This window comes from Cupressus sempervirens, chromosome 7 (assembly GCF_028749045.1).
Source record: "Cupressus sempervirens isolate cs-2001-9-10 chromosome 7, ASM2874904v1, whole genome shotgun sequence".
Classification (NCBI taxonomy): Eukaryota; Viridiplantae; Streptophyta; class Pinopsida; order Cupressales; family Cupressaceae; genus Cupressus; species Cupressus sempervirens.
This window is the reverse complement of record NC_143124.1, coordinates 476,225,669-476,297,757: the sequence shown is the minus strand read 5'-3', so window position 1 is coordinate 476,297,757 and position 72,089 is coordinate 476,225,669.

Here is a 72,089-nt window from a genome sequence, read left to right as displayed (position 1 = left end):
TATGCTTTTACTACTATGAGGTTAATAGAAACAATTTAATTTTTTTTATAGTTTTGAAGTTAAGATGGTTAGAAACTGTTGTGGTTTCACAATGCACCCCCCATTTTGCCTAGAAATGGGGGAAGCCCTACTTTATTTTGTCAGCTTTTTGGATCCCTAGTCTAGGGTTTGAGTCTTTTCTAGGGTTTTACCTAAGTATCCGCGATTAGATTGGGGTCTTGTTTTGGAAATCTAGATCTCAAAAATCAAGTTTTGGATAGAAAATTCATTTTTGCAAAGAAAAAAGATGCACCAACACACCCAATGAGGTGCACTAGTGCACCATGAATCAAAACAAAGAGAATGCATAGATGAGTAATAGTGCATTTGTGCACCTGCATAGCACCAAAGGTAGGTGGGGTCCTTGGGTTCATAAACCTAGGGGTCCCTTCTCCTTCCCACTTCATTTCTTTGTCTTCTAGCTCTTGAGCTACACCCCTACACCAATTGAGGTGTGCATCACCTCCACCTAACCTGCACAAAACATAAGAAAACATTAAAGAAACCTAAACTAATGTGTGCTACTACACACCTTTTTTGGATAAAAATTAGAAAAAATTGAACAATAAACAAGACTAAATGCAAAATTAAGATGCGCACCAGTGCACCTATTTAGGTGCAATGATGCACACCTTAATTTTCTTAACATGCTTCACACTGATGTAAAGTATAGGGTGTGCATCAACGCACCCCATGTGGTGTGCTATTGTACACCCATATATTACAAGTTTTCCAAGGAAATGGTGCACTAGGCCCACCTATTAGGTGCATCAGGTGCACCTTTTTATTTTACAATAACAATTAAAATTATGTTTTCTAGTTTTTTCAAGAAAATTAGGGTTTAGGGTTTTTTTTGTGTCTATATTTGGGTCTAAATTAATCAATATTTCCTTAGAAAGGATAAGAAGCTCTAAAATCACACTACCATCTATCCCTAAGAAACCCATTTAGACTACAACATCAGAAGATGAAATGCAATAGTGGATGGATGAGCAGGATGTAGATGGCACTTATGTCTTTTAGATGTCAGATTTTTATTTCATGCCCATGGGTAATGAATTGGTCGAGGATAAGATAAGAGATACTCCAAAAAACAAACCTTAATAGGAGTATTGGAGTCAATTTTCAATCGAGCCACAAGGACTCGAGGTAGCTCCATCATTCCTAGTGTAATTCACATTTTGTCTAGACAAGGGATCAATTACCCCTCTACCTCTAGGTACCAAAGAAGAATAGGTTTTGATAGGGCAAGAGGAAGAGCCACAACAAGAATCTACCAAGGAAGTGTCAAAGGATAGGTAGGTAAGTGAAAAACCTTGGAAAATTTCCCAAGACACCAAGGTAAGGACTATGGACTCTACAGACATAGAAACTCCTAGTGTAGATCTCATAAAAAAGGAGAGGACTCTAGAGAGGGGAGGTAAGGGAAAAGGAAAAGTTGAGCAAACTCCTTCATCCTCAAAAGGAAAATGCCTAGTACAACATATTCCAATATGGCTAAGAAAGGAAGTGATAAGAAATAAGAAGTAGCAATTCACCACTGAAGAGGAGGATAGAATGGAATTGATTGAAGTGTTGAGGAAACCTGAGTCACCACCAAAGGATGCACAAGCATTGGCCTTTATCATGAGTGATTAGAGCCAAGAGTTATTTTCTTACGTGGCTATGCCTCCTCCACATTGAAATGCTAAAGAATTGACCTCGAGCAATTATTAGATCAAGGAAGTCATGCTTGGGAAGCCTACATTGGATACTAAAAGCTAATGGTTACAACAGGGATCAAAGAAGTATTCAGAGGCTTAAAATAGGATGGGGTAGAATTGATAACAATTTGGTGAAAAAATGAAATCCTAAAGGGATATTTAAATGAATTTTTTGGTCCCTTGGATCCCACGAACCCTGAGGAAACCTTGAACATAGCAATTGAGAGAAGAGATAAGGGTGCAGTATAGTTGGACCCATTTATGAGAGCTTATTAGCAGTGGAGAGAAAGTTTTGAGGAAAAGGGTGTATAGATCATTCAAGAAAATCTAAAGTTGTTACACATTATGTAGGAGAATGTGGATAAGATAGTAGCCATTTTGAATCAAGATTTTGGTCTGATGGATGAGATACATACCTAGGGCAAGGATTTGCAAGCATTACATGCAATTAAAGGCCAAAGGTATCAAATGTTGATGGATGTATATATAGTTGAGGATTTAGAAAATATTGATGATTGGATTGAAAATATTATAGATGGTAATAAAGTAATGGAGACATTACATGCAGAGATTCACAAGCTCAAGGATCAAGCCCAAGAGCAAATTTTGGAAGCTAAGAAGCATTATAGTGATGCTTGTTTAGAAATTTTTGAGGATGATACATGTGGGAGAAGTTAATATAAGTAGAGGTAGTAGTCAAGAAATTTTGGAAATTTTTTGAAGAGGCTACTAATGATGATGACATTAGGCAAGCATTTAGAACAAATGAGGAATTGTTAGATCTCGATGTAAAATTAGGAGATTTTGTGGAGACTCATATCAAGGTAGGCAACTATAGGTAGCAGGTAAAAGACAAATATGAAGCCTTAGATTTACTAGATGTGGTTCAATTCACTAAGATAAACTAAGAAGCCATTTTGACACTTAGTGAAAGTTTGCAATTTTTGGAACCTACTTCCAAGGTGCACTAGTGGACCATGTGTGCTAGGTGCATAGGTGCACTTTTTCAGTAGTGTTTTGGAAGATTTTGAGGAATTCAGAGGTGCATTGATAGTTAACTACCAATTCTAGATTTAGAGCTTTCCATGCATCAAAAAATGCATTTTGATGATAGTTTAACTCCTATAGACACCTAGTGAAGAAGGAGCTCCTATTTTTGGCACTTCCAAACACTTCTACATCAACTAAAGTCTTTCTCTTTCATATTTTCTCATCCTTTCTTTATTTTATGACATGTAAAGGCTCATGAATCCAATTAAAGATATAAATATGGTTGAAGTCCTACTTAGCACTAGTTAGATAGTTAATTTTTTCATAATTAGGTTTGTTTTGCTAGTTTAGAAGCATATGATTACATAAAGATATCTCTTATTCTCAACACAAATTGAGTAGAATATTTATTATAAATACAAGAATGTAATATATATTCAAGGCCACCATTATTTTGATGCAATAATATATGCTATTGGTGCTCACATTTGGAGTGTAGTGATTCTTGCCTAAGTGTGTTATATTTTGTGAATGTATGTTCATGAGATGTAGTTGAGCTAATAGTTTTATTGAATTGTTTTGATTGTGTGATATTTTAATTCTAGTGTTCATTACAACTTTACAATTCCCACTGATGTACTTATTTTGGGAAGAGATCATCATATTGTTCTTGCATAACTTTTCATCTTTCATGAGCACACTTTCCATAGCCTTGCGATTCAATGACAAGGGAAACATCTTACGGTTATTGAATTTCTATTGATGATTGGAAGCACTACTCCTATTTTCATTGGCTACCTATCAATCTTTTCAAAAGCTTAACAAATAGACATGTTGTTTTCGTAGCTTATGTCTATTAGGATTTACTTTTCATGTTATTTTGAAAAAAAATTCTTGTTTCCCTATCCCTTTTATTTGCTTTACTAACTCCTTTGGTTAATTTAGGAATTCATATAGTTGCATTTTTAGAATGCATTCATCATTAAAATAGAAAAATACAAAAAATATATTTCTTTCTAGTGTGATTATTCTTTTTGAGACAACAAGTAGATCATACATCTTATCTGAATGATTTTGAAACCAGCAAAGGCCTCCTCATGAAGATTCACATTTATCTTCAATTGAACGTATTCTAGTAGGTCACAAGATTAGCTAGAACCTTGGAGTTGATCCTCGGATTAAATTTTCAAGAGAGGAGTTTGAAAGGAAACTTATCATTAAGCATCATGCAAAACAACAAGTCAATAGAAGTGGTACTAGAAGGAGGTCCCCTTAACATTTAGAATAGAAGAAAAATTGCAAACTTTAAAATTTTGCATTTTTTACAAGTTCAAAAAATTGTCTAAGTTTCCAAGCTTCTAAGCTACACAGGTGCACAGGTGTGCTAGGTGTGCCTTATTTGTGAGAAAGTGTACTTCTGTAGAGAATATCTTTTTCCAGAATTGATGAAAACTAGAGCAGTTCAATCCATTCTCCCTATTTTTGTGAGCTTTACAATCTTCACCAATTACACAGAAGTTCCTTGAGCTTAATCATTTTCATAAGCCTCATAGTGACAAAGGAATCCCTTGAATTCTACCACTTCCATTCAACATTTTGTCATCTTCTTCCATTTTGCCTCCATAACAACCACCTAATGTTCCACCTAACCCTCTAATGACCTTTTTTGCAAATGTTGTAGACTCACCAATTAACTTGATAGGTGTACTCAATGATCTTCCTAAGAATCATGAGAAGTTTTGCCCAAGGTTCATCTATAGAGAGACATGAACTACTGAAGATCACATCAAGGTATTTAAGGAAATTTGCACCTGAAAGTAGATTGCTAATGAGAATGTGGTTCTTCGATTATTCCCTTACTCTTTGGGAGAAGTTTCCTTTAAGTGGTATGTTAATTTACCACTAGGATGTATTGGAGACTGGGCTACTTTCAAAAAATTGTTCTTGGAACAATTCAAAAATTTCATCAATCCAACTGCAAGACACCAAAAATTCATATCAATAAAAAAGGACCCGACATACATGGTTCCACACTTCAACCACTAGTTTCGCATCGCATATTGTAAGTTTGAAATGGCATACACTATACCAGTTGAAGCTGCTATTTAGATTTATCAAAATGTTAAAGACCATCTTATTGCCATTTTTCTAAGAAGATTTTAGGTAATAGATATTGACACATTAGACAAAGAATTCATAGAAGCAATTACCTTCACTAAAAAAGCCAATCCTAATGGAGGAGGATTGATGTTTCTAGCTCAAGCTATTACAATGATGCCAACATATCCTGTCAGAGCAATTGTGATGCCTAGCCAATTCATGCCTATGAATCCAATTTCATTACAATAGGAACCCACTCTGTAAAACTCTACTTTAACATATCTAGGATTTGAACCTCCACAAGCTACTTTTTTTGAGCAAGAGGCAGCAACTTCCACTGATGTAGACAATAGTTTTTCCTTTGAGTTTGGTCAAATGAAGAAGACCATGTCACAAATGAACAATGATCTAACTTACTTAAGGTTGTCACAAGTATAGAATAACAACTTCAAAAAAAATAATATTGGTCCTTACAACAATAACAATTACAATCGGAATTAAAATAGGAATTTCTCTAGGAACAACAATACTGGGAACAACAATGGAGGAAACAATTTCAATCCTCCTGATCATAACAATGACTTCCAAAGATAGAATAGACAATGGAACACTCATTTGAATAATGGGAGCATTCCTACAAACCACAACAATAATATTGTTAAATATGTTAGTATCAATTAGTATGACAATGATAAAAACACATCTAACAATGATGGTGCATACTATAATGGAAATCAAGACATGACTTAGAATTCACAAGAAAATGAAAATGTCTCTCTTGTACAATTTAATGCTATGGTCCTAGAATATTACAATTTTGCATAGAACACATAGGTGGAACAACTGGCTACTGAAGAATTCTCTTTTCCATTCAGTTAGGAACTAGACATTCAACTAGAAGAGATGTTTGTCTTCCACAATGACAATCGAAATACATATAATCTACAAAGTTAGAAAGAACCTATGAAAGATGGAATTCAACCAGAATTACAACCAAATCTCCTTGATTTAAGAGTGAGTAATAATCTAGTACCAATCAGGCCACCTTATGGAGGACAACAAAATTAGAATCAAGGAAATGTGCCAACAATCTTGAAAAATCTAGCTGGGTCTACTGAAAAATATAATGCAGTGGAAGATTTGAAAAGAAAAAAGGCCAACCTGTCCATGTTTGACATGCTACAAATTTTTCCTCATCATTGAGAAGCATTGATGAAAAATCTTGATCACACAAAGGCACCCCGTAATGTGAGCATTGTTCCTCAAAAGACAACTTCTCAACAAATCAATGTTTCGAAGGCAATGCCTACTATGTTTAAAGACAAGGTTGAGGTACCCCCATTTGTGCTTAGCATTAGGATGTATGGGAATAATCTTCATAATTTTTAAATTGATTTAGGAGCTTCTTGTAATGTTATGCCACTATTGATAGCACAAAGTTTAGGAGTCAATCCTCAACCCTCCAACTGTATAGTGGTACAATTGGATAAAACAGAGGTGAAAGTCATTAGTGTGTTGAAAGATGTTTGGATAAAGTTGAAGGCAGATCCCCAAATTTAAGACATCATCGATATACATGTAGTTGATATCCTTGAAACATACATATTACTACTAAGAAGAGAATGTACCAAATGCCTAAGAGGATGGTTTTCTACAGATTTCACTCAATTATAGTTACCATGGAAAGGGTTGAACAATCACATCAAGATAGATGTAGAGCCAAAGTTAAAAACAATGATTATAGAATAAAAGACTCCAAATGAGGTAGTATTATTACAAATAGATTTGGACTCTTACAAGGCAATGGCTTTTGATACAACTTCAATCAAAATTTTAGATAATCAAGATGTAGAATCTAGGATTTCATTCCCAAAGGATGAGATCATAATGAAATTCATAGAAAAGATGATGGCTAACTTGCAATGCTTAGGAGAAGAGGATGACCCTAGTATCCTCCTTCTTCCAAGATTTTTCTAATTGTATAAAGTTATTCATTCAGAATTTGAATGTTCATTATGCCAAGGAATAGTTGCCAAGGTATTGACATAGATGATGAGACTAGAGAATAGTAATAGTCCAAAAGATGAACCCATAGAGAATAAAAACCCTATAAACATATCTAAATTTGTTCAAAAGGTTGAAGAGGAAATTGAAGATCTAAATGCATCATATAGTGATACCTCTTTAGATGGTGGATGTTTGTCTTCTCCTCCACTAGGAATGATTAAAGTTCAAAGAACAAGATGGTATGTGAGAGGTCAAGGATGTACTTTAGTAGTCATCCATCCTAAACCCAAAATAGATGAAACTACATAATTGATAGGGGAAATTTAGGATAAAAAAGAAAAACATACACTTCTCATGTTAGGTAACAATAGTGGAAAATCATCAAGCCCATCCTGCAAAAGATTATAGTGGGTCCCCAAGAAACAATCCTTCTAGGTCCAAGTGAAAGAAAAGCTAAGAAATAATAAACATAAGGTTAGGAAAACCAAAGTGGATCCAATCTGGACACTTCACTTCAGCAGTTCCAAATAAAAATTAGGAGTCAACATAGGTATTGAGTTGGTCAATCCAAAAGGTAAGTCTTTCTATGTCACAGATCGATTATAGTTTAGATGTACCAATAATTTTGTAGAGTATAAAGCATTTTTCTGAGGACTCCTTTTCACATTAGAGAAAGGAATCACGGCTCTCATAGTCAAGGTATATTCTTAGTTGGTTATAAGACAAGTTAAGTTGGTATATTCTTGCAATGATAAGAGGTTTCTTGCATACAGGAAGAGAGTATGGGATTTAATGGATGATTTTGAAGCTTTTAATATAAAATCTATTCTAAGGAAGAAAAAAATGGTAGTAGATGCCCTCGCTATTTCAACTAGTGCAGTACAACATATCGAGAGAACAAAATTGAAAAGGTTTTCAGTCAAATTAGTTGCTACTCCATATATCCTTGATAACATTACAAACTTCCACGTTTTTAAGGATGATCAACATATACTTGAATTTATCATGTTCAATGGCCACTTCAAAGGGCAAGAAATTGACAGCACCCCTAACAAAAAAATTGAAGATGATGAACTCAAAGATGAAGATATGATCTCAAATTTGAAAAACAACACTATTCCTAAGGGAATAATTGAGTTGGAATACATTTTTGATTGTGACAAATCAACACTTAATAAAGAATGGTTCAAGAAATAAGGATCGAAGAATACGATTTGCACAATTTGGGTTCTAATGAAGATCCTAGAATGCTAATGATTAAAAAGGCATGCAATGCAAAAGAAAGGGAGGAAATGCTCAAATTACTAATAGAGTATAAGCATGTCCTTTCTTGGAGTTACAAAGAGCTAAAAATGTATGACCCTACGATTATTATGCATGACATTCCATTAAAACCTGATACAAGACATTTCTAGCAATGACAAAGGCATATCAATCCTATCAATGAACCACTAATAATGAAGAAGGTTAAGAAGTCTCTTGATGCCAAGACCATCTTATCAATTCACTATTCTACATGGGTGGCTAATTTGGTTCTTGTACGGAAAAAGATTGAAGAGATTCATCTTTACGTGGATTTTTGTAATTTGAACCTCGCATCTCAAATGGACAATTACCCTTTTCCTTCATTGGATAAAGTTCTACAATTGTTAATGGTTTGAAGATAATGTATTTCTTGGATAGATATTTAGAATATAAGAAAATCATGGTTGATGAAGAAGATAGGCTGAAGATGGCCTTCACGACTAAATGGGGGACTTTCTCTTACAGAAGAATGCTTTTTGGACTGATTAATGTAGGGGCTACATTACAATGAGCCATGGAAGAAGCTTTTAAGGGATTGATAAATAAGTGTATAGTCATCTACATGGATGATTTAACTATCCTTTCAAAGGACCAAAGCATTTATATTGCTGATCTAGGATAGGTGTTCAATAGATGTCGTAAATATGGTATATCCCTCAATCCCAAGAAATGTTTGTTTGGGGTTACCAAAGGGAAGTTCCTAGGTCATATCATCTCTAAAGCTAGAATCTCTATTGATCCTGATAGAGTTGAAGCCATTTTTTAGTTATTGCCTCCCCACAGTTGAAAAGAATTGAAATCTTTCTTTGGGAAGATAAACTTTGTGTGAAAATTCATAAGCATGTTAGTAGAGATAGTTCGTCCACTTAATGATTTACTCAAAAAGGGAGCTAAGAAAGAATTTGTACTAGAGGTCAAGAAATCATTTGAGGATATCAAAGTGGCCATTTCCATGGCCCCAATACTAGTAATTTTGGACTATGGGCTACCTTTCAAAATATACTCTTTCACTTTAGAACATTCATGTGCTAGGATTCTCACATAGAAGAAGGAAAAGGAAGATGAAAGGCCCATTGCCTTTATGAGTTGCCCTCTAAAAAATGCTGAGTTAAACTATTTCAACCTCAACAAACAATCTTTTTCTTTAATCAAATGAGTAAAGACGTTCTATCATTATATATTAAGAAGTAAGGTATATGCCATTGTACCTGATCTAGAAGTTAAGACATTGTTGATGCAAAATGAACTTGGTGAAAGACAAGGGAAATGGATGGCAATCCTTCAAGAATTTGATTTGGAGATGCAACCCATGAAGTTAGTAAGAGGCCAAGGATTATCAAAAGTGATAGCAGGCAACCAAATAGAAGATTAAAATAAATTTTGGTTTGAGAGTGAAACAAATATGGATGATCAGAAAAGGATTGTAGTATCTCAAGTTGATATTGGCTAGGGTGTAATAACTAATTTTTGGTACTAGGATATTGTTTACTATCTTTTACAAAATTAGTTTCCCAGTTGGATGAAAGTTCGTAGCATAGGTGACTCAAAATGAAGTGTGAATCCTACATGCTACATAATAGAAAGTTATACAAAAGGAATTATGAAGGGATTTACCTAGAATGCTTGGGGCATGGTTCAGCGGAAGCAACTACTTATATTATTTTAAGATTGGGTTATTTCTAGCCTACGATATTCAAAGATACTTTCGAGCATGTGCATGTTAGAAATAGATAATAGTGAGAGGGGGGTGAATAGTATTTTCAATCTTTTTACCCACAAATGAATATTATTAATTACTTTTCCACATGTATAAGAAAATAAACCAACAATGCTGAATAGAAAAAACAACTATACATAGAGAGATTTCATAACACCATATTTTGTTAACTAGGGAAACCCTAGCCAAGGGAAAACCCTGGTGCGGATGAAACCCAGTAGATGATTCACTATATAAAATAATTTTATTAAGGATATTGACCCTATTAGGAGTCTATGAAGAATGCATAGTGTCTCAAGTCCTTGTTAGGAGACTAGGCCTTGTTGGAAGCCTCAACCTTGTTAGGAGTTGCTTCAACCTTGTTAGGAGTTGGTAGATCATATACAAATGTGTGTAAGAAGAGCCCACTGTCCTAACATGCAACTATACAATAAGATCTTCAGAAGAATAGGTATACATACAATACTGGATCACTTGTTATACTTCGCAAATCTTTTGATTGTTAGTTCTTCACATAAAGACTAATTGCACATGTATCAATTTGCATCGTATCTCGCATAACATTGCTTCACATCACATATCATAATATCGTATTACATCCACACATAAAATTTATAATTGAAGTTCTTTACTTTTGTCAAACATATTAGTAAATTCTTCCTAAGTCATGTCACATGTCATCCTTAGAGTCGGCTCATCAAGATTTAGTAATCAAAACAATTCTACAAGTTGTACAAGTCAATTTGCTGACATGCTCTATTTTGCACTGTGAGGTATTTGCATCAGTATTTCCTCTATAACTTAAACTAGGTTGATTATACAAACATGTGCACTAGTATGCATCATCAGGATGATGTCATGCATCTAGGGTTAACTATGCAAGAGAATATTCTACTATTAACAAATCTTGTCATGTTGTTGTAACACTATCCAATACTTAGACAATTTTCCTTCACAAATAATCATGACCAAACTACAAAATAAATGTTGCCATAAATGACAACCATATATCTCACCTTATTTGATTGATTGGTCATATTTCCAACAATTTCCCCCTTTTGGAATTGATGGCAACATTTTGGGAAAATTGGCTAAGTCCCAAATATGTTGTCATACCAATCAAAGTAAATAACCATAACACAGTAAAAACATTGTATTCATGTTTTGAAAAGATTACATCCCTTATAACTTTGATTACAAAGCTTGCTTAAAGAAAAACTTACTACTATACTTTAAAATACAACTTTATAACTTGGGTAAAAGAAAAAACCTATGTCACCCTTTTGTAAAGGAAAAGGCTAACAAAAGTATAACTATTCACCTTCAATGACATAAAATTGGTAGTATTATTTTGAATTTGAAAATGATGTAAACTAATGAAATGTGTAGATATTGATGAATTTTGTGATTATAATTTTTAATAATTATTTTGAATAAGAATTGATATATTTTCTTATTTTTTAAAGATAATTTTTTAGCTACTGAAAAACGTTGAAAATTAGGGGTCTATTTCCCACCACAAAACTATATGGAAATAAACTTATTTCCCTTTGATCTCAGACTATGTTATAGATAAGATATATAGCTAGAACAATAAAAAATAAAAATCATCTTTAGACCTATATTTTCTCTTTAATAATTATTCAAATTTCAACTTGCCTATAATCGATAGTTTTCACCTCCCACCATATTTTTCAAAACAAATCTATTCTAACTAGGAGAAAAAATATACATTTTAGAAGATGACTCTCTCCTCTAGAACGTCATATCATTTTAAATTTTTTTGATATTATTTAATATTCTTTCTTTCTCAAAACTGACATCTTTTCAAGTGTTAAAATATGTGTTTGTAGAATTTTTAAATTACAATATACTATATCTAACTATAAAACTATAAACTCTATATGAGAATATTCTTGACTTCGAGCTCTATAAAATGGTGTCTATATGTTATTAAAAAAAAATCATAAAAAATAGTAAGAGTTATTGAAATGCCACTTTTCTAAAATAATTTTATTTCTTTAGTAATTGGATACAAATTAGTATAAAACATGCATTTAATAGATATTTCCAATTGGAAAAGTGTGGGACCATATATAACTTAGTTAAAATAAATTTATCTAGATCATATGTTTGAACAAAATTGATTTTTAGATAGAAATACTCAAATTAAGTCACTCTAATAAGTCAGCCTAAACGGTGACACAACTTTGTACTTTTACCCACTTACAATTATAGTTTTCCTTATTTCTCCCCCTTTAACATCAATGACAAAGCTACCAATAAAAGGAAAATCCTGCCAAAATTTGGAAGCTGCATCAAAACTTGGAAAAATAATGACTAAAGTTATTCCTCAACTGCACAAGGTGTTTCTTCCAACTATCTTTCAGTTCATCAGACACACTGATTAGTGCACATAGAACATATGTGGCTAACTTTGCTGCAGTCAAATTTGTAGCCACAAACTTTTCATATGAGGAGTTGGCTACCAAGCATTCCTCCAACTAATTTTGTAATAATGTAATCTATGGGGATAAATGGTCCCTTAAAAGAGTAAATATTTTTAGAATTTTCTCCTTTTTTTCTTGTATATCATGGATGTTATCATGAAGTGCTTGCATTGTATGCTCAATGGTTTCTAATTTTTTATTTTGGTTCAAAAAGTTATCAATGAGTGTCTAAAGCTTAATTACATTCTCTTTGATTTTCTCATCAAAACTTGTTGGATACAACTGTTAATTGTGTATTGTCTTTGATGTTACACAAATGTCATATCAGCCATCAGACAGAGTCTACCGAGCTCAGACGCTTAGCAAAGCATTTTATAGTGACTACCAAGAATTCTTGAACATTATAGGAAAAGTTAGCTTTTACCAAGCTCACTTAGTAAATGAAGGAAAGTTAGCTTTTACCGGGCTCACTCGGTAAATGAAGGAAAGTTAGCTTTTACCGAGCTCACTTGGTAAACGAAGAAAAGTTAGCCTTTACCGAGATCACTCGGTAAGCGAAGAAAAGTCAGCTTTTACCGAGCTCACTCGGTAAGCAAAGGAAAGTTAGTTTTTATCGAGCTCACTCGGTAAATGAAGAAAGGTTAGTATTCATCGAGTTAACTTGATCTCCAAAGGAAATTGCAAAGTTCGCAGTGTTTACCGAGCTTCTCTTGGCTAACATTGGGGAAACCATTCTGGAGTAGTGGTCACCGAGTTGGGTCAGGCAGCGAAGGATTTTATTGTTCCAAAGAATTAAGTTTAAACTGTTTTATGCAGCGGACTAATTTTATGTTTTTCAGTTGTTATAACTTGTAATTGAGCTGACTTGACAAACTGTATGGTATATAAGAAAGGTCAAGTTGTGAATTCAAAAAGTAAGTGTGTGGATGCATAAGAGTGCGAATATATGAATGAGCAAATACTGAATATATGAGCGAATGTTGAGGAAGGATTAGATATCCCTATGAAGCTACAAAGTTGCATTTGATTAGTGACGATCTAGTAAAGCAGAAGAGAGATCTGTATTCAACAAAGATAAGTTGCATATATTTCAGATCACTTCATTATTGCTTTCTAATCATTGTAACAGTGATTCAAAATCTCTTAACAAAGTTGGTTTGACAACCATTTTGTAAATCCTCTAACAAGGTAACAGTTTAGTTGAATTGTTTTAAAGACCTCTGACAAGGCCACCTCTAACAAGGTGATTAAATCCTCTAACAAGGTCACACCTAACAGTGTGTATTGTAACCTTTAACAGGGTTGGCTCCTAACAAGGCTCACTTCAGAAGAGTGAAAATTGGTAACTAGTTACATGGTGGTTTTTCCCAAATTGGGTTTCCACATTAAATCTGGTGTCTCTTGTGTTCATGATTATTCTTTTATGCATGCATGTTAATCACCTTAAATGCTTAATAAGTTAACAGAATATCTATCAAGTTTTAGCATTTATTTTTTGTGATTATCGAGTGCCTGCAACAATATTGTTTTAAGACATCTAAGGACTTGTGAAAAGATTTTGTGGTAACTGATTCACCCCTCCCCTCTTAGTTACTCCATCTCTATTTTCAACAAAACTATGGAGGTGAAGGTATGCCATGTTGCACTTAGCATATATCTACTTCCCTTACTCCATACTCTTCCTTAATGCCTTAATGTAGTCATTTAGAGTTTCTATATCATTCTTTATGTTTGTAGACATGGTATTAAGAAGTTTACCACCATGCTTAGTTTGTGCTTGAATTGTAGCCACATTGTTAAGTGTTGTAAACTCATTATCAAAGGTTTTGCACAAAATTGCTGCTCTTTGCTGAATATCTACAGGTGTGTCAACAGAACTTATTATCTTCTCCAATCTATCCAAAAATGAAGTTAAAGTCTTCTCAATAGAGTTGATAGATTTCTTCTTTTCAAGAAATTTACTAAAAGAAGATATAAGATTTTGTGCCTCATCTTCTTCATCTGACTGTACTACTACTGCTATGACCACTACTACTTGTGTAGGTGGTGAAGATGGTAATATCACTTTTGTAGTTGTAGGTACACTAGTAGTAGCTGCTACAATGCTAGATTCAAATTTATTTGCAGAAGGTGCATCTTCTTCCTTAAGCTCCTATTCTTTTTCTTCATCAGATGAGCTGCTATAATCAACAATATTGCCAACAATGTTGGAACTAAAATCTTTAAATGGGTCCTTAGTTCTATCCACTGTCACATTGGTGTCATCTACTTGTGTAGATTCACTGCTAACAATAATATGTGGTGAATCACTTAGAATTAGTGTTTTAATTGGTTGCTCAGGATTGTGAGGTGGATTGATTGATGGTACAATTGGACTTGTCTCCTATGTCTGCTCACTCTTCTTAGACTCCTTAGGCATATGGCTTTCCTTCTCTAGCTACGTGCTCTCCTTTGGCATAGTAGACATGTATATAACTATTTCCTTTTGAGTATCCACATGCACTTCTTCATAATTTCCTCCCATGAGGAGAATGAATCTCTTCTTATTTCTCAATAATGGTGCTATTCCTTTCAGGATTTCTATTATTTCTTCCTGATTATTTACAATACATAGATTTTTCACCATATCTATCCTTATTTTCTTATCTTCCTCAATTACTCTACTTTTTTTGTTTAAAATTCTATTGTACAAGCCTTCAGGTATTTGACCTCTTATGCTATCAAACCTTTTATCTTTTAGGATCATATTTCTAACTACAACATTCTCTAGTTGTCTTCTATCCATATTATTATACAAGTCATAGTACTTATTCAATTGCACAAAATAATTGTCATTAATTATTTTCATGTTAAGATTCTCTACCTTTGGTTTTCATGTTTTTCTTTCTGCTAAAGTCTTTGCTTCTTGGTCTATTGGTTCTACTAGTTTGTCACCAATTTTTTCTTGAGATTCAGAGGAGCTAATTTGAAAATTTCTTCTCCTCTTGCTTAGTCCATGCTTGACTCTCTTCTTAGGAGGGTTTTGGCCTTCTCAAGCCTTGTAGACTTCCTTGATGCTAGTGTTTCCTTAGTTTTCTTTGGATTCCTTAGAGGTTACTACTACATATGGAACTGTAGGTGCTTGTGCACTAACCTGTGCAACTATTACCTATTTAGTAGGTTTGACCATTATAATAGGTGTAGGGGTCAATAGTTTAGATTGACCACTAGCCTTCATTTCCATGGCTATCCCTTTCACCTCTTCAAATTCATTTCTTGACATTTCTGATTCCTTCAAGATAGAATCAATTACTTTTTCCACCTTCTTCTTGGAGTCCTTGATTATCTAACTTGTTTTTAGTTCTCTCATATTATCAGTATATGTCCCCCATCTAGGACATTTAGAATCAACTCCTGAGTATAGGATTATCTGCACATATCTTTCAATCTATTCCTCACTCATTTTGTAACCCATAGGTTCAATGAACTTTACTCAAGGAACTACTGCCTCCATACATGTGAAATATGTTTCTACCATGAAGCATAGTTCATCCTTATATTTTTCCACTAGTACAGGAGGTATCCTATACCTTTGCTTCATTTCAACTTGGAAATATTTCATCATTCTATCAATATCATTATCTCTGACTGTTTCTAGTTTTGTATGCATGGGTGATAGTCTGCAACACTCACTTCTATCCCAATTTGAGATACTAGGAAAGTTCTTTTTTGTGTAGAAGAATATATGTGTCAATGGGGATTCAAACCTTAAGACTATGCTCCTATAATTCTTGATATTTGATATGTTTTCCAACAACTATGTTTAGATAATGTCACATAGATTAACCTCTTCACCCTTTACTACCATTTGAGCTACATGAAGAAATATTATAGGGACTAAATCTATCCTAGATCTATGGTTAAACTTATATCCCAAAATTTTGCTAACATTTCTTACTCCATCATCTTGAATATAGTTGATATTCATATTTATGCCATAAAAACATGTGTTGAGATTTGTTTTAGCTAACTTACACACATTTTTTATGTTCACTAGATTGCATCCTTTGTTACTCAAGCCTATGACCTTGTGAATTAGTTTATTATCAATGCATATGATAGAATTTTCCAACCATAGAAGATCATCATGAACTCTACTCAGAATTATTCTTGTCCATTCACGATTATGAAAGTCCATATAGAACATGTGTTCAACTAGGATAGGTTGTTCTAGGTATGCATGTTTTGGTTTTAGTGACAAATTATTGTTTCACATTTTCTCTAATTCCTTATGAAGCTCTATATCTCCTATGCTTTCAATTTTATAGTGAATATACCCTCTTATGTCCTTGACATGAAGAACATTTTATGGTACTTGCAAAAAAGCTCCAATGGGTTCATCAAGTAGAGAAACAAATGGCTATTTCTTCAAGTTATATCTAGGTATATTGCTTACATTAAACACTTCTTGTCTTGCCATTTCTGAAAATATACTTAAAAAATTCAAAAATACCTTAATTTTTTGTTTTAAAGTTTTCAGTGATTTCGTGTATCTCCAAGCTTCTTCAACACTTTCAAATATCTTTTCAATATTGCACTTAAGATTTCACACAAGCGAATGATGTTTGTAAATCAATTTGCATTCTTTAAATCTTTTGCAATCTGTACTTTGCATTAAATGCATATCTGCCACTAGTTTAAAATACTATCTCTATATAACAAAGAGGTTATTCTTCTTATATATCCTTATACTGATCATATTAAGAAATGGACACTTAACTATAGACTCCTTTCAATGTCTAGTATATATTGTTAACTACACAACTTGTGATATTCTTTCTAACAATAGTTATGATTAATTGACGCACTGTTTTACTAAGAATGCTTAATGTAGGTAAGATGGGTCATAGACAATAAGTGACTTTACTGTCTTGTCAGGTACATAGGATGTTCCTCTTCCTAAATTGTATGAGAACTTCCATCTTCTCTTTCTTTTACAAATATTTCCCTAAATTCTTCTATCAACTCCTTCATTTCTTCTATTTTTCCTTTTGTGATTCTAATTCCTATTTAGGATTCTTCTATCCATTCTACAAAACTTTGTTGTGTGTCCAAAGTGATTACATAGTTTTCATACGAGTACATTCCTTCTTTGTTCATTATTCTGGTTGTTAGGTGCTCTACAATTCCTTGCTATGTGTCCTTGATTGTTGCATTTGTAATAAACAAATTTTCTTCTTTCTTCACTTCCATTGCTATGAGACCTTCTTCTATTCCTTGCACAGTTAGTGTTCCTAAACATTCTACTATTTGCATTATCATTATCAAATTTAGGTTTCTTACAATATACAACATAATTTCCATATCCATGACAATTATGACAATAAATTTTGGAATAGGTTTAAAAGACTTACCTTTGCAATCATCTCCACTATGTTCAAGTTCATTACACTAGGCATGGGATTCCTTTCTTTTGTTATCCTCATCTTGATTAGATTCTTTAGATTTCTTAGAGTGAGCAACATTCTCCTTGTCCTCAGATGTATCATCTATTTTGCTTATGCTTAGATCCTTTTTGACTTTAGGGGTATCAGGTTCTTTTCTCTCAATAGATTTCATGGTGGATTGTCCAAGGAAGAATCCAAGTCTAGCCTTGTCATAACTAGGTCTCTATACAAATATTTTTTCTTCAATATTTTCACTATTGGTATATAATTTCTTAAGTTTCTATTTGGTATGCACGAACTTACCTTTCACAATAGTGTTTTATTTCTCTAATTCTCCATGCTCTAATTTGATAGATTCCAATTTAGATGTTACTTTTCTTAACTAGGATCTTAGATTTGCATTTTAAACTTTTATTTCAGAGTCATTCTTTCCTCCATTTTTCTTAAGACTTGGCTCGAGTTCAACTATTTTTAACTCATGTTTCAATATCTCATTTTTTTTCTTTAGATCTTTAATATCATCATCATTGGTTTTCTCTTTAGGTCCTTTTTGCTTTAGGTCATCTATCTTTTCCTTTAGTTCACCAATGTAAGCTTTTGCATCTTTATATCCTTCTTTTAAGCCATCTTTTTCATCAGTATGGAGATCAATTTGTTCATGAGCTTCTTCAAGATTCTTCCTCGACTATTCCATATCCATAGGGATATTATTCAAGCTATTAAGCCTCTTTTGAATAAGTAGGCCCTGATACCAATTGTTAGAAATAGATAATATTGAGAGGTGGGGTGAATCAGTATTTTCAATCTTTTTACCCACAACTAAATATTATTAATTACTTTTCCACATGCATAAGAAAACAAACCAACAATGCTAAATAGTAAAAGCAACTATACATAGACAGAGCTCATAACACCATATTTTGTTAACTAGGGAAACCCTAGCCAAGGGAAAACCCCAGTGGGGATGAAATCCACTAGATGATTCACTATATAAAATAATCTAGTTAAGGATATTTTCCTTGTTAGGAGTATATGAAGAATGTATAGTGTCTCAAGTCCCTATTAGGAGACTAGGCCTTGTTAGAAGCCTCAACCTTGTTAGAAGTTTCTTTTGAAAACCTATTAGAAGTTGGTAGATCATATACAAATGTGTGTAAGAAGAGCCCATTGCCCTAACATGAAACTATACAATAAGTTTTTCAAAAGAATAGGTATACATACAATACTAGATCACTTGTTGTACTTTGCAAATCTTTTGATTGTCAATTCTTCACATAAAGACTAATTGCACACATATCAATTTGCATCATATCTTGCATTACATATCATAATATCACATTACATCCACACTTTAACTTTGTAATTGAAGTTCTTTACTTATATCAAACATATTAATAAATTCTTCCTAAGTTGGCTCACATATCATCCTTAGAGTCAGCTCATCAAGACTTAGTAATTAAAACAATTTTGCAAGTTGTGCAAGTCAATTTACTGACATGCTTTGTTCTGCACTATGAGGTATCTGCATTAGTATTTCCTCCATAACTTGAACCAAGTTGATCATATAGATATGCACACAAGTATGCTTCATCAAGATGATGCCATACATCTAAGGTTAACTACACAAGAGAATATTTCAAGGGAATATTTTCCTATCAACAAATCTTGTCATGTTGTTGTAACATTGTCCAATACTTAGAAAAATTTCCTTCACAAATAATCATGACTAAACTACAAAACAAATGTTTCCATAAATGACAACCACATGTTTCACCTTATTTGATTGATTGGCCATATTGCCAATAGTGTATACATGTCATATTTGTTAGGCTAGTGCTAACAAAGAAAGACATCTTGCAATGCCATTAGAACTAGTATTTGAGATATGCCCCTTTGAAAAGGGGGGCTAGATTTTATTGGTCCATTGAATCCACCATCATCAATAGGGCACACTTTTATTCTCGTAGCTATTGATTACTATACATCTTGGATAGAAGTAGACACATTCAGAAATTGCATAGCTAAGGTGGTTATGGACTTCTTAGAAGAACACATTGTTACTAGATCTGGGATGCCATTATCCCTACTGTATGATAATGGATCAGCTTTTGCATTAGTATTCTTAAGTCAATGGGCACTAAAAAATTAGGTCATTATCAAGTTCTCCTCAAATTATTATCCATGAGGGAATGGTGTAGCTAAACCTATGAATAAGAACCTGATCATGGTAATAAGAAATTTGTTGAATGATAATATTAAATATTGTCATATGCAACTCAAATATGTGCTATGGATAAACCGATTAAGGATAAAAAATGCTTTGGGGACATCTCCATATGTACTTTTTTATGGACAAGAGCCAATATTTCTACTTAACCTCATAATTCCTATTTTAAAATTCATGAGTGGGTATGCTAAAGATGCTAACAAAGTACATATTAGATTGATGAATCTTTTAGAAATGGATGAAAAATAGACAATTGCTTTGGAGCATATGGTGAAATATCAAGCTATCATCAAGAGGTGGTTAGAAAAGCTAGCCATGATAAATTCTTTAAGGATATTGGACGTTGTTCTACTCTGGGACAAGGCAAAAGAAAAGTTGGGTAGCCACAAAAAGTCCCAAAGCTTGTGGATTGGTCCTTATCAGATCCTAGAAATTTTGGGAGAAAACACTTCTAGGCTAAGTTCCTTATAGGGGGAATTGGTTCCATTGCCAGTCAATGGGAAATTTTTGAAACATTACTTTGAAGCCTTAAAAAAAAAGATTTTTTTTGCAACTATGTTTCTTTTTAGTTGCGTGTTGGCTTTTGGTTGTGTGTTTGTTTTCTAAGTTGCACCAATCCAAGGGGTAGGTGCACTCAAGATTCTATCTTGACATATCTTACTAAACATTCTTTTGGTTTTGATTTTTGGGAAGAGTTATTTCTTTGTCAATTTTTTTTTGATGATTTTGTTTCTTATACCAATCAATGGGTGTAACTTGCAATAATAGGGGACTTCCAGTACTGTTGACTTTAGAATTGTAGATCAACAAGTTCTCTATGCTCTACGTATTTAAAGTTCAATTATCTCAAGTTGTCAAATTGAGGTTGAAGGTGGCAATGGATAGTCCAAACCCCACTGGTTCAAACAAAAGGAACTTTTCAAAGGAATTGCTAAGATTATTGTTTGGGATCAGAGTTTCTAAGAGTTTTTAAAAGAGTAATGCAAGGGATGTTCACTAAAGATTGAATCCAAGAAATGACACCAATGTATTTCCCACAAAGTCTAAGCATGGTCAGGATACAAAAAAGAATATAAAAAGAAAGAATGAATGGTGTTAAGAATGAAGGATTCTACAGAGTCTAAGAACGGTAATCTGATAATAGGATATGCACTCCAAATAAGCTATCTAATATCAAAACCATTGCTTCATCAAAGAATCAAATGATGAAATTGTGAGCTACATGAAGTAGGTATTCAAAAGGTTATCTAGGACTTCAAATAAAAGTGGCAACCCACCAAGATCCCTCAAAATTTATTCTCTCACCTGATCACACAAATGATTGATAAACAATTTTTGTGAAGATTTTCAATGAATGGGCCAGATGGGGTGGAAGATTGTTTCCAACTTGTCAATTTTTTTGATCAATTACATTTTGAGATGTCAAAGGAAAAGAGGAAAAGAATACATTGAACACATTAAGCTTAGAGATTTGAGATTCTAAGGTTTTGATTGAAAAGTGCTTTAAAATACGCTTGGTATGTTTACGATTCAGTTGGTGTTTGATACATATAAGAGGAATCTTTAGTGATGAAGAAATAAATTTTCATTTCATCCCTTTTGTTGGGGCTTTTTTTTGTGGTTTCACAACACATGCCCCATTTCACTTAGAAATGGGGACGCCTTACTTTAGTTTGTCAACTTTTCAGATCCCTAGTTTTGCGTTCGAGTATTTTCTAGGATTTTACCTAAGTATCCTTGACTAGATCGGGGTCCTAGTTTAGAAATTCAGATCTCAAAAATCAAATTTTGTAGAGAAAAGTCCTTTTTATAAAGAAAAAGGTGCACTAGTGCACCCAATGAGTGCCCTAGTGCACCAATTAATCAAAATAAAGAGAGGCATCAACCTTTGGTGATGTGCAAATGCATAGCAGTGCAATTGCACACCTCCTCACTTGCATAGCACCAAAGGTGCATGGGTTCCCTCCGACTATAAAACTAGGGCCCCCTTCTCCTAGTTCCCACTTCATTTCTTTTCCTTCTAGCTCCTGAGCTACACCCTCACACCAATTGAAGTGTGCATCACCTCCACCTAACTTGCACAAAACACAAGAAAACATTAAAGAAACTTAAATTAAGGTGCACAGTAGCACACTTAATCAGGTGCACTACTATGCACCTTACTTTTTCACTAAAAATTTAAAAAGCTTAAAAAAAACCAAGACTAAACACAAAATTAAGGTGCACTAATGCACACCTTAATTTTCTTAACATTTGTTTGCATCAAAGTAAAGTATAGGGTGCACATCAACGCACCCCATGAGGTGCACTACTATGCACCCATATATTACAGGTTTTCCAAGGTAATGGTGCATGAGGAGCACCTAACAGGTGCACCAAGTGTGCCTTTTTATTTTGCAATAAGGGTTAAAATTAGGTTTTCTAGTTTTTTCAAGTAGATTAGGGTTTAGTGTTTTGTTCACATCTATATTTGGGTCTAAATTAATCAATATTTCCTCACTCTGGACTAATTGGCATCATTTTTGTGTAGATTCAATGGCTTCCTCATCATCTTCCCTTGTAGAAAACATGGTCCCAAAGCTTATAGTATTCAAGTTTCAGGGTATTCTAACAAAGTCACATTTCTAGGATGATCATTTAGATATCTGGTACAGTAAACTAGGTCACATAGATTTGGGTGCATTTTTGACATTGTGCAACAAACCAACAAAAAGATCACCGATGATATTTGCCTTGATCCGATTAGGACTGGTTAATGTAGCATCACATCGAGTTTTAGTGCAGTCATTAGAATTGATCAAGACACTAGTAGAAAGATATGTTCCTAAAGAAAGGGTTTTCAAGAGCATAACTAGAGAGATCATCCTAGATCTCAGAACCATCAATATAGAGAAGGTATTCCATATACCAAGGGTAGATCAATTTATCAAATTGACTTATCACCAAGCTAAGAAATGGTATAGGGAACACATCGATGAAAGCTTCTAAGATCATATAGTCATCATACCTCATAGAGAAGACTCTTGTAGGGAAAAAAGTAGGTAAATTAAACATGACACGAGGCTACATGAAGGAAGATATTGGATAGTCAATCATTCTCTTAAGTAGAGTCATGGGTTTTCCTACTTTGAGACATTTGAACATATGGATGGTCAATTTCATTGAGACTATCAAGATAATGAAGATGCTAATTGATTGGGCCTCGATTCTCAGTGAGAACTTGGGTGAGTAGTCAGCGGCTGTGAAGAATAAAAAAAGGTTTTACATGACATTGTACTTTGTGTACTTGTTAGCCACAAGGGCAATGAATTGTCCTGGGTGCTATAAGAAGGGTAGCATGGAGGATGCAAATGCATGAACCTACATTTATATCCTTAGCTAGTAAAGAAGAAGCTTTTAGAGAAAAGCAAAGAATATAGGATTGTGAATGATGCTTTCATATTCATAATAATTTGGTTCATAGAGGGGGATTATGCGAAAAGGATGTGACAAGAGGTAGCTGCCACGATATCAAAAGTTGGGGCATACTACATCCAGTTCTAAACATTCACATATTTGAGGGTAGTAGATACAACTATTAACCCTAACAAGCTCCTTTTACTAGAGATTGCTCAATAACTCTTGTCTACATATGATAGAGTTAGGAAGCAACACAAAATATGTTGAATGTGGCCTATTATCATAGAACCTTTCAATGTTGTGTAAAGACAAGAAATTCTATCTTTTGAATGTAAATGGGATAAATATCCCCTGGAAGAATATAATTCTCCATGGCCTTATTTTGATAACATTGGAAGAGTGCAAGATCTAGCTAGCAAGATGTACTAGCATGAAGATGCAATTGAAGATCATTGGGTGAATGCAATAGATGACTATGATGTCCATATAAGGGATTATTTTAGATGACTTTATATCTAGAAAAAAGTGCTTTGAAGGTGAAAATTCCATTGAATATTGTACAACAAGATATGGAAGATCTTCTCAATCCATTGTTCAACAAGGACAAGATTGGTGACAAGCCTATTATGAATGCTGAGATTGACAAAGAAGAGAACTCATAAATAAATCACAGGGTGAGGCATGCCATCAAGTTGATGAAGGATTGGATCAAGAGACCTTTCAAACTTGATCCAATTCCTAGATGAAAATAGTATTCTTCCATGCTCAAGCCCACCCAGCTAAAGGTTGAGGAGCTAAGGTCACAGTACCTACATTCACAACCTAGTTGCCGGTGAGACCTAAGCTAGTACATCAACTAGATAGACTAGTTGGATATTATAGGGCTCAAAAGGGTAAAGGAAAGAGGAAGAGAACTTCTTCTCAATGTGATGAGCTAGAAGAAGAAGTGACTCAAGAACCTCCATAGCAAGGAGAGGAAAATGTACAAGGGCTAGAGAATGTGGAACTTGCACAAGCTCAAGATGATCCTCAGGTGTCACCAACTAAACAAGGCCAAGGAGAAGCTAAGATTAAAATACAAGAAGTTTCTTCATAGGAAGTACAAGCCTCCCCCTCTATGCCTAAGAAGAGAAAAATCAAGACTCCAATAAAGAGGAGACAAAGGGTCATTAAGAAAGTGATTCCTTTCCCATCAATCCCTGTGCCTATTCCAGAAGAAATAGAAGATGAAGATGATGAGGATGAGGAGGAAAATATACCTTTGAATCAAAGGAATTGTCTCACAAGAGCTAGAGAGTTAGAAAGGAGAAGAAGCTCTACAATCACACCACCATCTGCCCCTAAGAAACCCATTTAGACTATAACATTAGAAGATGAAATCTAATGGTGGATAGATGAGTAGGATGTAGAGGACACTAATGTTTTTCAGATGTTAGATTTTGATTTCATGCCTATGGGTACTAAATTTATTAGGGATAATATAAGAGACACTCCAACCAACCAACCTCAATAGGAGGATTAGATTCAATTGCCACTCAAGCCACAAGGACCCAAGGTAGCTCTATCATCCCCAATAAAAGTCACATTTTTCTAGAAAAGGGATCAGCTACCCCTCTGGCAATAGGTATTGAAGAAGAATAAGTTCAGGTGGGGTAAGAGGAAGAGCCACAACAAGCTTCTACCAAGGAAGTGTCAGAGGATAGGTAGATAAGTGAACAACCTTAGCAAACTTCCTAAGACACTGAGGTAAGGACTATGGACTCTATAGACATAGAGACTCCCAGTATAGATCTCATACAAAACGAGAGGACTCTAGAGAGAGGAGATAAGGGAAAAGGCACAGCCAAGAAAACTCTTTCATCCTCAAAATGAAAATCCTTGATACAACATATTCCAAGATGGATGAGAAATGAAGTGTTAAGAAATAAGAAGTAGCAATTCACCATTGAAGAGGAGGATATAATGGAATTTATTGAAGTGCTAAGGAAACCTGAGTCACCACCAAAGGATGCATAGTAACTAGCTTTGATAATGAGTAATTAGAGCCAGGACTTATTTCTCATGTGGCTATCCCTCGTTCGCACTAAAATGTTGAAGAATCAACCCCAAAGGATTATCAAATCAAGGAGGTCATGGTTACAAAAAGGATCAAATAAGTATTTAGGAGCTTAGAATAGGATGGGGCAAAATTGATAACACTTCAGCGATAAAATAAAATCCTAAAGGATATTTAAGTGAGTTGTTGATCCCTTAGATCCAAAAAACCCTAAGAAAACCTTGAATACAACAATTAAGAGAAGAGATAAGGGTGTGGTATAGTTGGACCCATTTTTGAGAGCTTGTCAACATTGGAGAGAAAGTTTTGAGGAAAAGGGTGTACAAATCATTCGACAAAATCTATAGCTATTACAAGTTATGCAAGAGAATGTGGATAAGCTAGTAGCCATTTTGAATTAAGATTTTGGTCTGATCAATGAGATACATACTTGGGGCAAGGATTTGCAAGCATTATAGGCAATTAAAGGCCAAAGGTATCAGATGCTGATGGATATATATACAGATGAGGAGTTAGACAAGATCGATAATTGGATTGAAAAGATTTTGGATGGTAATAAAGTAATGAAGAAATTACATGCAAAGATTCACAGGCTCAAGGATCAAGCCCAAGAGAAAATTTTGGAAGCTAAGAAGCATTATAGTGATGCTTGTTTAAACATTTTTGAGGATAATACATGGAAGAAGTTAATACTAGTAAAGGTAGTATTCAAGAAATTTTGGAAAACTTTGAAGAGGTTGCTAATTATGATGCCATTAGGTAAGCATTTATAATAGAGGAGGCATAGTTATATCTCAATGTAAAATTAGGAGATTTCACGGAGACTTGTATCGACGTCGACAACTACAGGAAGAAGGTGAAAGACAAATATGAAGCCTTAGATTTGCTAGATGCAGCTCAAGTAACTGAGATAATCAATAAATTCAAGGGAAAATACCCATACATAGCTCTAGTATAAAGTGGAACAAAACCTAGAAGCCAAAATTTCAATTTTGATACTTAGTGAAATTTTGCAATTTTTTGAAACTATTTCCAAGGTGCACTAGTGCACCAGGTGTCCAGGTGTGCTAGTTGCATAGGTGCACTTTTTTAGTAGTGTTCTGGAAGATTTTGAGGAATTCAAAGGTGTGTCAAAAGTTAATTGGTAGTCCTAAACTTAGAGCTTTCCATGCATCAAAAATGCATTCTGATAGTAGTTTAACTCCTACAAATGCCTAGTGAAGAAGGAGCTCCAATTTTTGGAACTTCTAGACACTTCTACATTAATTAAAGACTTTCTCTTTCATATTTTCTCATGCTTTATTTATTTTATGACATGTAAAGGCTCATGCATCCAATTAATGATATAAATATGGATACAGTTCTACTTAGCACCAATTAAATAGTCAGTTTGTACACAATTAGATTTGTTTTTTTAGTTTAGAAGCATATGATTGTATAAAGATATCTCTCACTCTCAACACAAATTGAGGAGAAGATTTCTTATAAATATAGGAATGTAATATGTATTCAAGTTTGCCATTATTCTGATGCAATAATATATGCTGTTGGTGCTCGCAATTGGGGTGTAGTGTTTCTTGTCTAAGTGTGTTATATTTTGTGAATGTATGTTCATGGGATGTAATTGAGCTAACAATTTTATTGCATTGTTTTGGTTGTGTGATCTCTTAATTCTAGTGTTTTCTATAGGTTTACAAATTCTACAGACATACTAAGTTTGAGAAGAGATCATCATATTGTTCCTGCATAACTTTTCATCTTGCATGAGCACACTCTCCATGGCCTTGCAATTTGATGAAAAGTGAAATATCTTACAGTTACTATATTTCCATCGATGATTACATCAGTGGAATTAAGGAAGCGTTGCTACTATTTTTATTGGTTACCTAGCGATCTTTTCAAAAGCTTAACTTGCAGACACATTGTTTCTGTAGCTTATGTCTGTTAGGATTTATTTTTCATGTTATTTGCTTAAATTTCTTGTTTCCCTATCCTCGTTATTTTCTTTACTAACCCCTTTGGTTAAGTTAGGAATTCATGTAGTTGTATTGTTAGATTGCATTCATCATAAAAATAGTAAAATACAAAAAATATATTTCTTTCTTGTTTGGTTATTCTTTTTGAGACAACAAGCTGATCATACATCTTATCCAAATTGTTTAAGAACTAGCCTCCTCATGAACATTCACATTTATCTTCAATTGAACATATTCCAATAGGTTGCAAGATCAGCCAGAACCTTGTAGTTGATCCTCTGATTAGCTTTTCAAGAGAGGAGTTTGAAAGGATTCTTGTTGTTAAGCATCGTGCAAAATGACAACTCAATGGACACAAGAGTTTTTTTATTCCATAAAATGTTGTAGTAGAGTATTCAAAATTAATTATTTACTCAAAATAAAATTACAAGAAAATATGTATCACATCTCGCTATTAGTCTACTTCTTATAACTAGAATCTTAAAAAGAATTTATTATCATTTGATTATGATTAAGGTGGTCAAACATACATTCGATTCTTATTTTTTCTTTAACTTATTGTACTTTTGCATTGAAATTCCAAATTTTGACCAACTAAATTATTTTTTTATTAGAAAAGGGCTACTATTTTTTAAACTACATTCAACTTACTATAGATTAGGTTCCTACAATTTTTCTATAGAAGGTTCATAACTAGTTCAATATTTTGCATAAAGTTGACTTGCATCGATGTCCTAATTTTTCATTGCCACTTAAGGCTATAGTTTGTCCCACCATGATCTTGTGCTACCCTAATATTTAATACTTTTATGATATATTATATATTTTATATCTTTAGTTCAAACATTTTTATCTTGACATATATGATAATAAAATATATGTTTTCTATTCAAGTAATAAGAATTCAATTTTATAAATTTAGATTGCATTAGTGTATGTATAAGTTTTCTTAGTGTTGATTGACTTATAGCTATAAAATGAATAAAATTATCAAGAACATATTTTACATTTTAAAATATATTTTAGATTTTCGTAAATGGTAAATTAGATTAGTGTATAACTATTTTTTAACATAAGGGTTCAATTTTCTTTACAAATTGTAGTGATTTATTTAATTTAATATTAGTATTGGAGTTAAATTTCCTATTAAATTTTAGTTAGTTTTAAGGTATAGTTCAATTTGGTTAAGGGAAAATATTTAATTTAGATTAATCTATATGTGGAGCTATTTGTGCAATCTTAACAAACACTACACAAATCTATATAGTTATATATGTGATATGTGTACATATAATTATATTTATCTATGGTCGGTCTCTCTCTCTCTCTCTCTCTCTCTCTCTCTCTCTCTCTCCTTAGGGGTGAGTTCAACATGGTATGTGGTTTTATATTAAATTAATGATTATCATCTAGTAATGTGTACTATAAGGAATGCTAGTTTATTGTGTTTGTGATAAATCATAATTTTTTTTAATAGAGAGTTCATTTCAATTTTTTTCAATATTACACTTAAGGTTAGGGAACAATTGATTCAATGTTATGATTACAGTTAAATTGATTATACATTTTATTAGGTGAAATATTATGGATCAATTAGTTTAAGGGTTAAAATTTAATTTAGATTAATGTATATATGTATACATATGAATGTAAGGGTATATGCAAGATCATGGTGTGCCAAAAAGTGGCAATCTAAAAAATATGTAGTTCTAAAATACATCAAAGCATTTCAAAATCTATATTGACTTTTTTCCCACCCTTCTTAATATCAAACCAAACTATTAATACCTTTATAAGGCCTAGTATTTCTTTGGATACTAACCCTACATGGTCAACTTAAAAAATGTTCCAGAAATATGTTTTTGGCCTATTCTTGTGTCTTTTTTACTTCAAACATGTGTCTGATGACTATTTTTTCACCCAAATTTGACGAAATGAAAAGGGTTTCTTAAGAATGTTCTTATCTTTCCATAAATTTAATGTCTATCAAATTATGAGTTCAGTAAGTAATTTTAATTCATTTTCTAATTGAGTTATGCATAAAGTATTGATTGACACACTAATTAAAAAAATAAAAAAATTCAAATGGTAAAATATTTTTTTAAATCTAAAAGATATGTCACATTATATACCTCTTCTACTATAATAAAAATAAAAGAAAAATTAAATTTGTAAAGTTTTGAATTAGTTAAGGTTGTCACACACGGGAGTGTCTTTTATTCCAACAATATTATAGTAGAAAATTCATAATTAATTAATTACTTGGAATAAAAATACCCAGAAGCATCAGTTTGCTTCCTATATCTAGAATCTTATTAATAAATATTATCATTTAATTTTGATTAAGGTGGTCAAACATGTGCCTACTTATTTTTAGTTTAAATTTTTGTACTATTGCATTAAAATTCAAATTTTTGCCCAATCAATATTTTCTTTACTCAAATATGGCCTAGTAGTTCAAAAACTAAATTCAATTTCCTACAGATTCTTTTCTCACAACTTTTTTTATTGAAATCTCATAACAAGTTTAAAATTTCACGTCAAGTTGACATAACCCTATTTTGTTGATTTTTGGTAGCCACTTAAGGGCATAGTTTAGTTGATCATGATCCTACACATACCTATAAGCTAAATATAGACTACACATATGTACATATATAATTGATGTGTATGCATGTGTTTCTGTACAATAATATATAATTATATGTATATGTATCTTTGGTGTTTATTTATTTCTCTCTCCACATATGCATATATCATGATGTAGTTAAATAATGGGGTGAGGTTGAGATAGTTGAGTATAATAATAATATTATATGAGCTCTCCATCTAACATTCTCTCCATAATTAAATCTTTGCCACCCCCCCCGCCCCCCCTCTCTCTCTCTCTCTATATGTGTGTGTGTGTGTGTGTGTGTGTGTGTGTGTGTGTATACATATACATATATATGTATATATGTGTACATGTGTGTGTGTGTGTGTGTGTGTGTGTGTGTGTGTGTGTGTGTATGACATGTCCATTAGGATCAAGTTCAACTTGGTATGTAGTGTTAAATTAAATTTAGGATTAGATTTTAATAAGGTAAGATATTAGGAACAATAGTTTTCTAGATGTAAATTTTATACCATTATACTATACAAAAGACATAGTTGTGCTCCTAACCTACGCATGGCTAAATGAAAATCGCAAAATTTCTAGTTTTAACATTCAAATTTAAGAGATCTTAAACTACCCTTTTGGAATATATCCACTTGACTCTAGCTTTTCACAATAAAATTTACAAATTATTCATTCTCACACAAATATTTCATGGTAATATTTCTAATTTTAAAAAATTCTTAAATTTCATAAATTAATTATTTAAATGAATTCAATTTACCGAAACATTATCTCAACTCATGTTTAGATTGATTTGTGAGCATTTGAAATATATATTAGAAAAAATTTGTGATCTAAATTTGACCAAAATTATAAACTTGAAAAATATCCTAAACATCAAATGATCGCATAACAAATATCTCATTTCTAATTCAATATAAGTTTACCCATAAAATTTCTCACATTTGTCATTCTATAATCACCATTTAAAAATCTGAACATAGCAATATTTTTGTCAAGTTCAAAAGAACTCCAAAAATAACTAAGTATAAAGATTAGAACTTTTCTAATATATAACATGTATACTAACTCATAATGAAGTACTTTTATTATTTTATATATCGAGTTATGGATATGCAATACTTAATTTATATCATGCGTATATGATTCTACATAAGAACCAAAAATATCACAATAAGATAAATTTGACATATAGTACGGGAAGTATAATATTACAATAAGATAATACTTGACATATAGTAGGGGAAGTGTATTAGTTTATATGGACCATGTGTTAATTTATAAGGCTTAATTTCTTTCCCTTTATTGTTTCCCTTGATTGAAAATATACATTAAGGCACTCCATTAAAAGTATAAAATACTTGCTTAATTACTTGTATTGGCATAATTTATAAGGCTTAATTTCTTTCCCTTTATTGTTTCCCTTGATTGAAAATATACATTAAGGCACTCCATTAAAAGTATAAAATACTTGCTTAATTACTTGTATTGGCATGGTATCTCGATTGTGAATGATATTTTCATACAAATGAATTTGTACATGATTCTAGTATATATAGTAGGATAAAATGTACAATTGATTTTTATAAAAATTGTATGTCATGATAGTGGACAATAATATGCTTTATATCTATATATGTACTTACACTTCTCAAAGGTTCAAACATCTTCATATGGTTATCTTTGATAGTAAAGATTATATTTAATCAAGAATAGAATTTTTAACCCATATCCTATTCTTATTTGTCATATTCCATGCTTTTGAAATGTGGTCCTTAATAGGGCTCTAGAGTTTTTTTGAGACAATATACTCTTCATTTTTCTAGTACAACTATACTATTGAAATTTGTTTGATATTTAAGAAATAATGAACTTATATATGAAATTTTAGCATTATGTTTTTTTGGAGTGCTTGTATATAATCTCACATTAATATGACTATGTATTCTTGTATACTATTTATTTTTAAGCCTCATTAGATGTAAAGTATTGAGTTCTTATTCTCTTGCCAAGAATGGTGTTTTATATCATATCAATGAAACTTTGATATTTTGCAAATAACTTATTTATAAAATATTAACACATTATTAATAACTTATTTTTTCAATAGTTTTTTGATAAGTCATTATGACTTGACTATAAATAGAGAATACGAGATGATGAAATCATATTAATGTTGACATTGAAAAACCAAAAAGTTTGTAATTAAATTTAAAAATATATTGAGTTGTCTTTACATGATTTTATGTATACTTCACATCATATATGAGGGACCACCATTCCTTTAATACCATATATCCTTAATATCATTGATAAGTAATTATTTCCTCGATACAATGTCATTAGAGAAGATTTAAACAATTTTGGAGGTATCATGTATCTAGACTATACCAAGATGAATTTAATTTTATAAATAATGAAGTATCTATAAGTATATTTAAAAGTGACAATGGCTTTTGTTACCAAGTTTTACTTGATCCCATTATAGTACATCATATATAAACTTGGCATATTATATTTTATGAAGAGACATTAATATGGATATTGAGATTGATTACTATCAAAAGGCTCTATTTCAAGTTTGAAAAGTACTTGATGCCTTGTATTTCAAATAAGGGAGCTTGAATTTTTTAGTACCCTAGACATAGTAAGATAGGAATTTGGATTTAACAAATTGTATAGTGATAGAGGGATTCTCAAGGTAGCCATGTGATCTATTGAAGTTATAAGACAAGTTTGGTATAGGTCACATGGTGTTATTCTAGAGTTTGGTGCTCATTTCTTTAATCTACTATTCTAGTTTACTAAAATTGGTTTACAAGGATATTTGAATATATAGTGGTAGTTACTTCATTTTTTATTATGACACCTTTTTTAGATTTCTTCATAGTGGATATTGCGACAATTATTTTGTCATATATGAAGGTTTTCAACTTCCTTAAAAACATATGTGATGAGAATGGATATAATAATACAACTCAATTTCAAAGACTTATATATATTAAGGTTTTCATAGCATGAAAATTTAGTTAGGTCTAATTAAACCAATATGAGTTTGGGTTTCTTGTATTATGAGGGTTGTTCATTTTATTAAATATAAAAAGTTTTTAATGATAATCAATCATTCTCTTTTAAGGGTCATGTTAGAGAGGTTGGTTAGGCATTATTTGATTAATTTCACAAAATGCATTCTAGATAAATATGAAATGATTATTGCATAATTATCTTTAAAGCACTTAAAGTGCATTGTTGATTAAAATTTTCTAGTGGTCAATTAAATTTTTATTTTTTTAAAATAAGTCATAAAATTTAAAAATACAAAGATATAATATTTATATTGAAAGGCTTAATTTTTTTTCAATTGGTTTCCTTAATTAGATATGTTTGTGAAATAATAAAAGAATGTTGATGACACCAACTAAACATGCAAGTGTTTTAGATGTGCTATAGATTGGATTCCTTTGAATTCATTAAAAAAAATATTAGTACAAGAGTTATTATCTTAATGAATAGTTTATATGATATATGTTAAATGAAATGAGATCACATTAAATGATTTCAAAAATAAGATTATATATATTTTATATTAAACAAAAAATCAAAGAGATAACTTTCTGAGGAACCTATTGGAAAGATAAAATTTATGAAAATAGATGCCTTGGAAAGGATGTGTGTGTGTGTGTGTGTGTGTGTGTGTGTGTACACACACACACACACACACACACACACACACACACACACATATATATGCATACATACATATATATATACATATAAATATATATACATACATATATATACATACATATATATCTATATATATATATATATATATATATATATACATAAATAAATAAATATACATACATACATACATACATACATACATATACATACACTAAGAATAAATAAAATGATATCGCATTAAATGATTTTTAAAAAAAAGATTTTATATATTTTATAAATACAAAATAAGTGAAGAGATAACTTTCTAAGGAGCCTATTGGAAAGATACAATTTATGAAAATAGATGCCTTAGAAAGGATATCTCTTAGATTACACACACACACACACACACACACACACACACACACATGTATGTACGTGTGTATGTATGTATACATATACATATATATTTATACATACATACATACATACATACATACATATCTAGGTATATATATGTATATCTCTCTGTGTGTGTGTGTGTGTGTGTGTGTGTGTGTATGATCACATTCAATGATTTTAAACATAAGTTTATATATATTTTATAAATATAAAATAAGTCGAGTGATAACTTTCTAATGCATGTATGAAAAAGATACAATTTATAAAAATAGACACCTCAAGAAGGACATCTCTTAGATTATATATGTCTATATGTATATGTGTGTGTCTGTGTATATATATCTATATACATATATATATTTGTGTGTGTATGTGTGTCTATGTATCTATATATCGATATATGGGTAAGTGCACAAAGTTGTGGTGCCAAAAAGGGGGTATAAGTGGACACCTTTTTCCTAAAATTTGCAAATTTTGAACTTCAACAAGAATTTGAAGATAGTTACGCTCAAAATTTTCAGATATGACAAAAAAAAAAAAGTTGTAGCCATTTGAATCTAGTTTCTAAACTACTATTTTTTTTTCAAAATGGTTTAGTTTTAGGTCCTCAAAAAAGGAGGCCACAAAAAGTGGTATTGTTTATTCCAAAAAAACATAGCACAGTACAAAGTGTGGCCCCCCTAAAATTTTAACTTTTTTTTTGAAATTTTTTAATCGCTCTGGTAAAAGTTACTTAACACTATGTAGTTTATCGCAAATTTTTTGAGTAATTTTGTAATGTCTATTTTTTTTTAACGAATTTTTTAACTAGACACATCCCAAAGACATGAAATATCTGTGTGCTCCCCCTAGAAATAATTGAAAACTAATCTAAAATCAAAACTTTTTTTTTTCAAAGTGTGTAGAATGGAGTCTAGTTTCTAAAAAACTAAGTTGGTACAAAATTTGATGAACGAGCTAAAATCTATAGCCCAATTAGTACGTGGTGGTTTTTGACAAAAAATGAACATGCATTCAAAAGAAATTATACATGAAAGGCTTGAAATAGTTCAAATTAAAAATAAATTATATGGTTAGATAGCTAACACAGAGACCTATAATGCTATGTAACATGATCTTATCGATACCCAACCACGAGAAATCTTGAAGGGGAGCATAGAAGAAAAAATAATCATTTTTTGTATGTTTGCTGGAAAACACGTCTCAGGCCTGTTCATCAAATCCAAACCTTTGGGTTGGATCTCCAAGGCATAACCAAGCCTTAGGCTTGGGTTTGATTAAGGTTTAAATAGCGCGTGCGCCCTAAAGCACGCACGTGCTATAGCGTACACACGCTATTTAAACTTCAGTTCTAAATAGCGTGTGTGCACTATAGGGCGCAAGCACTATAGTGCGCACGCATTATTAAGATGTAAGTTGCAAAAGAGAACTAGTGCATGAAAGAGATAGAGAGAAAGTAGGGGATAGGAGAGGGGAGAGAGTACAGGATGGGAGAGAGAAAGTGAGAAAGAGTAGGGGTGGCAAAGAGAGTATAGGATCAGTGAGAGAGAGTAGGGGTGGCAAAGAGAGGAAGTGTGAGAGAGAGTACGGGTGGAAAAGAGAGAGTGTGAGATAGGGGAAAGAGATTGAAAGTAGGGGATGGGAGAGAGAGGAAGTGTGAGGGAGAGTACAGGTTGGGAGAGAGAGATTAAGAGTAGGGGATGGAGGAGAGAGAGAGTAGGTGATGGGAGACAAAGTGGGAGAGGAAGAAATTGAGAGAGAGGAGGATGGGAGTGCATGTGTGTGAAAGAGAGAGAGTATGGAATAGGAGAGGGGGAAGAAAAAGTAGCTCAAGAGAGAGTAGGGGATGGGAGAGGGAGTGGGAGAGGGGGAGATAGGGGGGAATAGAAATGTGTGTGTGTGTGTGTGTGTGTGTGTGTGTGTGTGTGTGTGTGTGAGAGAGAGAGAGAGAGAGAGAGAGAGAGAGTAGGGGATAGGAGAGAGTGTGAAAATTTAAGAGAGACTAGAGGGTAGCAGAGAGAGAGAGTGGAGAGGGAGAGAGTAAGAGTGAGAGTGAGAGAGAGAGAGTAGGCAGTGGGAGAGGGAGTGGGAGAGGGAGAGCAAGTGAGAGAAAAAGTAGAGGATGGAAGAGGAGAGAGGGGGGATGGGTGTGTGTGTGTCAAAGAGAGAGAGTCAAGAATGAGAGAGGGGAGAGAGAGATAGAGAGAGTAGGCAATGGTAGAGGGATGGGAGAGAGAGAGGGAGAGAGTGAGCGAGTGAGTGAGAGAGAGAGAGAGAGAGAGAGAGAGAGAGAGAGAGAGAGAGAGAGAGAGTAGGCAGTGGGAGAGGGAGTGGGAGGGAGAGAGAGGTGGAATGGAAGCATTTAAGAGAGATAGAGTAGGGGATGGGAGAGAGTAGGCAGTGGGACAAGGACTACAAGAGAGAGAGAGAGAGGGGGGAATGGGAATGTGCATTTATTTATAAGAGAGATAGAGTAAAGTATGGGAGAGAGTGTGAGATTTTGAGAGAAAGTAGTAGGGGATGGGAGAGAGAGTGAGAGTAAGGGATGGGAGAGAGAGAGAGAGAGAGAGAGAGAGAGAGAGAGAGAGAGAGAGAGAGAGAGAGAGAGAGAGAGTAGAGAGGAAGAAAGAGAACTTGAGAGAGATAGATAGTAGGCAGTAGGAGAGGGAGTGGGAGAGGGAGAGGGAGAGGGAGAGAAATAGGGGGGATGGGAGTGTGTGTGACAGATGTAGAGAGTAGGGGATGGGAGAGAAGAAGAAGAGTGGGGGGATAAGAGTGTGTGCATCTATGAAAGTGAGAGAGTAGGGGATGGGAGAGAGTGTGAAAGTGTGAAAGTAGGGGGTGGCAGAGAGAGAGTACGACAATGGAGGAGAGAAAGTAGGCAGTGGGAGAGGAAAAGAGAGAGGGGGGATGGGAGTGTGTGTGTGTGTGTGTGTGTGTGTGTGTGTGTGTGTAAGAGAGATAGAGCAAGGGATGGGAGAGAGTGTGAGAGTAGGGGGTGGATGAGAGAGAGATTACGATGATGGGGGAGAGAAAGTAGGCGGTGGGAGAGGGAAAGAGAGAGGGGGGATGGGGGTGTATGTGTAAGAGAGATAGAGTAGGGGATGGGAGAGGAGAGAGAGAGTAGGAGATAGGGGAGAGTGTGAGAGAGTAGGGGATGGGAGACAAGAGAGAGAGAGAGTAGGGGATGGGGGAGAGAAAGTAGGCAATGGGAGAGAGAGTGGGAGAGGCAGAGAGAGCTTGTACAAGATGGGGGAGAGAGAGTAGAGAGGGAGAGAGAGAACTTGAGAGAGAGAGATAGTAGGTAGTAGTAGTGTGAGTGTGAGAGAGAGTAGGGGGTGGTAGAGAGAGTACGACGATGGGGGAGAGAAAGTAGGTGGCGGGAGAGGGAGAGAGAGGGGGAATGGGAATGTGTGTAAGAGAGACAAAGTAGGGGATGGGAGAGAAGAGAGAGAGTAGGGGATGGGGGAGAGAAATTAGGTGGTAGGAGAGGGAGAGGGAGAGAGATAGGGGGGATAAGAGTGTGTGTGAGAGATCTAAAGAGTCAGGGATGGGAGAGGAGAGGGGGTGAGAGAGGTAGAGAGAGTAGGTGGTGGGAGAGGGAGGGTGAGAGAGAGTAAAGGATGGGAGAGAGTAGGAAGAGAGAGAGGGAGGGGATGGGAGAGAGAGTAGGGAGGATAAAGAGTAGGGAAGATGGGGAGTGATGTGTTTTGAGATAGTGCGTACGCGCTTTATAGTGCATACCCGCTATAGTGCATACGCACTATCTCAAATCACCAAAAAATGGTCAAAAACCAATCTTGGGGCCCATTTCATCCATTTTTAACTTTTGGTCTGTTATGCTCTCTATTATTCTGACAGAAAACATGGGTTTCAACATCTAGCAAACACTATTTCAACACTTTTGGAAGCTAGCAAACACCAAATTCAATCATTGGATACGTGATTTGAAGAATTTTGGAATATTCTTTTAATAGAAAAGGTTAGTGCAATCCATTTTAAATATTTTTTGTCGATATATAGATACAAATTTGATTATAATTTGATATGTTATGTAATATATAGTGAATTCATTAAAAATTGTATGTTTGAATGAAATGTTATTTTGAAATGGTTAGAAATTTGACAAGTCATTTTATATATATTGTGTATTCATTCAAATAATTATAATTTTTATATGTAATTGAATAATTTGTAATTTACACATTTTAAGTAATTCGGATGTTTGAATAATTTGACATGTAGAAATCATCATCATGCCAAGGAAGAAACCAAAGATTCAAACAAATGCAGATAGGGAGAGAGATTTGACAATTAAAAGAGATAAAATGAAATTACTATGTGAAAAAAGAAAATTGCAAAGCAATGATAAAGAATTAACTTTCGAAGAGGATCAAGAACCACCAGTACAAAGAAACAAGGAGGAAGAATTAGAAAGACAAAGAGAACGAATGAGATTGTTACGCTCAAGAGGACAATTGAATTGTGAAGCTACACCATCCTCCAATGTTGGAGTCATATCGTCCGCTACACCATCTTCGAATGTTGGAGTCATATCATCCACTACACCATCTTCCAATGTTGAAGTCATATCATCCTCTCATGTTGAAGAGACACTGATTTATAGATCTGATGATATACACACTCCATCATGTCATGTTGAAAGCACAACATCAACACATCAAGTAGGTGATATTCCATCTTATTTCCAAGGCACATCATCTTCAGTTCAAGGTACGCAATACAATCAACCTTATATTGATGTTCAAAATGTTGAGAGAATTGAAGAGATTAGAACACCTTCTAGAATTCATTTTAGAAAACCAAAATATTTGATTGATATTGATACTAATATTTTGAAATCAATGCCTGAAAAGATTAGCAAGCGTACTTGTCAAAGAAAAGTTAATCATATGTGGAGATTATTTTTTGAAGAATTAAATATTACAAGTCAATGCCAATTATTTGTTGAAATGATGAGGAATTTGAAATTTAGGCCTATCATGAAGATTATTGGGCTAAGAATGATGGATGATTCAAATGAAAGAAATATTGTAAAGAATCTAATGAGTGCTTATGACAAAGTGGGTTCTAAATCACGCACCAAAGATAGTAATATCACAAGATGAGTACTCACATCGACAATAGTAAGTAGCCAAATGAAGAAAGCTTGACTCATGAGAAAGAAAAGAAAAACATTAAAAATTGGTAGAGGTACCTTAAGGAGAGTCATGCTAAGGTGTGAGAGATTAGAAGATCCAACAAAAAATGATTTATGGATATTTAGCGATAGACTACAGCGAAAGGATAAAGAAATTAGTGAAGCCTTGAAATCATTGATCGAAGATTTTTGGAAAAATAACACACGTGTTTCTCCTAATCAAAGAGATGTTGTAAGGAGGATTGGTAGCCAAAATCGTGAGCCACATGCGAAAATTTTTTTGGACTCAACTCAGATACAATTTTTTGCAAAATTTATTGGTATGTATCCTCAAATTCAAATAAGTCAAAGATTTTTTGAGATGGGTAAACCTTTTTATGTGAAAATAAATCACACACACACAACTTGTTGTTTTAGGATACACATTGAATTTTCTAACCATTTTGATGTTTTTAGGCATATATGCGTAGTTTTGCATTCTCAGTTTGTTTTGTAGGATTATGACATAAAAGAGCCACCAAGATCTTCAAGGCAATTCATATCCAACATTTTATGTGAAATAGGGGATGACCAAAAATTTTACAAGACATCATGCTTGGATGGTATGTGCTTATTTTGTGGTTCTTTGCAACTTTTATCAACTTGTCAACATATGGATAGTACACATGCAATTGGAAATGAAATAGTAGATTACAGAAAATTCAAGACAATGACATTTGCTCTAAAAGATGGGAAACATGGTAAAAGATGTGATCTAGTTATTGAAAAGATTCCAGTGTATGAGTTCATGAAGATTTTTCATGAAAAGATTATGTACGAGTATGCAAGGCATACCCATAGAGCTCGATGATTGGATTTGCAATTCAAGTTGTGCAAGGATACGTTTCCATTGGATACCATTGTTTTGGTTGTAGATTTTGTAGAGAACTACACACTACAACCACAAAATGAGGTGCAAGCAAAGTATTATACATCTCAACAGGTTTCTATATTTGTTCACATAACATTCATGCATTCACCTACAAGTACAGAGGATGACAGGAAGATTTTGAGGGAGTACCATTTTTACATCAACGATGATCGATCACATTCTACAGAGTTTGTACATGGTTGTTTTCAACTATTTTATGGAGATTTGGCTAACCAGGGCATATCATATCGTCAACACATTATTTGGTCAGACAATTGTGCATCTCAATTCAAGAATGCACGGATGTTCTATTGGTTGAGTAGGATGCACAGGTTGTGTAGAATTCAATATATGTGGAATTTCACAAAGGCTGGTCATGGTAAGGGAGAGCACGATGGTGTAGGTGCATGCATTAAAAGAGCCTTGGCTCATGAAGAACTAAAGTACAAAGATGGAGCAATATTGATAGATGCAAAATCCATCGTCCAATGGTGTAACGCTACAATGGGTCCGGGTAAGGAAGGTGAGTCTATAGTTCGTAGATTTTTTTGGTTGATAGATAATACTAACATTGCACCATATCATGATTGTTGCACACTAACAGGATCTAGTGAGTTACACTCTTTTAGAAGCTCTGATGTAGGTTCATGGAGTATCCACACACTAAAAATGGCATGCTATTGTCCATCATGTGCAGAGGAAAATTGGGATGACTGTGAGTCAACTGAATGGGTGGACAAATGGGATATATGGGTTTTGGACCCAATTGACACCTATCGTCCCCCACAAGCACTGGAAATGGTAGAGATGGATTCATCTATTAACTTTGATCGCTTGTCAAATTTAGTGCAACCTGGTAATATATATATATATATATATATATATTTATATATTTATATATTTATATATCTTTGTAATTTTTAATATGTAACTTTATAACTTTTACCTAAGTATTTTCTAAATTAATGACCGCATTTTGTACATTTGTCACTGCAGGCCATGTTTTTGCTATTATTGCACCTGAAGACAATGAAGAAGGGATATATTATTATTTGTGTCATTGCGTTGAAACCGAACAAAAATTGGATCACTTGGTTATAGATGGTGAAGGTTTAGAGTACCATGTCGGTGCAGTGGTTGTAATAGGCACGGCTTAGACGATATCCTATGAAGAATCCTAACTTGTGGTTATTTGAGGATTGGAAAACAAAGAGGAAGATTCTTCATTATTCAAACCTTGTTGTTGCATCAAATGTCCACTTGATAAAATATGGTGGAAAACCACATAATAAGATTCTTTGGAAAGTTCGCGAGTCAGACCATGAGGCAATACTTGAGACATTATAATGTCGAGAAGATCTAGTTGGCTCATTAGATTGAATTGGGAGAGAGAGAAAAAGTGATCAATTGGATCCAAATACAATGTTACAACCTCTTCCCCAAGACTATCACATGACTAAGGTGGACCGTATTGTTATGATGTGTAAGTGATGAGATTTAGTTTTGATTTTTTTAGAATATAGATACATTATTTGAATTTATATTAGATTCTTTAATAGGACCCATTTTTTAAATCTTATCTTAGATTTTTTACTGTGCTAATTCTTCATTTGTAGGTCACCAAAGAAGAGAGCTAATAAAGTTGACGCACAAGTGATAAAGGGTGAGATGCCAAAATCATCTGTGAAATGGTATTATCAATTCACATCCTCAATATTTATTAGTGTTCTTTGTTCAAGTACCATTGTATGCTAATCATCTTATGCTTGGAATTGTAGAGATTAAATTATGTTAATACTAAGGTTTGTAGCATCAATACTAAGGTTTTTAGCATCAATTGGTCATGCTAAGTATAGTAGTTGTATCATGAATCCTTCTGAACCAATATGACTAAGATTCTCGGAAGAAGACTAAACCATATCATCTGTCTACTCCCTCTTTATATAAGATTTTTTCAAAAAATGAGAATGAAACATTGATTATTACTCCCCCCTCAATGTAAAATTCTCATTGATTGCATTTTGTAAAGTTTTAAGTCACTATCAACCTCTATATCATTGTATTCTTCTTATCATCAAATTACACAACAATGAGAATATGAACGATGACTTCTTCACATGAACCTGACAATTATAAATGCTACACCTTAATAAATGTTTAGGCTTGGTCTTTACCATTTGAGCTTATAATACAATACATTGGTTTCATTTGTATTTGGAAGTATTTATTATGTTTGTTCCAAAAGTCATTCTTCATTTTCCAATATGAAAATGTGACTACCATGAAAGGCATAGTCTTATAATTTGTAATTTGTATAATGGTATAAAAGCTTGGTTGTGGGTTTGAATCCATAAAACCTATAATTGTAATTTATTCTTCTACCTCCTCCTCCGCTTGGCCATTTTGTAACACCATCTGGATGGAACTCTAGCTTCCTCAAAACCATTATACATGACCTCTCCTTCTTCAAGATATTCTATAAAAAGTTCCTCAACCCTTGAACCTTTCAAAACCCTAATCTCAATGGAAGGCTTATTGCACTCACTAGTTCTAAGCCAATGACTAAGGTATGAAAGAGTTTACATTAAAATTTCATTAGTACTAAAATTCAATATAAAATTCATAGGCACAATCAAGTGGTAACTTTGATGGTTGAATTATATGATCTTGTTAGACCTTATGGAATCAACTTTGATTTTTTGTTATCACATTGGTTTGATGCTTTTATTCAATCAATCAACATATTTTCCTTTTAATTCTTCCACATTTGGCATATCCATCTAACAATGAACTTATGATACTCCCATCAAGAAGTGCATGATTGCATGGTTTTATGGCGGATGTCCCTCTCTTTTTTAAATTCCAATTTTATTCATCTACATGAGTAAGGGAGATCAATTCCATTTCTTTCAATTGTATTTAAAGGTCATTAAAGTTTTTCAAACAATGTGATTAAGTAAATATTATTCAGCATTTACCTATATCATCAAGGTTGATTCATTCCTCCTCTTATTTTACCAAATAATTTGGATGAATCACCCATGGCTCCTTACATTTCTTGAAGAAAATTTTCAAAGAATTTGCAACATGTCTTCTCTTCTTCCATATAGTTCATGTTCATTGAAGACATTTGGTCAAACAATATATATGCTTTGTATATTCTCACAACACCAATAGTCATGGTACAATGCTTACAAGATCCATAGTTGAAGAGAAGCTATGTGAAGCTTCTAGAACCATGGACCTATACTTAATTTACTATTATTACATCCATGTTACTTATGAAAGTGGAACTTTCACATAGATAAGTAGGGAAGCTAAAATTGAAAGCCAAACTTAACATAGAAAAGTAAAGCAAGCCTCAACTATATTCTCATAAAACACTGTAAATTCAAATATCTTTGACGGGATATATCTCGGAGCTCGTGCAAGATATGGATGAGGTTCTAGTTCCTACAGGACCATGTTGTAGAGACCTACAATAACCTCTCTCACTTTTTGGAGATCGCATTTCATTTTCATTCTACAATGCCATCTTGGGTGATGTTGAAACTTGCAGTGTTGGCGAGTACAAAGTTGCCAACTGCCAAATCTCTCTCATCTTTCATCATGGGATCAAACTGTCTACTCCATTAGCTCTAGGTGGCTGGGTAGACCCTATCCCCAACCCCATCTTGTCCCCTTCAGTGCTCGAACCTTCTTAGGCACGCTCAACCGGAATGTCCCTAAGGGTCACTAAATGCCATAGGGCTTCAATCTTTGACGGGGTATATCTTGGAGCTCGTGCGAGATATGGATGAGATTCTAGTTCCTATAGGACCGTGTTGTAGAGACCTACAATAACCTCTCTCACTTTTTGGAGATCACATTCCATTTTCATTCTACAATGCCATCTCGGGTGATGCTGAAACTTGTAGTGTTGGCCAGTACAAAGTTGCCAACTGCCAAATCTCTCTCATCTTTCATTGTGGGATCAAACTGTCTGCTCCATTAGCTTGGGGTGGCTAGGTAAACCCTATCCCCAACCTTTTCTTGTCCCCTTCAGTGCTCGAACATTCTCAGGCATGCTGAACCGGAATGTCCCTAAGGGTCACTAAATGCCACAGGGCTGCAATCTTTGACGGGGCATATCTCGGAGCTCATGCGAGATATGGATGAGATTCTAGTTCCTACAGGACTGTGTTGTAGAGACCTATAATAACCTCTCTTTCTTTTTGGAGATCACATTCCATTTTCATTCTACAATGCCATCTCGGGTGATGCTGAAACTTGCAGTGTTGGTGAGTACAAAGTTGCCAACTGCCAAATCTCTCTCATCTTTCGTTGTGGGATCAAACTGTCTGCTCCATTAGCTCCAAGTGGCTAGGTAAACCCTATCCCCAACCTCATCTTTTCCCCTTCAGTGCTTGAACGTTGTCAGGCACGCTCAACCGAAATGTCCCTAAGGGTCACTAAATGCCACAGGGCTGCAATCTTTGACGGGCATATCTCGGAGCTCGTGCAAGATATGGATGAGATTCTAGTTCCTACAGGACCGTGTTGTAGAGACCTACAATTACCTCTCTCACTTTTTGGAGATCCCATTTTTTTTCATTCTACAATGCCATCTCGGGTTATGCGTATCTTAATTATATTGTTGGAAAGCGTATCTAGCATGTCATTTTTGGAAAGACAAATCATCAAGCTTGGTAAATGTTTCATAAGTTAATGAAATGTGTTACTACCAGATTATGTAAACTTAGGATTATATGATCTCTAAGAGTTTGGTTATGTTCTTTAGAACACCTTGGATGCAAGGTAGTGTGTAGCTTCTACTCCCTCTTTGTGAGTAATGTTAGTCACTTTGTATATGTAAATTGGTTTTCAATTGGGTATGTTTTTTTCAACCTTAATGGTGATGAAGGATTAGCTTGAATCAGCTTGTAACTATCTAGCCACTAGATTTTCTGTGATTCCATCAAATGTGGGTTTTGTTCGTATTTTTTTTTTTTTTTTTGTTGTTGTTCTCTTGACCTTTGAGGCTTTGAATTTAAACTTGTGCACTTTGGTTTTTGAAATTTTATGTTCTTGAGGTGGCTAGGAGGTATGTTCTATGTTGCTAGTTATGTGTTGTGATGTTCTCTATCAGGTTCAATGTGAAACATTGATAGAATGTATAAGGGAGTAGATTGTGAAGAACATACCATTCTCCTTTTTGTAACACACTATTTATTATGTTTTAATTAAACTCACTTCTAAATCCTATCTTCCACTTGGACCCATTCCTCTTTTGGCAATCCCTGAGATTGCCAATTCTTATTAATTCGAGTAGAGACAAGATGAACCAGATTAATACAGTGACCTATAGATTGAAGGAGGATGGTTAAGAAATGGTCTACCAGAGATCAGCCAAGGATAAGGATAGCATAGTAAGAAAATGATTATTTATCTGGTGGATATAAGTCTTTTATATAACAAACCATTTATATGCATAGTAAAAGAATTGAATATAGATTTGAGACATATTGATCACCTGCAGTCTGATCATCTTCACAAGTATGCAACTTTTGTTTCACTATTTCATGTGGGTTTATTGAACTTTCTTTATGAGGTCATTTACAGATGGGATGTTCAAAGGTTGAGTTCCTATGGGCTGTCAATACTTTGACTATACTTTAAGTCAACGATTATCAATATGGAAAAAATTGGAACTCGTTGTATTTTGAAGTACTGAGAAGATGGCCTTACCCTTCCCCAGGAGTTTTAGAAATGGGAGACATTAGGTAAGAGAGTGAAAATGTTACTATCACTTCAACGCACATGACACAATTGGAAATGCAAATTTTGATGGTAATCATTTTGTGATAAGGGAGAGACTAGGGATGATCATTGTTACTATCTCTTTAGTAGTGGATTTTTGTTTTCTCTTGAATTTGGTGGTGGGGGATCAGTGGTAATTCTCCTTGGATATTCCTTCTTATGATGTTAGTGACAAGTGTTGCTCTTTGAAAACACTTGTAAAATATTTTTTAAATTATTAGATAAAAACAAAGATTTGTAAGTATTAAACATGATTAGCCTTTAGTTCCTAGAAGATCTTTATTTCCCCATCAATGCATTTAGAAAGTTAAGTTTTAAGAAGATCATAAATAGAAAAAATTAGAGAAGCAATTTAAACATTTATATTGATTGGAAACATGTGAGTCTTGAGTTTCCTTTGCCTTTTAAAGAACATTCCTTAGCTAGCATACCTAATTCCACATTCCATAAGAGTTTCATTGCGCTAAAGATTTAGGAAACCAACTACTCTAAGATAAAGCTTCCTAGTCAATAATAATCTAGCCTATTGAGGTACATAATACTTCTCAATTAAACTTGTGTTAATTCAATATTAATTTTGTAATTAACTACAATTTCAGTATCTGTGTACAGGGGGCGACTGAGAAAACTATTTGAGGTCCAATTTGAAAATATATTTGTAAGGATCTTGACCAAGGTTCACAACTTCGATGATTAATACATTCATTCAGGTTAGAATCTCACTACAAAAAAATAATATATAAAAAAGGTAGTGAATAACGTCATGTCTAGACCCAAATCAACCAATGAAAGTCAAATCAGCATAATGTGGAACAACAATATATGCATTGAGTGGGTTGTCATAGAAAAGCTTCAGAATAAAATTCATGTCTAGAATTAAAAGACCTTAAAGAAAATTTATGCTTGTAACACAAATGGCCATTCAAAATTGAATATGATTACAATATGTGAAATAGCATTACGAGAACTTGTAATGCTCTTGTGAACATCGTGTTAATTCTTGTAACAATCCCTAAGATGCTTGTTATACTCAAAATTTTGTTGAAATTGAATTAATTTTTATCCTGTCAGTTAATTGGCTTATGGTGATATATGCTTCTTGGATGGAATAATGAGTTCGTGATTAACTCTGTATTAAGATTCATAGCATCTTCTAGTTATTTGCAAAGGAAATTTATAAATTAAGCTAATGTCATATGGCTTGCTTGAGAAAGATGTCTGTGTTCTTATTGATGGGTACTAATGACTGTCCACATTTAGTTCTTCAATATCCTATTTGACAAGCTTTCCATAGACATTTCTTTGCCATACTAAGTATTTTTGAAAACATATTTGAGTAGAAGCACTATAGTAGATACTACATGATGTTTTAACAAATAAATTAATGGGTTAAAGACTATTATTTCCAAGGTATTATTTCATAGTATTTTAATTGTAATGATCTTAGACTAATGATATTCTTGAAGGTAACTTTGACATGCAGCAAGAAAGACAACCTATAGCCAAGGCTATATTGTGCCTACAACCAAAGCCATAAATGCTCACAGCCAAAGCCACTAGTGCATATAGCCAAAGCCATGGATTCTTATAGCCAAAGTTATGAGTGTTCGCAGCCAAAGCCATGAGTACATGAAGTTGATGATCACAATTGTTTACAACTATTCACCAAAAATAGCTTCTTTGCAGTTTTTGAGAAATACTAATAAAGAAAAAAATAACATCTACTAGTTGGTAGACATAATGGCAACTCTCTAGCAATTGAATTTAATTTCATACATGCACATATCTAATTTAATGTCATACACAAACATATCTAATTTAACGTCATACATGAACAAACATATAATATAAAATGATAACCAATAATGTCATATACATTAACAAACACATAATATATTATGATAACCAATAATGTCGTATATGAACAAACATATCATATATTAACCAATAATGTCATACATCAAATAAATGTCATACATAAAATATAGAATGTCATATGTACATCAAATGTATGTCAAATATGTCTCTCTGATGCCTATATATATACATGGGGAAGGAAACAAGTCTTTATATATATATATATATATATATATATATATATATATATATATCAAATATCTCAACTACATCTTTTCCTTCCCACGAGGGGAAGGAAACAAGTCTCTCGACGTCCTCTGCCATTGTGTGGGGGGAGACAGTGGAGATGACGAGGCCCTCCTGACATGCTCACTTGACCTCCTTTTGAGGCTCTTCTCTAGGTCCAACTGATACAAAGAAAGTAGATATAAATCAATATTTATTATACGTTGAAATCAAATATATGTACACACAAAATCAATTATTTTCTTACTGCCAACAAATAGTCACTCTGTAAGTCCACCTCAAATTCTTGTGGACGATCAGGCATGACAAGACCCTACAAAAATTCAATAAATATAATCACTTATAAATAACAATAAAAATTTTGAGATTAACTATTATAAACAACAACTAAAATGAAGAAAATTCTTTCATACCTCTGTCAGTGGCTGTGAGCTGGCCACAGTTGCGGCCACTCCACTATCAACAGACTGTCGCAGATGAGGAGGTGTGTCTGACATCATGAGTTGCATGTCATACAATACACATTATATCTAACATGAAACATGGAATAAATATAATCAAATGAATTAAATTAACATGAAACAACTGTACCTGTGTGAAGCTCATATGATGTCTTTGCTCTGTGTCTGTGGTAAAGGTTGAGGGTCCTGTGGAGAATTGATGCACATGCATAATTGTTTTTTTCAATCCTTAATATGATTACGTAATAAATATATCTATTAATTAAAATGATTAAATTGATACATACCTTAGGACTCGTCGAAGGGACAAAAAATGGGCCTAGAGGATCGGTGCTAGGCCCAGCAACACTTTGACCCTAAATTTTGAACAATGTCAATAAATGCTAATTAATTAATCATTCACTATACATATGAAATGTGATCAAATTAGTAATTTACCTGTGTGTCGATGCCAAATGTCTCGTTCAGGAACTCATCGGTGATAAGCCCATCATCCGCACCATCTTCGGCATGAGTGCCAAATGTGCATAGGGATCTGCATGAAGTGCACATGTGACCATGACACATAGAAGGCTCCCCCTCAACTAATGGGCTCATGGAATGGATGAGGGTCTGCGTCAAAGCATTAATGGCCCCTAGAGTGCTGGCCTCTACATGTTCCTTCACAACTGAAGGAATAATCACATCCTTGTGCTTTGGATGGACCACAGGTGCCCTAACTACATTAGGGTCACGACGTGCTCCTAGCCTCTCAAATGATGACCCCCCACCTCTACCCTAGGAGTCTAACATATCAAAATAATTGGGGATCTCCCCAAGGACAAACTCACAATATAATTTCTTCAAAAAATACATGGGGACCTCGTGATTGTTGCAAGGAGGGGCATCAAAAACCATCCACCATCTATCCCAAAAATTATTTCTAATAGCATCGTGTATGCACCAATGGATGGGGAATCGTTTAGTACCCTCTCTAACAGTATTTGGCTCATCGGGTTTTCTAAATAATGCACATATACTACCTTTTGATATTTCTTTTTTTTTAACATCTTCATATGACAATTTATTTGCATAAAATCTTTTTTGTTCATCCCTCTTAGCCCACCAAATATCTAATTGACCACTAACTGAGGCTATCTGAGTGTTAATGGATTTGAGAGATGATGCCAATTGAGCCCTCATTGGATTGGTTTGTCCGGATTCTTTCAACCGAGCAATGAGTCTTTCTAATTCAGTTTTGCCTCTCTGTATTTCATTTCTTATATTTTCTTGTGTGCCTGGCAGAGGTCTTGCAATTGGTTTGGGTTGTGGAATTTTTTGTTCTTCTTAAGGAGGGTTTTGATTTTGAGGTTCTTGAGGGTTTTGTGGATTTTTTGGTTGATTATGGACATTTCCTGATAAAAAAAATCAATTGAAATCCAACTAAATAAACAAATCTAAATGAAATTTGTAAAAATCCTACAAAAGAATATCAAAAACAAATAAAACAATATGGAAAACATATTAAACAATGCAAAGTTAAGTTTATATCACTTACCTCATCGTCATGGGTGTGCTCGTTGTCTTGGATTTCGTCGGTGAGGAGGCATTTTGGCAAATGGTGGTGAATTTTTACTGTCAAACCCGCGTACGCACTGTTGGAGAGCCAAAAAAAAAAATGAAAATGATGGGTCGTGGGTTTACAACCCATCATATAACTTTTTGGACATCAGAATAGCATGTACGCACTATAGCGTGTACGTGCTATAGTGCGTACGCGCTATTGAAAATTAGAAAAAAAAAAAAAAAAAAAAAACTTGTCATCTTTTTGGCACCACAACTCGGTGCATATGCCCATATGTGTGTGTATGTGTGTGTGTGTGTGTGTATCTATACATACATACAAACATAAATCCATACATACATACATATACTTTTGTACATTATTTAAATATTATAAATATATAATGATAAACTATAATTATTTCATATTTAGTTTGTTATGATACATTATATATTTTATATATTCAGTTCAAATATTTTTATCTTCACATATAAGATAATAAAATATAATCAAAATATTATATTTTTTTTGTTCACAATAAGAATTCAATTTTAGAAATTTAGTTTTCATTAGTGTATATGTAATTTTTCTCAGTGTTGATTGACTTGTAGCTATAAAATGAATAAAATTGTCAAGAATATATTTTTACTTTTTAAAATATATTTCAAATTATGATAAATCGTAAGTTGGAATAGCTGATAAAACCAAGCTTATCTTAATGCTCTTACATACTTTCATGAGCCATATGTCTTTCCAACTTCCAATCCTTGCTTCCACTTTCTTTAGTGTATTATTCCAAACCTTACTTGATTTTATGCCCTTCTCTAGCTCTATATCAAGATACTTTCATGGGAAAGAACCTTTTTTTGCATCCCATAATCTGACAAAATTGATTTTCCACCTTGACTTCCGTATTGATGAAAAATATTTTCGATTTCATTTCATTCACTTTTTGACCAGAGGCTTTCATGTATCACTCAATGATTGTCATGTCATCTACATATTATTGATGAGTTATGTTAGGAATATTTCTAGTAACAGTGATACCTTTAATTTTTTTTTTATTATATGCTTTTGTTAGTGCTCTCCCAAAGGCTTCTGACATAATGATATACAAAAATAGGGATAAAGGATCTCTTTGCCTTGTTCCCCTTGAAATCTCAAAAAAGCCCTAACCCATAATAAGAATACAAATCTTGGTTGTTGAGATGCATTTGAAAATAATATTAATCCATTGATGAGAAAAACTGAAAGCTTCTAAATTTTTGCAAAGAAATCACCAATAAACCATATCATAGGCTTTTTGGATGTCTAGCTTCATAAACATACAAGCCTCTTTATTCTTTAGGGCCAAATGAATTGTCTCCTGAATGATTAAAATGCCATCCAAAATGGATCTGCCTAGGATGAAACCTATTTGTTCCTCTGAAATGATTTTCGGGAGAAATAATTTGAGTCTATTTGCTAATATTTTTGAGAAAATTTCATAAATGGTATTACATAACGCAATGGACCTAAAATCTCTTAGGGTCTCAGGCTCTGTCTTTTTGGGAATCAAGGTAAGAAATGTGTAATTCATTTTAGATAACAAAGATCCACCTCTCCTCAAAGCTTCGATCACCCGCTAGAGATCTGTACCAATTATATCCCAACATTTCTAATAAAAAATGCCTGAAATCTATCTAGACCAAGAGATTTCTCTAAATTCATGTTAAATACTACCTTCCTTACTTCTTCTAATGATATTAGTTTATTTAAAACTTTATTATCTTCTGGGGAGACCAATTTAGGTATTACTTCAAGTAAGTCAGCTTGCACTTCTCTGTTTGACCCTTCAAAATTGTTTAATGTTTTTGGAAAGTGATCCACAAAGATATCTACAATTTCATTGGGTATTTCTACCGATATACCCTCATGATTCCTAATAATTGTTATTTTACTTTTAGCTTTGTTATAAAGAGTCTAATTATGAAAATATTTAGTGTTATGATCTCCCTTCTCTAACCACCTTTCTCATGATTTTTGTCTCCAAAAAATTTCTTCCTTGGTCAAAATTTCTTCTTGTTTAGCCAATAGTTCTTTTTCTAAATTATAACTATCATCGTTCATACCATTCTTAATAACTTCTAAATTTAATTCTTCTAATCTATCTTCGATATCCAATTTTTCTTTAAAAATATTATTGAAGTGTTCTTTGTTCCATCTTAGAATCTTTTCTTTGAGCTTTTTCATTTTGGACACAAAAATGAACATTTTTGAACCTTCAAAATTACCTTGTGACCACCATTCATTAATGTTTTTTAGAAAGATAGAGTCCAAAAACCACATTTTTTTTGCATTTAAATAAATATCTAGTGAGTTTGTGAGGTTCAAAGAGTTCAAACTTGATAGGGAAATGATCAAAACCAACAATTGGAAGAATTAAGGACTGAATATTTAGATTATTTCCTTCTAGATCTCCTTTGATAAAAAACCTATCTAATTTTTCAGCAATATATGCAAAATCCTTTTGTTTATTATTCCATATGAAAATCCCATTATTGCATGGGATATAAATTAAGTTATGAAATTCACACCATTTAAACAAAATCTTTTGTGGATTAGGGAGTCTATTGAACTCCCCCAATTTTTTCATTCAAATTTAATATAGTATTGAAATCTCTTCCTAGAATTGTTAGGTTGTTTTGGAAGTCTTCCATGAATTGGCTAATTTCTTCCCAAACTACTTTTTTCTCTATATTACTTACTAGGCCATAAATATTAATTAGAGTAAACTTGAGATTTGATTTCACACTTTTGACCAAACCACTAATCTAGTTATTTATTGATTTAAAAATATCAAAGGTAATTTTCCTATGATTCCAAATGAACCCTAAACCCCTAGATGCACCTATAGATTCTTGCATTATACTACTCCAGTTTCCTAACTTTTTACCTAAGCTAATTCCTTCTATCTTATTCAACTTAGTTTCTTGTAATAGTATAATTTCTAATTCAAATTTATTTAAGTTTAGTTTTGGAATTTTTTTTTGCTAGGGGCATTTACACCCCTAGCATTTCATGTTGTGATCTTCATGGTTCCTTGGGAAGGCTCTTCCCCTTCCCTATGTTGAAAAGATGGATAATTTTTTGCTCTTCCCGAGCATTACCATCTACTTCTTTGAGTTCCTTAATTGATTTTTTTCCTCTCTTAGGTATCATTTACCATAATTAGGAGCTTTGACTCCTTCCTGATTCTTTATTATGCCCAACTATTCCAAATTCTCCTATGCACTCTTAACTATTCTAGACTTATTATTCCCCTCATCCTTCTTTTCATCATTATCTACCTATTGAAATATTTGCGATGTTAAGCATTGGTGTACAATGGTAGCTCTGTATTCATCCTCATATGTTCTGTTGTCTATTACTGTATCCTTATTTTCTTCTTCAAAGGATAATAGATCCCTTCTAAGATCTTTAAAAGTATACTTGTCTCCTCCCAGCTGTAAAAATTTCTACAAAATTTCTTCTTTTTGACATCTATTATTGTTTTCTTCATTATCAAAATTGAATACCTGGATCAATTCTTCTGAAAGCCTTTCTATGAAATCTTTCTCCTGCTCTTTTAGCACATCTATTTCTAAGTCTTCATTCCTATCCAATTTCTACTTTAGAAAATCCCAAAAGTCTTGAATAGGTATGTCTTTTGACTTGCATACTTCTAATATACTTGTTTTGACCCTATTTTTAGAATATTCTCTTTTTGGAGAGGGAGTTTGCTGAAATTTGGTTAACCACTTCAAAGACTCTTTTCTTGATATTGGTTTTACCAAAAAAGGTTCTTCACACAACTAGTTTTGTGACTTTGAATGGATTTTATCTACTTTGCTCTCTATCTTTGCTGAAACTTCTCCAAATAAGGATTAATGTTCCATATCATCAATACTCCTTTGAGAACTAGATGAGATCTTGTTACCCTCCAAATTGAATTTTGAATTTTTTCACTTTCTAACTTTATGGTTCTTTCTTTTCCTTAACTTTCTTTCCTTTCTTTTTCTATTTTTTACTGTAAACAATTATGCTCTATAACTTGGCTCTATTATCTGATTTGGGTGTCTTTTCCAAGATAAAGAAGATATTGTCCTATTTTGAAAGTTCTAAGGAGGACAATTTATCCTTGCGTCTATCTATTTTTTTTATCATATCCAAATGGAGACTCACTTTGTTATTCTTTTGTGATATTCTAGTTCTTTCTTACTAACTTCCATTAATTCAGAGTGTGGGACTGATGCCTTTTCTTGCTTCATCCTTATTTGGTTCTACTTCCTTTGTAATGTCTAATGAATCTTTTGTGTTCTTTAATACAACTTCCTCCAATTCATACTCTTCCTACAACATTCTCAGATGCCTTATTTTGATCATGGAAAGAGAGTTGTTGAGGTTTGATGTTCTTGGAAATGTTTTGAAGGAAGACTTCTACTCGTCATCAAGTCTGATTATCTCTATAATATTACCCTCATATTTCTAGAAATTTAAACTATATGTTGATCTATTGGTGATTAACTTTATTGGTTTAAGATTTGTCTTATTAGTTTTATATTTGATTAACAAATTTATATCATTGCATATTTCAAATGACGCATCCAAATTAATCAACTCTCCTAATGATCTACTGATTCTTTTAATAATACCTACTTGATTTAACTCTGGAGGGATCAAATTAATGAAAAACCATGTTGGAATAGATAAATCTAAATTATCCTCTTTTCAGTTTGGAATCCAATCAAAAAACTTAATTGAATGATCCTTAAAAAAATATTTAGATGCCATAAGAAATTCCTTCTTCACATCTTCTTCACTACAATGTATAAAAACTAATCTATTAGTGTAATGTAAAATACTTACCTGGTAGCCACAAAAGTCCTCTAGCCAGTCAATTAGATTATGTATCTGTATTTTAGGGCCATTTTGAAAGGTGAACGAATTGACCTCTTGACACTCTTGCTAGCATTCTTCATGATCTTGGTTGTTGATGATGAGGATCTTGTCTTCGTGATCTCCTAGGGTGCGATAAATGGAATTAGGGTAAGAAGAATTTGGTTGATGAGTGAGAGGCTCCCTACGGTGTGGAGGGATGTAGGTAGGAGATTTTGGAGATCTAGAAACCTTCAATTAGGGTGGAAAATCTACAGATGGATTGAAAGCAAAACCCTTCTGACAAGTATAAATGGGATTCGGGTTCATACTGGCATATTTTCTTGAATTGAAGACAAAGATCTGCTTGTCTAGGTTTTTTGTAGAATGAATTACTAGTGTTACTTTGCATTGGAGCTAGTCAAAATGGAGAGTGGATCCCCACTTAGGGCATTGATCCTAAACATTGCCAGCCTCCTAATCCTACAGATCTAATAAAGGGGCAAGAATGTTTGAAGTTTTAACTACATAAGAAGAGCCTATGTGTCTGAATTCATCTGCATATTCCTATGCTTTTGGGCCTCTCAAACCATGATTGTTCAATCTTCTTGAGTTTGAATCCCCTAGACTTTTTGAATTTTTGAATTTGTAGGAGTATTGCCTAGCTGTATAAGGATACTTCACATTTTTTGCTTTTTTTTCTTTTTTATTCTACTTGCCATTTTTTGGAGCACAACACAATGGTAACTTGCGAGCCTCTTATGTTGGAGGTCTTGGGTTTGAGTCTACCTTCACTTAACATATAATAATAATTAATTCTAAAAAATAATAATAATTAATCTAGACTTCAATCATTTATCGATCCAAAAAAAAAGTTTTAACAAGAGGGTTCAATTTGATTTATAAAGGCTGGGAATTTATTTGATACAATATTAGGATTGGAGTTAAATTTCTTATAATTTTTTATTATATTTAAGGCTATAGTTCAATTTGGTTAAGGGAAAATATTTAATTAAGACTAATTCTATATATGGACCTATTTATGTAATCTTAAGATACACCACATATATGTGTATAGTTGTATATGTAATATGTGTACATATCTATGTATATATAATGCCCCACTCCTCTCTCCCCCTTTAATTTCTACATTAACCTCATTATTTCATTATCTTCTCATGAATCTCTCTCTCTCTCTCTCTCTCTCTCTCTCTCTCTCTCTCTCTCTCTCTCTCTCTCTCTCTCTCGTTCATGTTCAGTTGTCTTTTTACATGATGCTTAGTGATAGGAATCCTTTCAAACTCCTCTCTTGAAAAGTTAATCTTGGATCAATTCCAAGGTTTCGGTTGATCTTGTGACCTATTGGAATCTTCTTAGTAGAAGATAAATGTGAGTGTTCATGAGGAGACCTTTGTTGGTTCTAACCAATTTCAGATAAGATGTTGAATCTGCTTGCTGTCTCAAAACAAGTAACCACACAAAAAAGAAATATATATTTTGTATTTTTGTATTTATAATGAATGCAAATTTAACCATGCAACTATATGAATTCCTGAATTAACCAAATGTTTGTAAAATAAAATAATGAAGATAGGGTAACAAGAAGTTTAAGAAAATGACTTGAAAAATAAATCCCTAATGGACATAAACCATGGAAACAACATGTCTATGACTTAAGCCTTTGAAAAGATTGGTAGGTAACCAATGAAAATAAGAGTAGTGCTTCCTTAATTCAACTAATGCAATTGTTGATAGGAATTTAGTAACTATAAGATGTTTCACTTTTTATTAGATCACAAAGCCATGGAAAGTGTGCTCATGTGAGACAAAAAGATATATAGGAACAATAGGGTGATCTCTTCTCCAACTAAGTATGTCAGTGGAATTTGTAAAGACATGGAAAACACCAAAATTAAAAGATCACCAATCAAAATAACACAACAAAACTATTGGCTCCATTACACTCCATGAACATACATTCACAAAATATAACACACTCAGGCAAGAATAACTACACTCCAAAAGAAAGCACCAATAGCATATATTATTGCATCAAAATAACAACTTGGAATACATGTTTAATTCCTCAATTTATAGGAAATATTCTCCTCAATTTGTTTTGGGAGTGAGAGATATCTTCATGCAAATATATGCTTCTAAACTAATAAAACAAATCTATTTATGTAAAAAATTGACTCTCTAACTGGTGCTAAGTACAACTCCACCCTTATTTATATCATTTAGTGGGTACATGAGCCTTTACATGTCTTAAAACAAAGAAATCATGAGAAAAAAGAAGAAGAAATCTATTAGATGATGTAGGAGTCTATGGAGATGCCAAAAATAGAAGCTCAACCTTCTCTGAAGGATTATAGGAGTTAAACTACCATCATAATGCATTTATAATGCATGAAAAGCTCTAAATTTGGAATTTGTAGTTAATTGTTGGTGCACATTTGAGTTCTTCAAAAACTTCAGTTACACCTTTGGAGAATCACATCGTGTGCACCTTGGAAGATAGATCCAAAAAATGCAAAATTTTCTAAAGTATCAAAATTAAAATTCTAGCTTCTAGGTTTTGTTCCCCTTCATACTAGAGTTATGTCTAGATGTTTTCTCTTGAATTTCTCTATGATATCTATTGCTTGGGTTGCATTTGGAAAATCTAAAGCATCATACTTATCTTTTAATACTTGTCGATAGTTGCCCACTTTTATACAAGTCCCCACAAAATCTTCAAGCTTTACATCCAACTCTAGCAATGCCTCCTCCATCTTAAATTCTTGTCTAATATCTTCATCAATCAAAGCTTTGTCAAATATCTTTCAAAAATGTTTAACAACCATTTGCACTAGTAGTAGTTTATCTCTTGACTCATCTTCAAGAATGTCAAGGCACGCATCACAATAATATTTCTTTGCTTCCAAAATTTGCTCTTGGGTTTGATCCTTGGGCCTATGAATATTCACATGTAATGTTTCTATTACTTTATTACCAGCTATAATCTTCTCAATCCAATCATCTATTTTATCTAACTCATCCCTTATATATATATATATATATATATATATATATATATATATATATATATATATATATATATATATATATATATATATATATATATATATATATATATATATATATATATATATATATATATATATATATATATCAGCATATGATACCTTTCATTTTTTATTGATTGTAATGCTCGAAAGGTCATTTCCCTAGGTATGTACCTCATCCATCAATCCAAAATCTTGGTTTAAAATAGAAACTAGTTTCTCTACATTATTCTGCATATGGTGTAATAATTTGAGGTATTATCTATGCACTCTTTTCCTCAAAATTTTATATCCATAACTAAAAAGCCTTCAAAAATAGATCTAATTTTATAACTATCTTTTCTTTATCTTTTCTCTCTAAAGCTACTTCAAGAGTGGCCTCTAGATTATTTGGGTCAATAGGACTGACTAACTCATGTAGAAATCTCCTCATTATTTCATTTTGTTTTCTCAAGTTGACCAATTTAGCCTCATCTTTATCTAAGTGATTAAACACTTCTTTAATTCTTGTGGTGACCATCAATTTAGCCATGTCCACAGTTAACTTTCCAAGAAATACTTCTTTGATCTAATAACCATTCATGGTCAAATCCTCAATATCTACATATAGAGAAGGAATAACAATATAAGAAAATAAGTCCTAATTTTGGTCCTTCATAATGAAGGCTAATATGCATGCATCACCATTATGTAATTTAGGCTTCTTGAGAGCTTCACCTAATTCTCTCATTTCCTCTTCCTTAGTAGAATATAGTTTCCTTTTATGTCTAACCATTACCTCTTTTGTCAACCACCTTGGAGTAGTTTCCATTGGAGACTTATACTTGGATGAAGAGGGGATTTTATTTGCTAGACCCTTTCCCTTATTGCTCCTCTCTAGAGTCCTTTCTTTCTATGAGGGATCTATAGCAGGCATCCCTGTATCTATTGAGTCCATAGTCCTTACCTCTGTATCTTGGGAAGTTTGCTAGGGTTCTTCATATATTTTCCCCTTCTCTGATACTTCATTAATAGGTCTTTTTTGTGGCTCTTCTTCTTTTGGTTGCACCTATTCTTCATTGATTGGAGGGAGAGGAGTGGCTAAACCTATATACATTAAAGATACATCTTAAGTTGGTGATGGTGGGGCACCTAGAGGTCCTTGTGGAGAAGATGGAAATTGAATCCAATCCTCTTATGGAGGTTAATTTATTGGTGTATCCCTTATCTTTTCACCTACCAATTTAGTGCCTATAGGCATGAAATCAAAATGTAACATCTTAAAAACATCATCCCCTTGGTATTCTTGCTCATCAATCCACTATCATAACTCATCCTTTAAAGTTGTGACTTCAATAGGTTGTGTAGGAATGGATGGTGGCATTATAGTGGAAATCCTTCATTCTACCTTAGTAGCCCTAGCTAAATGAGTCCTCTAACTCAAGAGAATTTTATCCTCTCTTCATCTTCTTCATCCTCCTTAGCTCCTTCAAGAATAACTTCTGGGACTAACAGAAAAGGAATAACCTTTCTTATCACATTTTTTCTCCTTGTTCTTTTGATTAGAGTTTTCATCTTTTTCTTCTTGGGATCTGATGGAGAGGCTTCTTCCTCTTGGGTAGGTGGAGACACTGTTTGTGCTTCCTCTTCAACTTCTTGCCCTTGTTCTGGTAGTGGCACCACAAGATTATCCTAAGTCTGAATAAGTTCTACATTTTCTACCCCTTGGTGATTAGGTGCTTGAGTTGCCTCCTCTTCACACTCAACTTGTTGAGGAGAAACTCTTTTCTTTTATTCTTACCCTTTTGTGCCCTGAAGTACCCAACTTATTTATCAAGTTGATGCACCATTTCTTGCCTTATTGGAGACTTGGTTGTGAATATTGGCACTGCCAATTTTGCTCCTCTACCTTTCACTAGGTGGGTTATAGCTTGAAAAACTATTGTTTATGGAATTGGATCCAGCTTGAATGGTCTCTTAATCTATTTCTTGGTCAACTTGATGATATGCCTCACCCTATGATTGATATCTACATATTCTTCTCTATCAATATCTGTATTCATGATAGGCTGATCATATATCTTATCATAGTTATATAAGGGATCTAAGACCTCTTCGGTGTATTTCTACACAATCTTTAATGGGACCTTCATTTTCAAGATATTGCTTGCCAAATAAAGAGTCATCCTATAATAATCCCTTATTTTGATCTCCTAGTCATCTACTACATTAATCCAATGATCCTCTATGGCATCTTCATGTTTGAACTATTTTCCTACCAAGTACTAAACTCTACCAATGTTATCAAAACATGGATGAGGGGAGTTATAACCCTCCAAGGGATACTAATCCCATTCTAACTTAAAAGTCATGATATCCTTCTTTTGTTTGACACCAAATGAGCCTATAGTGATGGGCCATACCCAGGTATTCTTATGTTGCTTCCTTACTATATCATATGTAGACAAGAGTTGTCATGCAATCTCTAGAAAAATAAGTCTATCACATGGATAGCTCAAGAGCTTCTTAGAATTTATAGTTGTACCTACTACCCTTAAGTAAGTGAATGTCTTGAATTTGATGTAGTAGGCACCTATTCTGTAATCTTTACTGCTGCCTCTTCTAACATCCTTTTTGCATAGTCTCCCTTAATGAACTGAATGATTGCAAAAATGAAGGCATCATTGACTATTCTATATTCCTTGTTGTGATCTAAGAGATTTTTCCTCTCTATTTGGGGGTATACCACATAAGGCTATGCATCAACATCTTGCAAGTTGCCCATTTTAAACAACCCTAGGTAATTTGTAGTTCTTGTTGCTAATAGATACACCAAATTAGATGTCATATAGAAACTTCTAACATCCTTTTTGCATAGTCTCCCTTAATGAACTGAATGATTGCAAAAATGAAGGCATCATTGACTATTCTATATTCCTTGTTGTGATCTGAGAGATTTTTCCTCTCTAGTTGGGGGTATACCACATAAGGCTATGCATCAACATCTTGCAAGTTGCCCCTTTTAAACAACCCTAGGTAATTTGTAGTTCTTATTGCTAATAGATACACCAAATTAGATGTCATATAGAACCTTAGGTCATTTTTTACCACCACCACCTATTTATCTAAATTCTCACTAAGAATTATTGCCTAGTCGAATGGCATCTTTATCATTCTAATAGTTTCAATGAAGTGTACCATCCATATGTAAAAGTATCCTACTAGTGGTAATCCCATGATTCTTCTAAGGAGAACTATGGAATGTTTGATATCATCCTTCATCTAACCTCTTGTCATATCCACTTTTCTAGCTTTTGTTCCCAAAGGTGTTCTATCAATGAGATATAAAGATTGAATAATCTCTGTGGCTTCTTGTTCATGATCTCTAAACCACATTTTTGCTTGATGGTATGTCAGTCTTATATATTGATCTTCCCTTGGAAGATGGAAAAATTTCTCACTGTTATTGGGCCTCAGATCTAACATATGTTATTCTTTTCAACACTCTTCCCTCTGAAACATAATTCTCTACCAATGCCATAACTATCTTAGAAGATTGTACTGAAACTAGGTGTGAAGCTGCATTTGGTAACCTTGATATAATAAGTGCAGACACCATTTGGGGCCTCTCATTTGGTTTGTTGCATTTCTAGTCAGTATGGCGTAACTCAGTGTCTTGAATCTTTGAATGTGCATCTTGGAAGCATGATTTTGATGGAACACCTTGAAATTTGAAGACCACTAGTTTTGAAGCCATCTTTATAGTGAGGGAAGATGATGAGGAAGCCATTTTATCTACAAAAAACCAATATACATTAGTCTAAAAGGTGGAAAAATCAATTTAAACAAACCCTGGTTAGGAAAAACTTAAACCTAGAGCTTGAAAATCATAAAACAACTAAAAAACTCATCATTTTAAACATTTTTAGATGAAACTTTGGTGCACCTTGTTCACCTTAAAGGTGCACTAGGTGCACCTTTCCCCTTTAATAAACCTTCAATACTAAGGGTATGCACATAGTGCACCTTGTGGGGTGCATTATGTGCACACCCTTACAACACTAAGGAGAAAAGTTTATCTTTGAAAGGTGCACATGTGTGTAACTTGGATAGGTGAATACATGGGAACCTTTCACTTTGGTGAATGCTTAGGTTTTTAAATTTTTTTATTAAGTTTTATTGAAATTTATGAAAAAAGATGTGCACCTTGCTCACCTTGGATAGGTGCACACCTTTTTTCCTTTGATGTTTGTTTGTATTTTGTGTAGGTTCAGAAGATGAAGCACACCTCTGTGGGTGTGGAGGTGCACTCACTAGAAGATAGAGGAAGAAAATGAAGTAAGGAATGGGTGGGGTCCCAAGTTTTTATAAGCTTGGGATGGAGCACACCTTTGGAGGTGTGCATCTATGCATGTGTGCAAGTGGACACTTCCAAAGGGAAGTTCTCCCACACAAGTGCCCTTGGTGCACTAGCGCACCTTGAGAGGTTGGCTAGGTGCACACCTTGACATCCAAAGTTCACTTTTCCCTTAAAACCTCTACTTTATAACAACTATGTTTTTTTAGCCAAAGGGCTAAACTAGGCTTAGACACTAGGTAGAACCCCAAAAAAAGGACACAAACCATGGACTAGGGGACTAGAAAGAAAAAAATTATACTAGGGGGTCCCTATTTCTAGTAGAAATGGGGTGTCTGCTATGAAACCACAATAGTTCACTTTTGTAATATCTTTGTCTCTCACTCATTTAGGACCACTTTATTTATCTCCCCCTCTATATGTATTAACCTACTTATCTTTTTTTTCTCACTTTCTATTTCTCCCTCTCCCTTTCTACAAATGTACTTATATGTCTCTACCACTTATGTTATTATCTAAATCTATATGTCTCTTTGTCGTTTCTTTGAATCTTTATATCTCTATATCTCTCTTTCTATACTTGTCTTTTACTATTTTCTCCATCTCTCTATTTATTTCTTTGTATCATATATACACACATTCTAGGCTTCTTTCCCCCTACATTTATCTATTAATTAGTCTCCATCAATCCCTTCTTTCACTCTTTCTCCCTCTATCTCTATCTCCCTGTCTCCTTCTCTCCCTCCATATATATTTAGTAATGTCTCTTATATAATCTACTCTACTACACTATCTTTTATACACATAAATCTCTCTCTCTCTCTCTCTCTCTCTCTCTCTCTCTCTCTCTCTCTCTCTCTCTCTCTCTCTCTCTCTCTCTCTCTCTCTCTCTCTCTCTCTCTCTCTCTCTCTCTCTCGCTCTCTCTCTCTCTCTCTCTCTCACACACACACACACACACACACACACACACATACACACACATCCCTTATGATTAAGTTCAACATGGCATTTAGTGTCAAATTTATTTTAGGATTGGACTTCACTAAGTTGTTCTATTAGGAATAATAGTTTTTTGGGTTTGTGATAAATGATAGTTTGGTTTAGTATAGAGTTAATTTCAAAATTAGGTTGCAATTTGGTTTATTATAACTTTCACACTTAGGGTTAGTAAATAATTGATTAAATTTTTTTTATCAAGGGCTAAAATAGGTTTTTCATTGGGGAGACAAAACCCCAAATGTTTTCTAGATTTATTTGATCATTGATTTCTAAAAAAAATTACGTCCATAGAGAATTGGTACAATCATTGACAAAACAAGAAAAAAAGCCTACAGCTAGCAACCAGAATAGAAAACAAAAAGAAGCAAGAACCAGAGGGTCAGGGAAACCCAAACTAGAGCCTAAATTATGTCCATAGTCTTCACTTTCACCTCCTGATAAATTTCTTATATTATACTTACCACGTTCTTGATCTCATGCTTCTTAGGTGTAGGAGTTTCCTCCTGCTTATTTTGTAAACTATCTCTCATAAGTTTCTTAAGGCTAGTAAACTTCCCTCCCAAATTAGGTTCCCCAAGATCTACCACAAGGATTGAGCCCACTTCTTGGTCTATGTTCCACTTGAATTTTTTTGGGATTTCCATAGTACCTTCCATTAATACTTGAAAACTGACCAGGACACTTTTAATTACATTGTCCACTTTATCAATTTTGGCCATTAGCTCATTCACTATATTATCATTATTACTCTTATCACCATCCTTCTTCAAGTCTCTTCCATCTTCCTTTCATTGAAGCTCTTCAACTATATCATGTGGGGATATCTATTTCAAGTCAAGGGCCTTGAATTAATTAAAAGACCAATTCTCCAATTTGAAGTTGTACATGGACACACCTTTCACAGTTTGACATATCCCAAATAGTGTCTCAACTCTAACATCCCTTCAGTGATGCTCCAAAAGTTTTGTATTCACTTTTTCTACATAAATATTTTTAAGCATATGAATATACATTTACATATTTTCATTATTGTTAACTCCTTTAACCCTCACTGTTAGGATTTGATTTAAATTTGAATTGACTTTTTATTTGGTGTAATAGTATAGCTCAATCTAGTTGGGGTTAAGATTAAGTGTATCTTAATGTATATAGGCATATGTATGCAAACTAAACATGTGGTACACATATGTGCATATATTTACATAATGGGTGTGTACAAAATTATATAAACATGTATATATGTACATGTATGTGTGTATCTCTCTCTCTTCCTCTCTCCCCCACACACATACAAAATTAGTATTATAGTTAGGGTATTTATATTAGAATTGACATTAGGGCTAGGTTTAGGATTTAGGTTTATCATTTAAATATTATATTTGAAATTAGGGTTTATATTTTAATATCAGGATTGTGGTTTATTGTTTATGTTATATTTCATCATTTTTTACTATGGTTTATCATTTATAATGTAAATTAATTATTAGGGTAAAGGTTAAGAAATAAAGATTAGGATTTTCAATTGAGGATTATGGTTTAGCTTAATATTTAAGATTTAGCTTTTTTGATGAGAGATTAGAGTTTGGAGCTAGGACGAGGATATAATATTTAGGATTTAAGGTAATAGTTTGATATAATGTTAGGAAATGGGTATGGATATGCATCATGGTTAGTGTTAGGATTTATAAACCATTATCCTAAAAATAATCATAAGTCTAATCTTGAAACCATAAACCTAATCTTAACCATAAAGTGAACCCTAATCCAAAGTCTAACTCTACTCCTAAGCCTAAACATAGTGTAAACTTTATCTTACCCCAACCTTAATCCTAAAAGATAACTTTATCAAATCTCTAATCATACATAGATATCCTAAAGCTAATTAATGACATAAGTCTCTTCAATAAAAAATCAATATCCTTTTTCATTTGTCTACATATTTCAATATTATGATTTCTATGCATATCTCTTCTTTAACACAACAACAAATTTTTGTAAGTTCTTACATGCTTTGCAAAGCAGTAACATTTTTTTTATTTGCAATTTCTAAATACCTTACTCTTCTTCTAACATTTGTCTATCTGAAATTTTTGTGCTATTATTCCAATTCAAAAAAGGTGTACAAGAAAACCGCATAAACAAAATATAAAAATAGAGATTTTTCTCATATCTTGAAGGTTGCATAATGCATAAATTAATTGTTTGAAGATAAATATGTTGCATGGTAACATAATACATGAGTTTTTTCAGTTACATAGAATATTCTTAAAATGAACATGCATATGGAATGATTTACAACAAGAGAGTGATTGCATTTTTGTTACATGCAATAACCCATATTTGGATATTGCTTAAAAACCTTTCATATTAATCCACTATGATGGTGAGAACATCAACAGTCAAGAATAGCTTGTTGATATTTTTATAAAAGAAATTGTTAAAGTTTTATTTGTTTGAAATAAATATTGGCACTTAAAAAGATATATTTGTGAAAACATTTCATGTAACAATTATTTTGGATATTATTGTGAGCTATGAAGGGAAATTATTTTCATGCATGATAGTAGAGATAATTGTTCCATGTGGAATATAATGTTTTTCACCCCTTCAATCAGATTTATTTGTTAGAACTTTGTTATCATCTAGTATGCCCATATAAAAGTATAATGGTAATCAATTTAAATGCACTAGCTGAGAATTCTAAATAAATTAGTGTTACATTACATTTATCTTTAGTCTCATGATGTTTTTAAATATTCTTGCCTTGATTAGACAAAGTATGGGAAGTTAGTAATACACAACATGATGCCATCACATAAACAAAACAAAAACTTGTTTAAAATGGGGGACTTCTCTATCTTTAGATATTTTTCCATTTTAAAATAGAATAAAATGATGAAGAAAATATTTTAGTCAAAAATATATGAAACCTTGTAAACCATTGGGTGCCATTCTTCAAGGGCAACATGAGACTATTGAAGAAGGCCATCAAACTCATGTTTCTCTTCCATGCTAAAGTTGTATGTAAGACCCCTATCCTACTAAGAAAACCCACATCATCAAATGTGCAAGAAATATAGAATTAGAAAGATGAAACCCTTGCTTACTATTCAACCATTCAAGTAAATATATCATAATCAAGATTCACAAGTAGTCATCCATATCATTATCCAAAATCAATATAAATAATATTACTTATTAATTAAGTAATTAGAATGTCAATTTAATAATTTTGAGCTACACATCATGTTGGAAACTACAATTGAAACAATTGTTATGTTGTCATTGATGTCAAACCTTATTCATGAGATTATTTTCTATCTGATCTAAGTTTCATATCTACTTGATTGATGAAGAGGATTTGACAAGTTGGTCATAGACAAGTACCCAGAGGAAAGGTTAAGTTATGAGGAGAAAACTAAAAATGGAACTTGATTAGTTAGGCTTAGAGAAGATAAAGTGATTTTTTAAATCACGTTTCAAGTGGAGAAGATAGTTACAATGAAGTCTTGAAGAAGAGATCAAAGACAAAAAGAAATGCATAGGCTTGACTGAGCAACATAGTAGAAGATTAACTAATAACAAGTATAAGTAGAGTGATTCTAGTGTCAATCAAGCCACAATATGTGTCGAGCACCAATATTAACTAAGCATTAGTATTGACCAAGTGATAGTATATGTGCCAAGCAAGAAATCTAGTAATGACTGAGTAACCCAGTGATGACAATATATGTGCCAAGCAAGAAATCTAGTAATGATCGAGTAACCCAGTGATGACTAAGTGTCAAAATATGTTGTTGGCCGAGGAACAACATTTTGATAGTTTATATGAAATAATAATTTCCAGCCTACAGATTTGATTTCTTGGTATATTGAAATTGTATTAAAGATAAGGATGGATGACCTAGAACATTTAAATCAAGGGAAACTACGTTTGCACATTTCTATGTATGGATTTGTTAACAAGTTTCTAGAAAATAAAAGGATTAACAAGAAGGTGGATAGATTCATTGTATATCCCTCAAATATATAGTGGTGTTTAAGCAACAAACTATTACAATTACCTATTTAAGGATGTACAAGGGCTAACTTTTAATAAGGTTAAAGGTTAGACTAGTATTTGATGCTATTGACTGGTGAACATAAGAAGAAGGCTCAAAATATTTTAGAAGAGGAGAAGTGTGATTTCTTGAAGGGTTGCCAAGTGAATTAGAGACTGAGATGACAATGAAGGTCCATCAGTGGATTGGCTTGTGAACTAAACTGAAATTTGATTTTTTAAAGTGAGTTTTATTTGACATATTAAAATTTGTTTCTACTTTCTAACCACTTTATTAGTATTTAAAATCCTTTAAAATCAATATTAACTTAATAGTCATTTGTAAATCCTTTAATCAAGGTGGAATTCTAATTGAATGTTCTAAAGTCCTCTAACCAAGCCACTCCTAATATTGTGATTAAATCCTTTAAAAAGCTAACATTTAGCAATGTGTTTTGTAACCTTTAATAGGTTTTTCTCCTAATAGAGCTCACTTTAGATAGGTGACAAAATTGGTGACATGTTACTAGTGATTTTTCCCAAATTGGGTTTCCACATTAAATCCTAGTATAAAGCTTGTCTGGATATTTTAGATTAATGTAAAAACAAGTTTTGAAGGGACTCAAAACCCTTTACAATAAAATAGAGATAAAAATTAATAACCATTAGGCTTTAGAAGGACCTAAAACCTAAAAAAAGACAAAACGAACACAAAAAACTAGGTTTTAGAGGGATTTGAAATTGCAAGGTTAACCCAAATAAAAGTGACTAGGTTTTACAAGGACCTAGAACCTAGAGTTTTAAACAAGCTGGAAAACAAAAAGCAAAACTAGTAAAACCACATGGACTAGCAACCAATAGACCAACACCCATGACCAACACCTATAACAACTCTTTGATAATATTTGCCACCTCTTTTCCTACTTCTACAGTACTCTGGAAAATTTCACCCAAAGCTAAAGCAAGGGCCTCAAGAGCCTCAACAATCTTTTTCCTCATGCTTTGCATAGTTCTCTCACAAGGTCCTCCTAGACTTCCCATCTCAACATTACCTGGAGACAGTATCTCCTCGTTGATCTTCTTACCCAAATTGGTCTTCACTATACACAAACTAGATGTAACTTGTTCCATTCTTTTCCTACTTTCCTTTATTAAGTAATATAGCTCTCTCTAATATTCTTGGAGCTTTTCAAGGATGTTTCCAATTTGTATTTCCAACTAAGCTCTCATTGTACATTCATTGTCCATCTCTTTTTGCATAACCCCCACTTTTTTCTTGAGCACCATGATCTCATTGTAAAGCCAGGAATCACCTTGAAGGGAAGCCTCTTCTTTATGCTTTACAATATGAAGGAAGGATAATTTCTCTTCATGAGGCTCTTCCCTACCTTCATCATCAATCCTAATCTCAAAATCAATAGCAGTAGTAACTGTATTGATCTAGATTTCAGTGTTGATATCTTTCTTCTCTCTCCTCTCCTCTTTTTCCTCTTTACTCAGGATGTTGTCCTTTATAGCAAGGTCTTTACCATTTTTATCCTTACTAGTATCCTTCTACCTTTTCTCCTCATTTTCATTCCTATTTGGATGGGAGAGGTGAACACTTTGTTTCTCTTCATCCTCCCCTAGAGCTTTTGACCCAACATTACAATTAGTAATTCTATCCTTGCTACCCTCCACATTATCCTTACTAGTTGACACCCCTTTGCTCCCAGAATATCCATCTAGGTTGGAACTAAGGTCCCCCATTTCTATTTTGTCATCATTATTAGAATTCTTAGACTCGTGATTTCCTCCTTATTTTTCTTATTACTTTCCCATTTGAAACCCTTTTTTATACTCTTCCTATCACTAGTACCCTTCTCACTTTTAACCTTAATTCTCTTAGAATGAGGATCATTGCTAGACACTTTCCTCTTCTTCTCCAAAATTAGAGAGGGTTTAATGGCCTTTCTTTTATATAAATTTTCTATAAGTAAAATTAACCTTTTTGAAGCACAAGACATGAAGTTTTCTTCCTATGAGCACAAAGAGTATGAAGCAAAACTCATGTTCAAGATACTAGTCTCCATATTGAATTTTATCCCTTCCATGGGAAACCCCATAATCTCAAATATAGACTCTTCATTCAAGTTCACCATGACTCCATGCAATGTGACCCTTTCTTCAAACCAATTTTTGAAGAAGATGTCAGTACTATGAGGTTTACACCCATTGAGTCTCTCAATGTAAGTCATAAATTTCCCCTTCTACAAAATCTCCCACATAAATGCATTTTCCTTCCACTCCCTAAAATTGCTTGGTTCTTTCTTTCTTGGTTCCCCTCCCATCTCATGATCTTCTTTACCCCTATAATTCACCTAAAAAATAGAAACCAAAAGAAAGAGTAAAGTTTTTATGATTACCGATGATCTTTAAATATTACATACATGTTGAATATAAATCATAATAGTACCAAAGTACTTCCTAGGGAAACTCATATTGTCCTTCATAAACCCATTACTCCCCTTAATAAATTTTCCAATCTTAGGAAATATTTCTTTCTCTAGCATATGTCTTGTCATAATTATCTATAGCTGTTAGCTCCACTTCCTTGCATAGATCAGATTGCCACCTCAACTTTCTTTCCCTACAGATAGCTTGGTTGTCAATCCAATCAGCAATGAGTTGCCCTCCCAAAAAATATGAGAAAATAAAACATTATAAAATTTATTCATAAGATTTCTAATTTACAACATACTTCCCTCAATAGTCCAAGTAACCAGGCTCTTGTTATTAAGCATATAAATAATTTTAAGTGAATCTCCTTCCAACCAAAGATTCTAATAACTAGAATCCATTGCCATCCTCATAGTATACAAAGTAGTTGTAGCCTCTACTTTATGGCTAGTAGATATCCTTATAGGAATGGCAATATCATCAACAATTCTGCTAGTATGGTCCCTCAAAATACCTCCACAACCAACTTTACCAAGATTTCCTTTTGTAACACCATCAAAATTACCTTTAATCTATCCCATAGGTGGAGAATCCCATTTAACATTTTGTTTCTGATCATCAAATTTTTTTTATAGTCTTTAGTCTTCATGGGATTATTAATTTGGATTACATCATTCATTTTTCTATGAAATTTGAAGTTTTCCTTGATGGCTCCGACAATATTGTGACACATAACCCACTTGGGAAATGCTTCGTCTCTAAAGATTATATTATTTTTTCTTTCCAGATTCCCCACCAAAGATGGGGTAGAGAAATTTTCCAAAGAAAACTGATATCTATATCCTTTTAAGGAGAAGTCCAACTCTGGAAACATTGATCAATGTTAATATGTTGAACCCAATCTAAATTCCAATAGAGAAGGATATAACTCCAAACTTTCTGGCTAAACCTACAATTTAAGAATAGGTGATTCATGTCTTCAGATTCCCTTTTCATGGATAACATTTGTTGACCAAATAAACCCCTGCTTTATGCAGATTGTCCAAAATTAAGATTTTGTTTTGAAGTGAGATCCAAAAAAAATATTGATTTCAAGAGTAAGACCTTTAATCCATGCTTTATCCCATAAAGGTTTGTTTCCCTTTTCCTCAAATCTAAAAACAAAAAAGACTTTAAAAAAACCTCTTGGTTCAATCCCCCAAACCATATTATCTTCAATATGAGGATAAAGGCTAAAATAATTTAGAATTAATTAGATACTAGTAATACCATATTACTTTCAGGAAGATTTATCCATTCATTATTAATCCAATAATTCTCCACTAAAATACCATAAATCTATTTACATCTATCAACAAGAGTTATATCCTCAAAATCCTCAATCAAATGATGATCCTGAAGCCGCACATCATCCCAAAATATAATCTTATGCCCATTGTCCACTTTCCAAGTGCACCCCTTGATTTAAATATGTTTAGCTCCCTATACAACACCCCAAATAGTAGAATAAAATTGAACATTTGGATAAGATAGAAAATTAGGCAAATTAGGAGTAGCAAAAAGGTATTTATGTTTCTAAATAGAACTCCATTACTTATCATCATGATAGACTCTCTATCCCTGCTTAGCAAGTAAGGCTTTAGTCATACTCCTGATAGACCTTATACCCATCCCACCATCCAATTTAGCCTTATAAATTTTCTCCCAAGCAATCAAACCCATTCTCCTCTTCTCCTTAGATCTAAACCAAAGGAAGTTCCTTTGGATTTTGTCAATAGTATCAACATATTTTGTTGGAATCATGAAAAGGCTCAAAGCATAAATAGGGATACTTTGGAGGTAAACTTTAATAAGAGTGACTTTACCAGCTTGACTTAGAAAATTACCTTTCCATCTTGTAGGTTTCTTATTGAATTTCTTAACAAGATCCTCCCAAAAAAATCTAAAGGACTCAGTCCCAAGGGAAGACCTAGGGAAGTACAAGGAAAAGATCCTATAGAATAACCAAGGATATTAGCAATCTTACCCTATCTAGAAATAAGAGTATTAATAAAATACAAAGAACTCTTATTTCGATTAATTAATTGACTAGAAGTAGAAGAATAGAGATTAAGGGCCTTTTTGAGATTCCTTGCCTCCCTAATCTCAATTTTCCTAAAAAAATAGTATCATCCACAAATTGTTCATGAGAGAAAATAAGAGGATGAAAAGAAGGTCTCAAACCTTTAATTTTCCATATTGAAACCAATTT